Here is a 72,089-nt window from a genome sequence, read left to right on the forward strand (position 1 = left end):
GATTTTTTGAGTAAGAAGCTGTCTCAGTGGGGATCATTGTGTGTATGTGTGTACTTACCTAGTTGTACTCATCTAGCTGTGTTTGCACGGTCGAGGAACTGCTCCTAAGCCCCTCCTTTCGCCCAGCATTACTACAATACAGTGACTCTTTTCACTCGTTATTCTTATCATATCTACACTTAAAACTGTGTCTTGAATGAACTTAAACAACTTACTCATCTAGACCTTCCACTTATTTATAATTAATAGTAATTCATTGTGTAGGGGACAGGAAGCCCAAGTGTATTCATACACGATAGGCTTATATCGAGATACCCTCCCCCCCCCGGCTCCGAGGTAGAATTATCCTCCTTGGGAACTCAAGGGGAAAAAGAGCATCCCTCCCAGGATGCAGCCCCACAAGCTGACTAACTCTTGGGTACCTACTTGCTTCTTGGTGAACAGAGTCATTAGGTTAAAAAAATTGCGCCTATTAACCTAATGAACAGGATCATTAGGTTAAAAGAATTGCGCACAACTAATTCTATGCCGCCCGGGGTTGACAATTCTTACACCGAAAAAGTTCTCTCTTACTCTTATGTGTTTTTCCAGTTTCTATCTACGTCATCTCGTTCTACTGTTTCCTTATTTGAATATTGCTTCCATATATACTTTTTCCATCTCATTAGCATGTTTTACGTCGTTATCATGTCCGCCATATTCCTTCTTTCCTCCCGTGTAGTTAAGTCCAGTTCTTTAGCCTAAAAATGAGCCTCGTTGCATATTTTAGTACTTTTTCTAATTTTGTTTTGTGTTTCTTCAGGTGAAGGGGGGGGGGGGGTCCGGCCTACTCAGTAGTAGATATTACAATAGATATATATATAGCGCTCGGAAGGACTCTTTGTCCAAGTTACTGAAATGTTTGCAAAGCGGATGTTTGCCAATATGTACTCGCGGCTCTCAATATCCTGCTGATGAGCGCCTCTGTTGTTAGCTCTCAAGATTTGTTCACTGTTAAGTCTTTCTCTTATTCAGAAGTTTGAGCCCGCCTTCCCTCCATCCTGCTCTCTATTTGAGCTCTTCTTGCTCCCTGTCCTGTACATAAGTACAGGACAGAGAGCAGTAACTTTTCTTTAGTGAGTTGATAACGAGTGAGTTTTCACTCGTTAAACTTTGTACTTGTAGAGTTAAAGTTTTGTGGCCATTTTCAGAACATCTCTGGAGATTGTCAAGTGCCTCTTCTAATGTACTTCTGCCCTCAGTACTGATTCACCAGATGAGTTCAGCATCGTAAGCAAACAAGGCAAAGAATGAGCTAACCATCTGTTAGATGGTCTACATATATTAGGCCCAGGATGGGCCCCCTAGTACCGACCCTTGCTTAACTCCACGCACTACTTCTCTCCACTGTGATAGCTCTCGTCTTATTATAACTCTTTCCCTTCTTCCTCTAAGGTACTCCGTCAGCCACTTTAATCATTTCCCAATACACCAGCCTGTTGTGTCATAGTTTGCTGAGGAGTCGCTTGTGAGGAACTGTGTCTAAAGCTCTCTGGAGCTCCAGAAAAATGCAGACGGCGCAGGCTCTCTTTATCCTGTTTGAGTGTTGTCATCATCATCATCATCATCATCATCATCATCATCATCATCATCATCATCATCATCATCATCATCATCATCATCATCATCATCATCATCATCATCATAATCATCATCATCATCATCAAAAAAATTGGTGAGGCAAAATGTTCCACGTTGAATACTTGTTGTTACTTAGCAATGTGTTTTATGTGTCCTTAATTATCAACGAGACTTCTTATAATTAGTCTCTTTAAAGGAATACTTGTTAGTGATACCGGGCAGTAGTTGAGTTGCTCGTGTGTTGTATACAGGCACCTCACTTGTATACAGGTACCACACTTGTATACAGGTACCATACTTGTATACAGGCACCACACTTGTATACAGGCACCACACTTGTATACAGGCACCTCACTTGTATACAGGTACCACACTTGTATACAGGTACCATACTTGTATACAGGCACCACACTTGTATACAGGCACCACATTTGTATACAGGCACCTCACTTGTATACAGGTACCACACTTGTATACAGGTACCATACTTGTATACAGGCACCACACTTGCATACAGGCACCTCACTTGTATACAGGCACCACACTTCTATACAGGCACCACACTTGTATACAGGCACCTCACTTGTATACAGGTACCACACTTGTATACAGGTACCATACTTGTATACAGGCACCACACTTGTATACAGGCACCACATTTGTATACAGGCACCTCACTTGTATACAGGTACCACACTTGTATACAGGTACCATACTTGTATACAGGCACCACACTTGTATACAGGCACCTCACTTGTATACAGGCACCACACTTCTATACAGGCACCACACTTGTATACAGGCACCTCACTTGTATACAGGTACCACACTTGTATACAGGTACCATACTTGTATACAGGCACCACACTTGTATACAGGCACCTCACTTGTATACAGGCACCACACTTCTATACAGGCACCACACTTGTATACAGGCACCTCACTTGTATACAGGTACCTCACTTGTATACAGGTACCACACTTGAATACAGGCACCTCACTTGTATACAGGCACCTCACTTGTATACAGGTACCACACTTGTATACAGGCACCTCACCTGTATACAGGCACCACACTTGTATACAGGCACCACACTTGTATACAGGCACCTCACTTGTATACAGGTACCTCACTTGTATACAGGCACAACACTTGTATACAGGCACCTCACTTGTATACAGGCACCACACTTCTAAACAGGCACCACACTTGTATACAGGCACCTCACTTGTATACAGGTACCTCACTTGTATACAGGTACCACACTTGAATACAGGCACCACACTTGTATACAGGCACCACACTTGTATACAGGCACCACACTTGTATACAGGTACCTCACTTGTATACAGGCACCACACTTGTATACAGGCACCTCACTTGTATACAGGCACCTCACTTGTATACAGGTATCACACTTGCATACAGGCACCTCACTTGTATACAGGCACCACACTTGTATACAGGCACCACACTTGTATACAGGCACCTCACTTGTATACAGGTACCTCACTTGCATACAGGCACCACACTTGTATACAGGCACCTCACTTGTATACAGGCACCACACTTCTAAACAGGCCCCACACTTGTATACAGGCACCTCACTTGTATGCAGGTACCTCACTTGTATACAGATACCACACTTGAATACAGGCACCACACTTGTATACAGGCACCACACTTGTATACAGGCACCATACTTGTATACAGGCACCTCACTTTTATACAGATACCTCACTTGTATACAGGTACGACACTTGTATTTAGATACCTCACTTCTATACAAGTACCACACTTGTATACAGGCACCACACTTGTATACAGGCACGTCACTTGTATACAGGCACCACACTTGTATAAAGGCACCTCACTTGTATACAGGCACCACACTTCTATACAGGCACCACACTTGTATACAGGCACCTCACTTCTATACAGGCACCACACTTGTATACAGATACCTCACTTGTATACAGGCACCTCACTTGTATACAGATACCTCACTTCTATACAGGTACCACACTTCAATACAGGCACCACACATGTATATGGATACCTCACTTGTATACAGGTACAACACTTGTATACAGGTACCACATGTATACAGGCACCTCACTTGTATACAGGCTCCACACTAGTATACAGGCACCTCACTTGTATACAGGCACCACAATTGTAAACAGGTACCACACTTGTATACAGACACCTCACTTGTATACAGGTACCACACTTGTACACAGGTACAACACTTTTATACAGGCACCACACTTGTATACAGGCACCACACTTGTATACAGATACCACACTTGTATACAGGAACCTCACTTGTATACAGGTACCAGATTTGTATACAGGCACCTCTTTTGTATACATGTACCACACCTGTACACAGGTACAACATTTGTATACAGGCAACTCACTTGTATACAGGCACCACACTTTTATACAGGCACCTCACTTGTATACAGGCACCTCACTTGTATACAGGCACCACTCTTGTATACAGGCACCTTACTTGTATATAGGTACCTCACTTGTATACAGGCACCACACTTGTATAGAGGCACCTCACTTATATACAGGTACCACACTTGTATACAGGCAACTCACTTGTATACAGGTACCTCACTTGTATACAGGCACCTCACTTATATACAGGCACCACTCTTGTTTATAGATACCTCACTTGTACACAGGCACCTCACTTGTATACAGGCATCTCACTTGTATACAGGTACCACACTTGTATACAGGCACCTCACTTGTATACAGGCACCACACATGTTTACAGATACCTCACTTGTATACAAGCACCTCACTTGTATACAGGCACCACACTTGTATACAGGCACCTCACTTGTATACTGGTACCACACTTGTATACAGGCACCTCACTTGTATACAGGCACCACACTTGTATACAGGCACCACACTTGTACACAGGCACCACACTTGTATACAGCCACCTCACTTGTATACAGGCACCACACTTGTATACAGGCACCACACTTGTATACAGGCACCTCACTTGTATACAGGCACCACACTTGTATACAGATACCTCACTTGTATACAGGTACCACACTTGTATTTAGATACCTCACTTTTATACAGGTATCACACTTGTATACAGGCACCACACTTGTATACAGGCACCTCACTTGTATACAGGCACCACACTTGTATACAGGCACCTCCCTTGTATACAGGCACCACACTTCTATACAGGCACCACACTTGTATACAGGCACCTCACTTGTATACAGGCACCACACTTGTATACAGATACCTCACTTGTATACAGGCACCTCACTTGTATACAGATACCTCACTTCTATACAGGTACCACACTTGAATACAGGCACTACACATGTATACAGACACCTCACTTGTATACAGGTACCACACTTGTATACAGGTACCACATGTATACAGGCACCATCACTTGTATACAGGCTCCACACTAGTTACAGGCACCTCACTTGTATACAGGTGTGGGAACCGACCTGTGAGATTTATATTTATTTAATTTATATGAATTTATATTTACGTTAATTTATATACTTCGATAGCAATTTGTATAATGATAAGTGGACTGTATTTCTGCACTAATCTCATAATCTCACAAATCGATCCTCTACACATTAGGGGGGGGGGGGTTATTAAATTAATATATATATGCAGCCAATCAAACTACAGAAATAACTACATACATTAAAGAGGTTCCTTATCTTATAGTACAGCAGGTTAGTCCACCAGGTATAAACTAGGGTGTAGACACCAAATTATCCTCTTTGAGGTAGCTTCCATATCACCCAGTAACTGGTGCACAAATCTTGCATCCTCGTCTTGACCTGTCAAAAAGTGCGCTAGCTGTGAAGCCAGATCCTATATATGACAAGTATATCAAGAAAACAGTACATGGAACATGAAGACCTGGCTTAATTACCTTTAGTTTGAGGCTTCCATGTGATCTAACCGGTCACCCTATATAATGACATTAATGGCCACTAATGATAAATAATGGGTTTCGGAAAAGAAACACTTAACTTGATTTGTTGACAGCGTGTTGACAGATGGTACACCTTTGGTATCCATAACACTACGTCCAAGTAAAATTAACAGGACCGAATTTGCTCCCGTGTGGAGCCTCTGGTCTAGTATAACAACAATGGCTGCCCTCCTCCTCACTCTGACGCCTGGCTTACATTGTCCAGATTTCAGAACGTGATAGAAGGGTCACATTTACTTACTTTAATATTGATAATTAAGTTAATTTATATAAGATGTTTTATGATGGTAAAGTCCAAAGACTAATGTATTTAAGAATAATTCCCACCATAATAGGTGGTGAATTATAATAGTATGTGGTGGATGATATCCCGTTTTCTTTAGAGGGTAATTCCACTACAAGTTATGTTTTCTATGGGTAACTTGTTGGTAATACAGCTATTATCTGTATGATTATTAAATGGTGTCGGATTTTCCGACATAATTCCAGGGGGCTGCTCACGGGTCGAAGTCCTATTTAGAACAGACGAACACCGATACTCCTCCTTCGAATTATTAGATTAATTTGATGTTAGTAGTTAGTAAAGCACACATTTGTGCGTCTGTTCGTACAGGACGGATGTCCCGTACTAGAGTTGCAGGGGTTAGAAGTCTAATGCGATTTCATTTCCTGTCAACTCTTGAAAGGCTAATATTCAAGCCTTATTACATATTATTTAACCCAGAAGACTGGATGTGATCAAGTACTACAGTCAAGTATGATTCAGGGACTGCAGTGAGATCAGTGACATAGATATAACTTGAAGTTGTTCAGGTAACTGGTCACTGATATATAAACACTGAGGCCCATGGAATACATCTTGATTAAATAATAAATGTATCAAATCAGTCATCAGATTTATTGGGGTTTAATTTAGTTAATTGATTCAGAAAGATTGAATAGCTCATCATTAAAGTAAAGTATAGGTTCTGAGACTGCAGTGGGTTCAGTGACATTGGTCGCAGTGACTTGTAGCTGTTTTAGGCTACTGTTCACTGATTTGCCACTGAGGCCTCATGAACTCATCTCCAGCTTTAAATGATGATACTAACATCAACCTCTGTTGGTATAGTCAGCTGTAATCTCCTTAGTATAATGCTACTGGAGAAATATAATCAGCTGACAAATTTAGGTTTCTACTGGTATTGTTTATCTGCAGGCATAGGTCTCCTCAGGCTTGATACTGGGCCTGAGAGTAATTTACCTCCTGCAGAGTTTAACATGGTTATACCCTGATATTTAGTAGGGCTACCGATGAATCGATGGCAATAGTCTGTCCCTACAAGGAGACCGAAGTCGTTGAGGTGATCAGACTTAATATTATCTGCCATTTTATTCCTCTATTTCTCAGGAATTTGGCTGTTGCTCGCAGACCTTGAACTTGTAGGTCTACTGTATTTTGTCCACCACAATGGCTTGTACTCGACAGACGTACCTGCCTAAGCGTACTGATGGTTGTACCACCTGGTAGACTTCAGGTCCTGCATCTGTTACAAACCTGAGATGTTGAATGACATCTGGGCTACAGGCCTTAATTGTAATTCATCGGCCACCTTTTCAGTGATGTATGTTCTCTGGGATCCTTGGTCAAAACAACCCTCGGGTATGGACCTTGGCCCTCTTATTCAGGATGGTAATTTTGGGCAGTTAGCAAAGTCGTATTACTTTAGACTTTGCCGATTGGACACTCTTTGTTGGTTGCACCTTGCAGTACTGTACTGTGGTGGGAATGCTATCTTCCACCTTGGGGTTTGGAGACGTTGTTTTGGTGTCTCTGCACAATGCTGCATGGTGCTGACCTTTGTTACACCTATTACAGGTGTGTAATTGGGTATCACAGTCCCTTGATGTTATGTTTCCTGAGGCACCTCGTGCAATGTTGCAAATCCTTGAGTCGCTCAACACGGGCGTCACTATCAGGAAAATTAGGGCAGTGGTACATTGAATGTTTCTCATTGCAGAACAAACATGTTCCATAGCTTCCAGTACCCTTTGGTGTCACGTTCTTGGGTGACACAGTAACTATAGGCTTGGAGGGTCCAACTGCATATACGCCCACACTGCTACTGTTCCACTTTGGTGTTGAATTATATTGTCTAGATTGATTTGGAGTACCTTTGGTACTCTGTGGTTTACTATTATTGGTTTCTGAGGGTTTACTTGGTGGTTTTAATTTGTCATGTGTTCGTAATTGATGAACTACTGACTTTAAACCTTCAGATATTTCATTCATGGATAAGATGCTTTTATTGTAATGAGCACTCATTTGTCTCAATATGTCCCTAGGTATTTTCTCCTGGACAATTATTTTCAAGACCCACTCAGCCCCGTTTGTATCTGCTGTCAGGCTGAGGGCATTGATCAATGATTCTACCTCCAGCTTGAAGACTTGGAGTGAATCAGCTGAAGCCTCCGGTGGGGTAAATGCAACAGCTCATGAACTAAATGTGATGTTCTTACTTCTGGATCAGCATAATTATCCTTGAGGAGTTTTACTGCCAGATCATAGCCGTCATTAGTTAATCTCAGATGGGATACTACTGTTTTAGCCTCACCTGATAATTGGCCTTGCAAATAAGAGAATTTACTACTCTTTGGTAAAGATTGTTTTGAGTCTACAAGGTCAACGAATTGTTCCAAAATTCATCCAATCTTCCTCATCTTTTCCTGAGAAAGTGGGTAAATAATTGGAGGGAGTCGAGCTTCTGCTTGACTCGTATTAGATGCAACTGTTGTTGTTGTTGCTGTTGCCTTGTTCTGGGCAATTAATATGACATAAGGCTGTAACGTGGCCTGAGTGTGATCTTCATAATTCGCAAGATCAACCATAATGTCGTCTATTTCTGTTTCTGATAAATTGGTGTTGGCAAGTTCAGCCACATATGTTGCTATTTGACATTTGATTTGCTCAAATTTACCTGCAGCTGCTTGATAATAGCTTTCCAGGTCAGCATAATCAACTTGAGATTGTTGTGACAAATCTTCACATTTCTTGATCTGTCTTGTTAAGTGGCCTTTAAGACCTGCAAGGGTTCTTTTCATTCTCCCTGCATTATCCATACTGGCTAGTTGGTGAGCCTTGTGGGACTTGTACTTGGGCTGCTCATAATACTGAACAAGCTCTAATGGTAGCCTAGGGTAAATTTCTGCACTCACTAGGCAATAATCCTACCTCTACTAGAGGTTAGCACTTAAAATTAATACACATTATATATATATATACATCATACACACTAATGATTTGAGTGATAAACCAGTGTCACTGGAAGTACCTTTAGGTTAGCTCTTCTATATCACCCTAGGATGGTAGAGACACTAATTAATCACTCAAAGGTGTAATGATCATAAGTAATTTATTATATATACAACTCAACTCGAGTTGATAAAAATTACACCCAAAATAGGGTCTGGACCATTCATTAATGGTGTTAGGTTGTTCAATATAGTACAACTGACTATTGTAATATTGGACTAGGATGAACAATAATAGTTCAACTAGTCATATCCTACCCTGTTGTGGGTTGGCAATTAGGTAAATATTATACTGTGATCACTAGTGCAATATATATTAAATAATTCTCTATTTTGGAGAAATAATATACACAATTATTGATAATAGCCTCTTAATTAGCCTCTATGAAACTTCTAATATTATCTAGAAGTATTAAATATTATTAGTGACCTCGCGAAATAAAGTCCACAAAATTCGTAGATAATCTCTCGCGAAATGTAACACCACGAAATCCGTGAACAATCTCGCGAAGACACAGTCACTAATTTGGCTGGATTCTATATTAGCGCTGTCATTTCACGAAATAACACGCCACCAAATATCTGTGGGTGTGCATGAAACCGCTGACGAAGCTGAACTGGGCTGAGGGAGGCTCCTGAGCTCCCTCGAGGCTACGCTGCCGTCTTGACTGCTGGCTTTGTTTAAATAACACTGCACTAGTATATTTAATGAATCCACTGGTTAACTGGTTCATCGGTACTAAGATGACCAAATGTGGGTTCATAGGACCGAATATTCCGGTTCCGAAGGTCCAAATAATGTGGGAACCGACCTGTGAGATTTATATTTATTTAATTTATATGAATTTATATTTACGTTAATTTATATACTTCGATAGCAATTTGTATAATGTTAAGTGGACTGTATTTCTGCAATAATCTCATAATCTCACAAATCGATCCTCTACACATTAGGGGGGGGGGGGTTATTAAATTAATATATATATGCAGCCAATCAAACTACAGAAATAACTACATACATTAAAGAGGTTCCTTATCTTATAGTACAGCAGGTTAGTCCACCAGGTATAACTAGGGTGTAGACACCAAATTATCCTCTTTGAGGTAGCTTCCATATCACCCAGTAACTGGTGCACAAATCTTGCATCCTCGTCTTGACCTGTCAAAAGTGCGCTAGCTGTGAAGCCAGATACTATATATGACAAGTATATCAGAGAAAACAGTACATGGAACATGAAGACCTGGCTTAATTACCTTAGTTTGAGGCTTCCATGTGATCTAACCGGGTCACCCTATATAATGACATTAATGGCCACTAATGATAAATAATGGGTTTCGGAAAGAAACACTTAACTTGATTTGTTGACAGCGTGTTGACAGATGGTACACCTTTGGTATCCATAACACTACGTCCAAGTAAAATTAACAGGAGCCGAATTTGCTCCCGTGTGAGCCTCTGGTCTAGTATAACAAACAATGGCTGCCCTCCTCCTCACTCTGACGCCTGGCTTACATTGTCCAGATTTCAGAACGTGATAGAAGGGTCACATTTACTTTACTTTAATATTGATAATTAAGTTAATTTATATAAGATGTTTTATGATGGTAAAGTCCAAAGACTAATGTATTTAAGAATAATTCCACCATAATAGGTGGTGAATTATAATAGTATGTGGTGATGATATCCCGTTTTCTTTAGATGGTAATTCCACTACAAGTTACGTTTTCTATGGGTAACTTGTTGGTAATACAGCTATTATCTGTATGATTATTAAATGGTGTCGGATTTTCCGACAACAGGCACCACATGTATACAGGCACCACACTTGTATACAGGCTCCACACTAGTTTACAGGCACCTCACTTGTATACAGGCACCACACTTGTAAACAGGTACCAGACTTGTATACAGACACCTCACTTGTATACAGGTACCACACTTGTACACAGGTACAACACTTTTATACAGGCACCACACTTGTATACAGGCACCACACTTGTATACAGATACCACACTTGTATACAGGAACCTCACTTGTATACAGATACCAGATTTGTATACAGGCACCTCTTTTGTATACAGGTACCACACCTGTACACAGGTACAACATTTGTATACAGGCAACTCACTTGTATACAGGCACCTCACTTGTATACAGGCACCTCACTTGTATACAGGACCCACACTTGTATACAGGCACATCACCTGTATACAGGCACTACACTTGTATACAGGCACCTCACTTGTATACAGGCACCACACTTCTATACAGGCACCACACTTGTACAGGTACCACACTTGTATATAGGTACCAAACTTGTATACAGGCACCTCACTTGAATACAGGCACCACACTTGTATACAGGCCCTTCACATGTAAACAGGCACCTCACTTGTATACAGGCACCACACTTGTATACAGGTACCACACTTGAATACAGGCACCTCACTTGTACACACACACCACACTTGTATACAGGTTCCTCACTTGTATACAGGCATCTCTTTTGTATACAGGTACCACACCTGTATGCAGGTAAAACATCTGTATACAGGCACCTCACTTGTATACAGGCACCACACTTGTATACAGGTACCACACTTGTACACAGGCACCTCATTTGTATACAGGTACCACACATGTATACAGGTACCTCACTTGTATACAGGCACCTAACTTGTATACAGGCACCATACTTGTATACAGGCCCTACACATGTATACAGGCACCTCACTTGTATACAGGCACCACACTTGTATACAGGTACCACACTTGTATACAGGTACCTCACTTGTATACAGGCACCTCTTTTGTATACAGGTACCACACCTGTATGCAGGTACAACATCTGTATTCAGGCACCTCACTTTTATACAGGCACCACACTTGTATACAGGTACAACAATTGAACACAGGCACCTTATTTGTATACAGGTACCACACATGTATTCAGGTACCTCACTTGTATAAAGGCATCTCACTTGTATACAGGCACCAAACTTGTATACAGGCAACACACTTGAATACAGGCACGTCATTTGTATACAGGTACCACATTTGTATACAGGTACCACACTTGTACACATGCACCTCATTTGTATACAGGTACCACACATGTATACAGGTATCTCACTTGTATACAGGTACCTCACTTGTATACAGGCACCTCACTTGTATACAGGCCCCACACTTGTATACAGGCACCACACTTGTACAGGTACCACACTTGTATACAGGTACCACACTTGTATACAGGTACCTCACTTGTATACAGGCACCTCACTTGTATACAGGGACCTCACTTGTATACAGGCACCTCACTTGTATACAGGCACCTCACTTGTATACAGGCACCACACTTGTATACAGGCACCACACTTGTACAGGTACCACACTTGTATACAGGTACCACACTTGTATACAGGTACCTCACTTGTATACAGGCACCTCACTTGTATACAGGCACCTCACTTGTATACAGGCACCACACTTGTATACAGGCACCACACTTGTACAGGTACCACACTTGTATACAGATACCTCACTTGTATACAGGCACCTCACTTGTATACAGATACCTCACTTTTATACAGGTATCACACTTGTATACAGGCACCACACTTGTATACAGGCACCTCACTTGTATACAGGCACCACACTTGTATACAGGCACCTCCCTTGTATACAGGCACCACACTTCTATACAGGCACCACACTTGTATACAGGCACCTCACTTGTATACAGGCACCACACTTGTATACAGATACCTCACTTGTATACAGGCACCTCACTTGTATACAGATACCTCACTTCTATACAGGTACCACACTTGAATACAGGCACCACACATGTATACAGATACCTCACTTGTATACAGGTACCACACTTGTATACATGTACCACTTGTATACAGGCACCACACTTGTATACAGGCTCCATACTAGTTTACAGGCACCTCACTTGTATACAGGCACCACATGTATACAGGCACCACACTTGTATACAGGCTCCACACTAGTTTACAGGCACCTCACTTGTATACAGGCACCACACTTGTTAACAGGTACCACACTTGTATACAGACACCTCACTTGTATACAGGTACCACACTTGTACACAGGTACAACACTTTTATACAGGCACCACACTTGTATACAGGCACCACACTTGTATACAGATACCACACTTGTATACAGGAACCTCACTTGTATACAGATACCAGATTTGTATACAGGAACCTCTTTTGTATACAGGTACCACACCTGTACACAGGTACAACATTTGTATACAGGCAACTCACTTGTATACAGGCACCACACTTGAATACAGGCACCTCATTTGTATACAGGCACCTCACTTGTATACAGGACCCACACTTGCATACAGGCACATCACCTGTATACAGGCACTACACTTGTATACAGGCACCTCACTTGTATTCAGGCACCACACTTCTATACAGGCACCACACTTGTACAGGTACCACACTTGTATACAGGTACCAAACTTGTATACAGGCACCTCACTTGAATACAGGCACCACACTTGTATACAGGCCCTTCACATGTAAACAGGCACCTCACTTGTATACAGGCACCACACTTGTATACAGGTACCACACTTGAATACAGGCACCTCACTTGTACACACACACCACACTTGTATACAGGTTCCTCACTTGTATACAGGCACCTCTTTTGTATACAGGTACCACACCTGTATGCAGGTAAAACATCTGTATACAGGCACCTCACTTGTATACAGGCACCACACTTGTATACAGGTACCACACTTGTACACAGGCACCTCATTTGTATACAGGTACCACACATGTATACAGGTACCTCACTTGTATACAGGCACCTAACTTGTATACAGGCACCATACTTGTATACAGGCCCTACACATGTATACAGGCACCTCACTTGTATACAGGCACCACACTTGTATACAGGTACCACACTTGTATACAGGTACCTCACTTGTATACAGGCACCTCTTTTGTATACAGGTACCACACCTGTATGCAGGTACAACATCTGTATACAGGCACCTCACTTTTATACAGGCACCACACTTGTATACAGGTACAACACTTGAACACAGGCACCTTATTTGTATACACGTACCACACATGTATACAGGTACCTCACTTGTATAAAGGCATCTCACTTGTATACAGGCACCACACTTGTATACAGGCAACACACTTGAATACAGGCACGTCATTTGTATACAGGTACCACACTTGTATACAGGTACCACACTTGTACACATGCACCTCATTTGTATACAGGTACCACACATGTATACAGGTATCTCACTTGTATACAGGTACCTCACTTGTATACAGGCACCTCACTTGTATACAGGCCCCACACTTGTATACAGGCACCACACTTGTACAGGTACCACACTTGTATACAGGTACCACACTTGTATACAGGTACCTCACTTGTATACAGGCACCTCACTTGTATACAGTGACCTCACTTGTATACAGGCACCTCACTTGTATACAGGCACCTCACTTGTATACAGGCACCACACTTGTATACAGGCACCACACTTGTACAGGTACCACACTTGTATACAGGTACCACACTTGTATACAGGTACCTCACTTGCATACAGGCACCTCACTTGTATACAGGCACCTCACTTGCATACAGGCACCACACTTGTATACAGGCACCACACTTGTACAGGTACCACACTTGTATACAAGTACCACACTTGTATACAGGTACCTCACTAGTATACAGGCACCAAACTTGTATACAGGCACCACACTTGTAGACAGGCACAACACTTGTATATAGGCACCACACTTGAATACAGGAACCACACCTGTATACAGGTACAACATTTGTATACAGGTACCTCACTTGTATACAGGCACCACACTTGTATACAGGTAACACACTTGTACACATGCACCTCATTTGTATACAGGTACCAAACATGTATACAGGTACCTCACTTGTATACAGGCACCTCACTTGTATACAGGTACCACACTTGTATACAGGTACCACACTTGTATTCAGGCACGACACTTGTATACAGGTACCACACTTGTATACAGGCACTACACTTGTATACTGGCACCTCACTTGTACACAGGCACATTACTTGTATACAGGCACCTCACATGTATACAGGCACTACATATGTATACAGGCACCAAACTTGTATACAGGCACCACACTTGTATACAGGTACCTCACTTGTATACAGGCACCTCACTTGTATACAGGCACCACACTTGTATACAGGCACCTCACTTGTATACAGGCACTACACTTGTATACAGGTACCTCACTTGTATACAGGCATCTCACTTGTATACAGGTACCACACTTGTATACAGGCACAAACAGGCAACTCACTTGCATACAGGTACAACACGTGTATACAGGCACCACACTTGTATACAGGTAAAACACTTGTATACAGGCAACACACTTGTTTACAGGCACCTCACTTGTATACAGGCACCACACTTGTATACAGGCACTACACTTGTATACAGGTACCATGTTTGTATACAGGCACCACACTTGTATACAGGCACCAAACATGTATACAGGCACCACACTTGTATACAGGCACTACACTTGTATACAGGCACCACACTTGTATACAGGCACCACACTTGTATACAGGCACCACACTTGTATACACGCACTACACTTGTATACAGACACCACACTTGTATAAAGGCACCACACTTGTATACAGGTACCACACTTGTATACAGGCACCACACTTGTATACAGGTACCTCACTTGTATACAGGTACCACACTTGTATACAGGCACTACACTTGTGTACAGGCACCGCACTTTTATACAGGGTAACACTTGTATACAGGCACCTCATTTGTATACAGGTACCACACTTGTATACAGTAACCTCACTTATATACAGGTACCACACTTGTATATAGCTACCACACTTGTATACAGGTACAACACTTGTATATAGGTACCACACTTGTGTAAAGGAACCACACTTGTATACAGGCACCTCACTTGTATACAGGCACCTCACTTGTATACAGGTACCACACTTGTATACAGGTACAACACTTGTATATAGGTACCACACTTGTATACAGGCACCTCACTTGTATACAGGCACCACACTTGTATATAGGCACCACACTTGTATACAGGCACCTCACTTATATACAGGCACCTCACTTGTATACAGGCACCTCACTTGTATACAGGCACCTCACTTGTATACAGGCACCTCACTTGTATACAGGCACCACACTTGTATACAGGCACCTCACTTGTATACAGGCACCTCACTTGTATACAGGCACCACACTTGTATACAGGCACCACACTTGTATACAGGCACCTCACTTGTATACAGGCACCTCACTTGTATACAGGCACCACACTTGTATACAGGCACCACACTTGTATACAGGCACCTCACTTGTATACAGGCACCTCACTTGTATACAGGCACCACACTTGTATACAGGCACCTCACTTGTATACAGGCACCACACTTGTATACAGGCACCACACTTGTATACAGGCACCACACTTGTATACAGGCACCACACTTGTATACTGGCACCACACTTGTATACAGGCACCACACTTGTATACAGGCACCTCACATGTATACAGGCACCACACTTGTATACAGGCACCTCACTTGTATACAGGCACCACACTTGTATACAGGCACCACACTTGTATACAGGCACCACACTTGTATACAGGCACCACACTTGTATACTGGCACCACACTTGTATACAGGCACCACACTTGTATACAGGCACCACACTTGTATACAGGCACCACACTTGTATACAGGCACCTCACTTGTATACAGGCACCACACTTGTATACAGGCACCACACTTGTATACAGGCACCTCACTTGTATACATGCACCACACTTGTATACAGGCACCACACTTGTATACAGGCACCTCACTTGTATACAGGCACCACACTTGTATACAGGCACCACACTTGTATACAGGCACCTCACTTGTATACAGGCACCACACTTGTATACTGGCACAACTGTTTTTACTTCTTCTTCTGATACTTTCATATCAAGCAGTCTTTATTGTGTGTGTACTCACCTATTTGTGTTTGCAGGGGTTGAACTCTTCCTCTTTGGTCCCGCCTCTCAATCGTCAATTAACTGGTGTACAGGTTCCTGAGCCTACTGGGCTCTATTATATCTACACTTGAAACTGAGTATGGAGTCAGCCTCCACCACCTTATTTCTTAATGCATTCCATTTGTCAACCACTCTGACACTAAAAAAGTTCTTTCGAATATCTCTGTGGCTCATTTGGGCACTCAATTTCCACCTGTGTCCCCTAGTGCGTGTTCACCTTGGGTTAAATAGCATGCCTTTATTTACCCTATCAATTCCTATGAGAATCATGTATGTGGTGATCATATCCCCCCTAACTCTTCTGTCTTCCAACGATGTGAGGTTTAACTCATACCTCTCAGCTGGGGTACTAGTCTGGTGGCAAACCTTTGAACCTTCTCCAGTTTAGTCCTATGCTTGACTAGATATGGACTCCATGCTGGAGCTGCATACTCCAAGATTGGTCTGACATATGTGGTATACAAAGTTCTGAATGATTCCTTACACAAGTTTCTAAATGCCGTTCTTATGTTGGCCAACCTACCGTATGCTGCTGCTGTTATCCTCTTGATATAGACTTCAGGGGACAGGTCTGGCATGATTTCAACCCCCAAGTTCTTCTCTCTCTCTGACTCTTGAAGAATTTTATCTCCTAAATAATACCTTTTATCTGGTCTCCTTCTCCCTACAACTATTTTCATTACATTACATTTGCTTGGGTTAAACTCCAACAAGCACTTGTTCGACCATTCCTTCAGTTGGTCTAGGCCTTCTTGAAGCCTCAAGCAGTCCTCCTCTGTCTTAATCCTTCTCAAAATTTTGACGTCGTCAGCAAACATTGAGAGGAATGAGTCTATACCCTTTGGGAGATCATTTACATATATCAGAAACAAGATAGGACCGAGTACAGAGCCCTGTGGGACTCCACGCTAATCTGAGGTATTACCCCCTCACTGTAACTCTCTGCTTCCTATTGCTTAGGTATTCACTTATTCACTGGAGCTCCCTACCAGTTACTCCTGTCTGTCTTCTCAGCTTATGCACCAGCCTCTTATGGGGTACTGTCTCAAAGGCTTTCCGACAGTCCAAGAAAAATGCAGTCCGCCCAGCCTTCTCTTTCTTGGTTAATCTTTGTCACCTGGTCATAGAATTCTATTAAGCCTGTAAGGCAAGATTTACCCTCCCTGAACCCATGTTGGCGATTTGTTACGAAGTCCCTTCTCTCCAGATGTGATACTAGATTTGTTCTCACGATCTTCTCCATCACCTTGCTTGGTATTCAAGTCAAGGACACTGGCCTGTAGTTCAGTGCCTCTTGTATGTCGCCCTTTTTGTATATTGGGGGACTACATTAACCATCTTCCATATTTCTGGTAGGTCTCCCGTTTCCAGTGACCTACTATAGACTATGGAGAGTGGCAAGCAGAATGCCTCTCGCACAATCTATCAATACCCATGGTGAGATTCCGTCCAGACCAACAGCCTTTCCCACATCCAGATCCAAAAGGTGTTTCTTTACCTCATCTCTCATAATTTCGAACCCTTCCAAGGCCGCCTGGTTTACTGCCTCCCCTCTCGAAGTGCAGTGACCTCACCTTATTCTGTTGTGAAGACCTCCTGATACCTCTGGTTGAGTTCTTCACACACCTCACTGTCTTTCTTTGTGTACCTGTCCTGAGTGTGTGTGTGTGTGTGTGTACTCACCTAATTATTTACCTAATTGTGCTTGCGGGGGTTGAGCTCTGGCTCTTTGGTCCCGCCTCTCAACTGTCAATCGACTGATGTACAGATTCCTGAGCCTACTGGGCTCTATCATATCTACATTTGAAACTGTGTATGGAGTCAGCCTCCACCACATCACTGCCTAATGCATTCTACCTGTTAACTATCTCTGACACTGAAAAAGTTCTTTCTTACGTCCCTGTGAGTCATTTGGGTACTCAGTTTCCACTTGTATCTCCTTGTTCGCGTTCCACTCGTGTTAAACAGTTTATCTTTATCTACCTCTGTTAATTCCTCTGAGAATTTTGTAGGTGGGGATCATGTCTCCCATTACTCTTCTGTCTTCTTGTGTCGTGAGGTGCATTTAATCATGCCTCTTACTTCTGGGACTAGCCAAGTGGTATATCTCTGAACTATTTCAAGCTTCGTCCTGTGCTTGATTAGATACGGGCTCCATGCTGGGGCCGCATACTCCAGGATTGGTCTTACATATGTGGTATACAAGGTTCTGAATGATTCCTTACACAGGTTCCTGAAAGCAGTTCTGATGTTAGCCAGCCTCGCATACGCCGATGCTATTATTTTGATGTGGGCTTCAGGAGATAGGGATTTGTATGTGTGTGTGTGTGTGTGTGTGTGTGTGTGTGTGTGTGTGTGTGTGTGTTTGTGTGTGTGTGTGTGTATGTGTGTGTGTGTGTGTGTGTGTGTGTACTCACCTATTTGTACTCACCTATTTGTGCTTGCAGGATCGAGCATTGACTCTTGGATCCCGCCTTTCCAACAATCGGTTGTTTACAGCAATGACTCCTGTCCCATTTCCCTATCATACCTAGTTTTAAAAGTATGAATAGTATTTGCTTCCACAACCTGTTCCCCAAGTGCATTCCATTTTTCCACTACTCTCACGCTAAAAGAAAACTTCCTAACATCTCTGTGACTCATCTGAGTTTCCAGTTTCCACCCATGTCCCCTCGTTCTGTTATTATTACGTGTGAACATTTCATCTATTTCCACTTTGTCAATTCCTCTGAGTATTTTATATGTCCCTATCATATCTCCTCTCTCCCTTCTTTTCTCTAGTGTCGTAAGGTTCAGTTCCTGCAGACGCTCTTCATATCCCATACCTCGTAACTCTGGGACAAGCCTCGTCGCAAACCTCTGGACCTTCTCCAGTTTCTTTATGTGTTTCTTCAGGTGGGGGCTCCATGATGGCGCGGCATACTCTAAGACGGGTCTCACGTAGGCAGTGTAAAGCGCCCTAAAAGCCTCCTCATTTAGGTTTCTGAATGAAGTTCTAATTTTCGCCAGTGTAGAGTACGCTGCTGTCGTTATCCAATTTATATGTGCCTCAGGAGTTAGATTAGGTGTCACATCCACTCCCAGGTCTCTTTCTCGAATCGTTACAGGTAGGCTGTTCCCCTTCATTGTGTACTGTCCCTTTGGTCTGCTATCACCTGATCCCATTTCCATAACTTTACATTTACTGGTGTTAAACTCCAGTAGCCATTTCCCTGACCATCTCTGCAACCAGTTTAAGTCCTCTTGGAGGATCCTACAATCCTCGTCTGTCACAACTCTTCTCATTAATTTTGCGTCATCCGCAAACATTGACATGTATGATTTCACTCCTGTAAACATATCATTAACGTAAATTAGAAAAAAGGATTGGTCCCAGCACCGATCCTTGAGGTACTCCACTTGTTACTGTTCGCCAGTCCGACTTCTCGCCCCTAACCATTACCCTCTGGTTCCTTCCTGTTTGGTAGTTTTTCACCCGTACTAGGGCCTTTCCGCTTACTCCTGCCTGCCTCTCAAGTTTGTATAGTAGTCTCATGTGCGGTACTGTATCAAAGACCTTTTGGCAGTCAAGAAATATGCAGTCTGCCCAGCCTTCTCTGTCCTGCCTTATCCTTGTTACTTTATCACAGAATTCTAAAAGGTTTGTTAGGCATGATTTCCCTGTCCAGAACCCATGTTGGTGCTTGTTTACAAACTCAATGCTCTCCAGGTGCTCAAGAAGTCTTAGCCTAATTATTCTTTCAAGTATTTTGCAGGGGATGCTTGTCAGTGATACGGGTCTGTAGTTAAGTGCCTCCTCCCTATCACCTTTCTTGAAAATCGGTACGACATTTGCCTCCTTCCAGCAACTGGGCAATTCTCCCGACATAAGTGACTCATTAAAGATCATTGCCAGAGGCACGCTGAGAGCCTGCGCTGCCTCTTTAAGTATCCACGGTGATACTTTGTCTGGTCCAACAGCTTTATTTGCATCCAGTGTTATCAACTGTTTCATTACCTCCTCTGCTGTCACCTCTATATCTGATAGTCTTACATCTAGGGTAATCGCTTCTAACAATGGGAGCTGCTCAGGCTCGGTTGCGAACACTCCATGGAATTTTGCTTTCAGTACCTCGCAGATTTCCTTGTCGCTTTCTGTATATGCCCCTTCTGTTTTCCTCAGTCTTGTCACTTGGTCATTTACTGACATCTTCCTTCTTATATGGCTATGTAGTAGTTTAGGTTGCTTTTTCGCTTTGACTGCAATATCATTCTCATAATTTCTTTCCGACACTCGTCTTATGTTAATGTAATCATTCGTAGCTCTGTTACATCTAATCCTGTTGTCCTCTGTCCTTTGTCTTCTGTACTTCCTCCACTCCCTCCTGCTTCTCGCCTTTGCTTCCTGACACTGTCTATTAAACCATGGGTTATTATATTCCCTCCTGCTTTTTTCCTTTATTGTTGGAATAAATCTCTATTCAGCCTCCTTGCATTTCAATATGACTTGATTCATCATACCTTGCACTGTTTTTCCTCTAAGTTCTTCCTCCCACTGCACTTCTCCCAGGTAGTCCCTTATCCTTCTGTAGTCCCCTTTTCTGTAATCAAGTCTCCTTTCCCGGACCTCTTGTCCTTTGATCACAATTTTAAGCTCCATCATATAGTCAAAGACTAGGACACAATGGTCACTGGCTCCTAGTGGTATTTCATGTTCCATCTGCTCGATGTCTTCTACATTCTGGGTGAAAATGAGATCTAATAGGCTGGGCGTATCCCCTCTTCTTTCCCTAGTATGTTTCTTCACATGCTGTGTTAGGAAATTCCTGTCAATAACGTCTACCAGCTTCGCTCCCCAGGTCTCCTCCCCGCCATGGGGATTCCTCGTTTCCCAATCTATCTCTCCGTGATTTAGGTCCCCCGTGACCAGCAGCTTCGCTCTCATTCTATGTGCTATAGTTGCTGCCCTCTGCAGTTCATCTATACATGTCTTGTTGCTGTCCTCGTACTCCTGCCTGGGCCTTCTACTGTTTGGTGGGGGATTGTAGAGTATCAAGATTACAATCTTATTCCCATCCACTGTCAGAGTTCCATGTATGAAGCTCGTGCTTTCATTGGTACCCGGATTTTCCAGCTCATCAAACTTCCATTTCCGCTTTATTAGGAGTGCCACTCCTCCTCCCTGTCTCTGTGTCCTTTCTTTTCTTATCACCTGGCATCCCTCTGGAAAGATTGCATCCGAGATCATGCCATTTATTTTAGTTTCCACTATTGCCACTATGTCTGGGTCTGCCTCACTAACTCTTTCTTTTATCTCTTCTGCTTTATTGGCTACCCCCATCAGCATTGGTGTACCAAACCTTGAGACTTTTCTTGGAAACTCGGGTGTCAGAGCTCCCCCTTTCACCGGGGGTCTGGGGGAACTGGGGGGTGTCTGGGGGGCGAGTGGGGGCTGTGGGGGTGAATGGGGGGGGTGCTAGGGGGGGTGCTAGGGGGGGGTGCCTGGGAGTGCCTGGTAGGCGAATGGGGTCTGGGCATCTAGGGGGGTAGGAAGGGCATAATGGGTCTGAAAGTTAGGGGTCTGAAAAGCATAGGGGGGTTGAGAAATAGAGTGAGACTGAGAGTCAGATAGAGGTTGAGAGGTTTTGGGGGAGAGGGATATTGCAGGCAGAGGGCTGAGAGGAGAATTGAGCATGGGTGCTGGGAGTGGAAGAGAGGGTGCATTAGTTAGGGGGGAATTGGGGGTAGGTGGGGGTTTTGGGGTAGAAGAGGGGAAGAGGGAGATGGGGGAAGGTGTTAGGGGGTCACAAGGTGCGGTGGTTAAATGTGGGCTGGAGGTGCATAAGAGGGGTGGGGGGTTGGGTGGGGTTTGGGGGTGAGTGTAAGATGGGTGCAGTGGAAGCTGGGATGGAGTAGATGGAATTGAGTGCAATGAGGTAGAAGGGGCAGGGGAGTAGGAAGGGGTAGTAGGGGAGGGGGGATGGGAAGGTGGGTTTGGGGAGGGCATAGCTTGACCCACTGGGGTCGTTGACAGGTGTGATGTAGCAGGGGCAGGGGAATCATTGGGGAGGTGCAAATGTGGAAGGGACAGGGGGGTTTTGGGGGGATGAAGCAGGGGGGTTTTGGGGGGCTGAGGCAGGGGGGAGGTATAGAAGGGCTGAGGTGGGAAGGATGCGACCTGGGAGGGGACCTGGGAGGTGACCTGGGAGGTGAGACTACCTGAGAGGCTAGTTTGGTGTCGTGCATGCCACCTATTCTCGTGGGCTATTTGCTCATCTTTCGTCATAAACCTCTCTATAAACACATTGTAATGGGTTTCACTTCCTCTGAGTAAATGCTTGTTCCTCATTATGTACTCCACAGCCTCCTCATTGGAGAATAGCACCAGAACAGGTCTATTCTTGGTACAATTGTAAGGTCCAACCCACCGGCTGATATCCACCTCGTGTTCTGCCATTCCTGCTCCAATACACATCAATATCTCATGCAATTCATATTTTTCCGTCTCTATTCTCTCTTGTCTTGTTGGTGCTCCAGATTCAAATAATCCATGTATTATAATAGACCGTCTCCTCAGTAGTTCATTGTCATGCTGGTAGCCTGTCCCCTGGGGATTCTCCATCCCTACCGCAGTCACTAACCCATCCCCCACTAATCCTCTGTCCTTAGCCATGCTGTTAATCCTTCCCAATTCGTTTGTGATCCGAGCACATTCCCTCTCCCAGTCCTCTCTTCCCTTCCTAATCTCTTCCTGAACATAGAGCATAAGTTCTTGTTTCTGCCTCTCTACCGCATCCTGTATTTGCTGAAATAACTCACTTTTAATCCCTTGGATTAGATCCTCCATCCAATCGCTCCTTCTCTCTACAAATTTCCCTATTAATTTGTCTATAAATCTGTCCTCCTCCTCATCCCTGCTGGTGATTGACCTTGAACCCCTTCCTGATCTTGTCATTGCAGTAATAACCTAGCCAAAAAGGCGCTCCTCAATACTTTGCACAATCTGCAGCACAAACAGGCGAGAAAGTACTTCACGTGGCTGGTCAAGATGTGAGGTCCCTGCGTCCCGTGTCACAGCTGGTGAGTTCACTAGTGGTGAGGTCACTCCGGCTCCACAATTTCGGCTCCACAATTTCACAATACCACGATGCACTCAACACTTATTTTCAGTGGTGCTGTTTCTACTGTTTTTCTTCACTTTTTTGTGGTTTGAATGAGCTTACTAGTTATTCAATCACTCAAATACACTCATATATGCATATTCACTTTTTATTCCCCCCAATTCACTAGCTACGCAAGAGCTTCCCAGACCCTTCTGACCTCCACGGCTGTCTGACCTCAACTGACAACTGTGTGTGTGTGTGTGTGTGTGTGTGTGTGTGTGTGTGTGTGTGTGTGTGTGTGTGTGTGTGTGTGTGTGTTTGTCAGTAGCATGTCAAATTTGTCAACATCTACGACAATAGCGATAAGTGCCTCCAAACCTATCACTACCACCATCACCAAACATCAATATTAACATCAACTATCACTGGCGAATAACAACACCAAACAATGCATGATAATAACAACATCATCACTGTCATCAACAACAACCATCATCACAACAACAACAACATTAACAACAATATCCATCATCACTATCAACAACAACAACCATCATCATCACTATCAACAACAACAACTATCATTAACAACTGGCGGTAACTATAACCACCATTCCAAAGAGCATTACCGCCAAGAATAACATCTATCATATTGAAAAACCACCATCAACAGCAACAACAACCACATCACTAACAACAGCCACCATTATAACACACAATCACTACCACCATCAACAGCAACAACAACCACATCACTAACAACAGCCACCATTATAACACACAATCACTACCACCATCAATAGCAACAACAACCACATCACTAACAACAGCCACCATTATAAAACACAATCACTACCACCATCAACAGCAACAACAACCACATCACTAACAACAGCCACCATTATAAAACACAATCACTACCACCACCAACAGCAGTAACCACAATTTCCAACAAGTACTCCCGGTCACATACAAAAATAACTGTAACCAAAAACCGCCACCATAATCAATAACTATTTTCTTCACCTGTAAACACTATCGCAATCATCAGCCTCTACCACCATCATCAACAACACCAGTCATCTCCAACATCGACCACTATCCCCAACAACAACCCGCTATAACTGGCAACAACCTCTGTCTTCAACAATTTCCACTGTAACCTACAACAACTACCACCACGAACAACGATAACGACCATCACCGACAACTACTACTAATAGTAGCAACAATCACCAGAAAGATAACAACGAAATTCATGGTAATTCCGTAACGCAAGCTGTGTGTGAACCAGGAATGTTTAGGTTGATGGTTACTCAAGGTAAGCAATGAGTCGGACATGGCTCATCTGCTTGGCATCATGACAATGATTAATAAAGCTTCAACTTCACTACCTGACAGCTTGACATACTACCCGGGAGTATCAGTAGACCTGGAGAGAAATGCAAGTGTAGCGTAAGTTAAGGAATGCAATTTCATTTACAGAGACACAAGCGGGTGCTCTATTTTTGGAACATAAATATTATCCACTTATAAGGGTCTATAAATGCTTATGCTTTACATCTGCATCTCGTTATCACACACGCTGGTTCAAAAACTGCCCCTGAACCTTGCAACAAAAGTACCCACCACAAACTAAAGCATAGCCATTAAATACACGTAAGTTGATTGAAAGACATTAGAATAACGGGTAATAACAATGCAGATGAGTCTTCACAGAGTGCAACTAATAGATGGAAATTTACCCATCAACATACTACGTAGTTATACACAGGCTTAGTAAACAATTAATCAAGAATGCAGGTGTTCGGTTTCCATAACATAGCAACTGCCAAAGAGGATCTGCGGGATGGTACAACAATTCGACCATTTATGAGCTATCTTTTTGGCTGAACAGGCGGAATATACTACGAGTTATTGATGCAATACATTGCAGTAGACTTGGACATACATGTACAAAGGAACCAAACACACGGATTCCAGGTATTTTTTTATTATTATATTTGACCACATTCGTGGTAATATATTTACAACGATAACCAACATAAATAAATTTCAGAGTAAGAAATTAAATGTCAGCAATGTTGGGAAATGGTGACATACCACTTGGCCATTAACGGAATACAGAGCTACAAATGACATAAGCGTTAAACGTGATATATGGCTACCCTGAGGAACTTGTTCACAGTGGATAATATCTTAATGATGCTTTTCTTAATCTTAACAATTTATTAAGAAATTTTATCTCAATGAAACGTTGTGCATGGGACACTTACTATGTACACATCCGCCGCTTAGGTGACCTCCTAACATGAACACAGAGTGAGCGCCAGGGGGCGATGCACCACATCTACTTGCAGAAAAGGAGCATCAGGTTCTTTATTCCCTCTTCAAACACCTTTCATTGTGGGGTCACTGCCAGCTCCGCTGACCCCAAGTGCGGGTTGTAAACCTTTCCATCTGGGAAAGGTATATGCGGCGGACTACGGGTTTTCCATCTACTAGGCAATCAGGGAAAATCCAACGACCCTGTTGAAGAATCGTGCCAAAATTTACAAACTATACTACGATATTTTAGGAAAGTCCCGTTGAAACGGAACAAATTTTCCTCGTTGTTGTGGTGCTAATGGCCTCGTTGTTCCAGCGATAGACTACTTTTTATTAATTCACATCACATCTATCAAGCTTTATTACTAAGACAGATTAAAAAAAATCACTGAACAGAACACCTGAACAAATAAGATGTATACTTAATAATCCATAACTGTTCGTCTTACTTTTATATCCAGAAGTAAGAAATATAGAAATATAACAATATACATATTAGAATAGAAATATAACAATATACATATTAGAATAGAAATAAAAGCCACACATCCCAATGATAAGAATATGCAGATTAAGGTCGGAATTATACAGACCAATTTAACGAGAGAAAATTTTAAAATTTGCGTGAGCTGAGCTAAAAAGTAATGTATTGCTTCAGTAAATGGTGTTGGCGGGCTTGCTGTGGCGGGGAATGGCGAGAGGGAGAGATTAACCGACACACACACACTGCTACAAGAGTTGATGTTTAAATTATAATACTCTAAGCTTTTGTATCTTAAATAATAAATATATGCCATCTCTTTGTGACAGTAGTTCCTTAATTATCTCTAGTCTCCAGCTAAGGGGTATCTCTGCTTTCCCTAATAAACTATTTATTTTATTGGAGCTTTTAAACCTGTTACTTTATAATATACATCATTAATTATTAAGTTCACTGTTCAGGTAAAGTTTGTGGGACCAGTGATAAATGAATACTTTGAAAAACAGCTAATTATGTTTGCTTCAAGGGTAAGTTCCTTTAGACAAATGCATATCATTCGTTTGATAAATTTTTGTCTAACAATTGCAGGTGTAGTCAATAGGTCGGGCAGGAAATTTCACGAAGTGCATGGCTGGATTTCTAGGATACGTATTGAACGTTTCTTTCTACTTTACCTTACCATGGTCCGCATTGTGCAAGTCCGACAGTTCACATACATTCTAGCTAAGCTATTGTTTAATAACTGAAATATCAACCAGTCATCATGATTACAAAATTTCCTTACTATGGCATTTCTCGGCGTTTCAGGTCTCCGGAAACATATAAAATAGAAAAATTGGCTCTCTAAGGATGTAATCTGCTTCAGACGCGTTTATGAAAGTTTTACTACACACATTGTGCCTAAAATTTTAATTATATATAAAACGAGACAGGGAAGTTAAAGGCAATTACACCACCTTGCACTTGGTGGACAGAACTGAACGTGAGCTTGTGTTCAGCACCATATCCTTTCCTTGTATCACTAAACATTATCAAAACATTTTTGGTTAATACCAAGAAAACCAGATAATCAGCATTATATAAAACATAATTCATAGCACTGCCTCTGTGACAGCCAGATCTCCTGGCTGATAACTCTTTCAACAATGGATCAGGGTAGACTGGAAAGAAAATGAGGACAAGAAGAGCACCTTGTTTCACTTCATTTTAAAATAAGTAATATTCATAAAAGACGTTTGGTACCAAGCTTCTAGACTCTTTCTAGCTTTACGGTATGTTTCTTCAGGTGAAAGTAAGCTAAAGAAGAAAGAAACGTTCAATACTTATCCTAGAAATCCAGCAATGCACTTCGTGAAATTTCCAGCCCTACCTATTGACTACACCTGCAATTGTTAGAAAAAATTGTCTAACAATTTCTATGTCGATGGGTACATTTCCATCTATTACTGTACCTTATTCCTGCTCCAGTACCCTTTGTGCCACATATCCGCTCCAGTAACCTCTGTACCACATACCTGCTCTAGTAACCCCTGTACCACATACCTGTTCCAGTAACCCCTGTACCACATACCTGCTCTAGTAACCCCTGTACCACATACCTGTTCCAGTACCCCCTGTACCACATACCTGTTCCAGTAACCCCTGTACCACATACCTGCTCCAGTACCTCCTGTACCACATACCTGCTCCAGTAACCCCTGTACCACATACCTGCTCCAGTAACCCATGTACCACATACCTGCTCCAGTATCCCCTGTACCACATACCTGCTTCAGTAACCCTTGTACCACGTACCTGCTCCAGTAACCCATGTACCACATACCTGCTCCAGTACCCGCTATATCACATACCTGCTCCAGTAACCCTTGAACCACATACCTGCTCCAGTAACTCCTGTACCACATACCTGCTCCAGTAACCCCTGTACCACATACCTGCTTCAAAACCAGCTGTACCACATACCTGCTCCAGTAACCCCTGTACCACATACCTGTTCCAGTAACCCCTGTACCCCATACCTGCTTCAGAACCAGCTGTACCACATACCAGCTCTAATATGTCGCTCATCTCTCCTCTATTTAATCTAACACTCATATAATATTTTCTCACAATGTTTATCAACAGTCTATTTTCAGCTTCCATCATCATATGTACTCCATCCCTCCCATCACCTCCCAGAGTGTGCCCTCTACTCTCCATCCCAAATTTGCATCATACATCATATCTCCCCGTAAGTTCTCATTCCTCATGCTCTCTCAACCAGGTAATTTTAATTTTCGTATAAGGCTTGGATAATGTAAGAGGTTTTCCAACTCCTTCGTCATCTTGTGAGATGTATATTTCGGCTGCTGGAGATGTGGGAAGTGGGAGAGAGATGGAGGGGTTTCATGGGATGGGGGGTAGTAGAGGGAATTGTTGTTATCATGGGTAGTTTTAGTGTTAGCGTAGGTGCTCCTGGTGTTGTGGGGTGGGTGATCATGGTGTTGTGGTGTGGGTGATCATGGTGTTGTAAGGTGGGTGGTCCTGGTGTGGCGGGGAGGGTGGTCCTGGTGTTGTAGGGTGGGTGGTCCTGGTGTTGTGGGGTGGTCCTGGTGTTGTGGGGTGGTCCTGGTGTTGTGGGGTGGGTGGTCTTGGTGTTGTGGGGTGGGTGGTCCTGATGTTGTGGGGTGATCCAGGTGTTGTGGGGTGATTGGTCCTGGTGTTGTGGAGTGGGTGGTCCTGGTGTTGTGGGGTAGTCCTGGTGTTGTGGGGTGGGTGGTCTTGGTGTTGTGGGGTGGGTGGTCCTGGTGTTGTGGGGTGGGTGGTGTTGTGGGGTGGGTGGTCCTGGTGTTGTGGGTTGGGTGGTCCTGGTGTTGTGGGATGGTCCTGGTGTTGTGAGGTGGTCCTGGTGTTGCGGGGTTGTCTTGGTGTTGTTGTGTGGGTGGTCCTGGTGTTAGGGGTTGGGTGGTTCTGGTGTTGTAGGGTGGGTGGTCCTGGTGTTGTGGGGTGGTCCTGGTGTTGTGGGGTGGGTGGTTCTGGTGTTGTGGTGTGGGTGGTCCTGGTGTTGTTAGGTGGTTCTGGTGTTGTGGTGTGGGTGGTCCTGGTGTTGTGGGGTGGGTGGTTCTGGTGTTGTGGGGTTGTCCTGGTGTTGTGGGGTGGGTGGTCTTGGTGTTGTGGGGTGGTCCTGGTGTTGTGGGGTGGTCCTGGTGTTGTGGTGTGGTCCTGGTGTTTTGGGGTGGGTGGTCCTGGTGTTGTGGGGTGGGTGGTCCTGGTGTTGTGGGGTTGTCCTGGTGTTGTGGGGTGGGTGGTCCTGGTGTTGTGGGGTTGTCCTGGTGTTGTTGGGTGGTCCTTGTGTTGTGGGGTTGTCCTGGTGTTGTGGGGTGGTCCTGGTGTTGTGGGGTTGTCCTTGTGTTGTGGGGTTGTCCTGGTGTTGTGGGGTTGTCCTGGTGTTGTGGGGTTGTCCTGGTGTTGTTGGGTGGTCCTTGTGTTGTGGGGTGGTCCTGGTGTTGTGGGGTGGTCCTAGTGTTGTGGGGTTGTCCTGGTGTTGTGGGGTGGTCCTTGTGTTGTGGGGTTGTCCTGGTGTTGTGGGGTGGTCCTGGTGTTGTGGGGTGGGTGGTCCTGGTGTTGTGGGGTGGTCCTGGTGTTGTGGGGTGGTCCTTGTGTTGTGGGGTGGTCCTGGTGTTGTGGGGTGGTCCTGGTGTTGTGGGGTGGTCCTTGTGTTGTGGGGTGGTCCTGGTGTTGTGGGGTGGTCCTGGTGTTGTGAGGTGGGTGGTCCTTGTGTTGTGGGGTTGTCCTGGTGTTGTGGGGTGGTCCTGGTGTTGTGGGGTGGGTGGTCCTGGTGTTGTGGGGTTGTCCTGGTGTTGTGGGGAGGGTGGTCCTGGTGTTGTGGGGTGGTCCTGGTGTTGTGGGGTGATCCTGGTGTTGTGGGGTGATTGGTCCTGGTGTTGTGGAGTGGGTGGTCCTGGTGTTGTGGGGTAGTCCTGGTGTTGTGGGGTGGGTGGTCTTGGTGTTGTGGGGTGGGTGGTCCTGGTGTTGTGGGGTGGGTGGTGTTGTGGGGTGGGTGGTCCTGGTGTTGTGGGTTGGGTGGTCCTGGTGTTGTGGGATGTTCCTGGTGTTGTGAGGTTGTCCTGGTGTTGCGGGGTTGTCTTGGTGTTGTTGTGTGGGTGGTCCTGGTGTTAGGGGTTGGGTGGTTCTGGTGTTGTAGGGTGGGTGGTCCCGGTGTTGTGGGGTGGTCCTGGTGTTGTGGGGTGGGTGGTTCTGGTGTTGTGGTGTGGGTGGTCCTGGTGTTGTGGGGTGGTTCTGGTGTTGTGGTGTGGGTGGTCCTGGTGTTGTGGTGTGGGTGGTTCTGGTGTTGTGGGGTTGTCCTGGTGTTGTGGGGTGGGTGGTCTTGGTGTTGTGGGGTGGTCCTGGTGTTGTGGGGTGGTCCTGGTGTTGTGGTGTGGTCCTGGTGTTGTGGGGTGGGTGGTCCTGGTGTTGTGGGGTGGGTGGTCCTGGTGTTGTGGGGTTGTCCTGGTGTTGTGGGGTGGGTGGTCCTGGTGTTGTTGGGTGGTCCTTGTGTTGTGGGGTTGTCCTGGTGTTGTGGGGTGGTCCTGGTGTTGTGGGGTTGTCCTTGTGTTGTGGGGTTGTCCTGGTGTTGTGGGGTTGTCCTTGTGTTGTGGGGTTGTCCTGGTGTTGTTGGGTGGTCCTTGTGTTGTGGGGTGATCCTGGTGTTGTGGGGTGGTCCTAGTGTTGTGGGGTTGTCCTGGTGTTGTGGGGTGGTCCTTGTGTTGTGGGGTTGTCCTGGTGTTGTGGGGTGGTCCTGGTGTTGTGGGGTGGGTGGTCCTGGTGTTGTGGGGTGGTCCTGGTGTTGTGGGGTGGTCCTTGTGTTGTGGGGTGGTCCTGGTGTTGTGGGGTGGTCCTGGTGTTGTGGGGTGGTCCTTGTGTTGTGGGGTGGTCCTGGTGTTGTGGGGTGGTCCTGGTGTTGTGAGGTGGGTGGTCCTTGTGTTGTGGGGTTGTCCTGGTGTTGTGGGGTGGGTGGTCCTGGTGTTGTGGGGTTGTCCTGGTGTTGTGGGGAGGGTGGTCCTGGTGTTGTGGGGTGGTCCTGGTGTTGTGGGGTGGTCCTGGTGTTGTGGGGTGGGTGGTGTTGGTGTTGTGGGGTTGTCCTGGTGTTGTGGGGTGGTCCTGGTGTTGTGGGGTGGGTGGTCCTGGTGTTGTGGGGTTGTCCTGGTGTTGTGGGGAGGGTGGTCCTGGTGTTGTGGGGTGGTCCTGGTGTTGTGGGGTGGGTGATCCTGGTGTTGTGGAGTGGGTGGTCCTGGTGTTGTGGGGTGGTCCTGGTGTTGTGGGGTGGTCTTGGTGTTGTGGGATGGGTGGTCCTGGTGTTGTGGGGTGGGTGGTCCTGGTGTTGTGGGTGGGTGGTCCTGGTGTTGTGGGGTGGTCCTTGTGTTGTGGGGTGATCCTGGTGTTGTGGGGTGGGTGGTCCTGGTGTTGTGGGGTGGTCCTGGTGTTGTGGGTCGGTCCTGGTGTTGTATGGTGGGTGGTCCTGGTGTTGTGTGGTTGTCCTGGTGTTGTGGGGTGGGTGGTCCTGGTGTTGTGGGGTTGTCCTGGTGTTGTGGGGTGGGTGGTCCTGGTGTTGTGGGGTTGTCCTGGTGTTGTGGGGTGGGTGGTCCTGGTGTTGTGGGGTTGTCCTGGTGTTGTGGGGTAGGTGGTCCTGGTGTTGTGGGGTGGGTGGTCCTGGTGTTGTGGGGTTGTCCTGGTGTTGTGGGGTGGGTGGTCCTGGTGTTGTGGGGTGGTCCTGGTGTTGTGTGGTGGGTGGTCCTGGTGTTGTGGTGTGGTCCTTGTGTTGTGGGGTTGTCCTGGTGTTGTGGGGTGGGTGGTCCTGGTGTTGTGGGGTTGTCCTGGTGTTGTGGGGTGGGTGGTCCTGGTGTTGTGGGGTGGGTGGTCCTGGTGTTGTGGGGTGGTCCTGGTGTTGTGTGGTGGGTGGTCCTGGTGTTGTGGGGTGGTCCTGGTGTTGTGGGGTGGGTGGTCCTGGTGTTGTGGGTTGTCCTGGTGTTGTGGGGTGGTCCTTGTGTTGTGGGGTGGTCCTGGTGTTGTGGGGTGGTCCTGGTGTTGTGGGGTGGTCCTTGTGTTGTGGGGTGGTCCTGGTGTTGTGGGGTGGTCCTGGTGTTGTGAGGTGGGTGGTCCTGGTGTTGTGGGGTTGTCCTGGTGTTGTGGGGTGGGTGGTCCTGGTGTTGTGGGGTGGGTGGTCCTGGTGTTGTGGGGTGGTCCTGGTGTTGTGTGGTGGGTGGTCCTGGTGTTGTGAGGTTGTCCTGGTGTTGCGGGGTTGTCTTGGTGTTGTTGTGTGGGTGGTCATGGTGTTAGGGGTTGGGTGGTTCTGGTGTTGTAGGGTGGGTGGTCCTGGTGTTGTGGGGTGGTCCTGGTGTTGTGGGGTGGGTGGTTCTGGTGTTGTGGTGTGGGTGGTCCTGGTGTTGTGGGGTGGTTCTGGTGTTGTGGTGTGGGTGGTCCTGGTGTTGTGGTGTGGGTGGTTCTGGTGTTGTGGGGTTGTCCTGGTGTTGTGGGGTGGGTGGTCTTGGTGTTGTGGGTGGTCCTGGTGTTGTGGGGTGGTCCTGGTGTTGTGGTATGGTCCTGGTGTTGTGGGGTGGGTGGTCCTGGTGTTGTGGGGTGGGTGGTCCTGGTGTTGTGGGGTTGTCCTGGTGTTGTGGGGTGGGTGGTCCTGGTGTTGTTGGGTGGTCCTTGTGTTGTGGGGTTGTCCTGGTGTTGTGGGGTGGTCCTGGTGTTGTGGGGTTGTCCTTGTGTTGTGGGGTTGTCCTGGTGTTGTGGGGTTGTCCTGGTGTTGTGGGGTTGTCCTGGTGTTGTTGGGTGGTCCTTGTGTTGTGGGGTGATCCTGGTGTTGTGGGGTGGTCCTAGTGTTGTGGGGTTGTCCTGGTGTTGTGGGGTGGTCCTTGTGTTGTGGGGTTGTCCTGGTGTTGTGGGGTGGTCCTGGTGTTGTGGGGTGGGTGGTCCTGGTGTTGTGGGGTGGTCCTGGTGTTGTGGGGTGGTCCTTGTGTTGTGGGGTGGTCCTGGTGTTGTGGGGTGGTCCTGGTGTTGTGGGGTGGTCCTTGTGTTGTGGGGTGGTCCTGGTGTTGTGGGGTGGTCCTGGTGTTGTGAGGTGGGTGGTCCTTGTGTTGTGGGGTTGTCCTGGTGTTGTGGGGTGGGTGGTCCTGGTGTTGTGGGGTTGTCCTGGTGTTGTGGGGAGGGTGGTCCTGGTGTTGTGGGGTGGTCCTGGTGTTGTGGGGTGGTCCTGGTGTTGTGGGGTGGGTGGTGTTGGTGTTGTGGGGTTGTCCTGGTGTTGTGGGGTGGTCCTGGTGTTGTGGGGTGGGTGGTCCTGGTGTTGTGGGGTTGTCCTGGTGTTGTGGGGAGGGTGGTCCTGGTGTTGTGGGGTGGTCCTGGTGTTGTGGGGTGGGTGATCCTGGTGTTGTGGAGTGGGTGGTCCTGGTGTTGTGGGGTGGTCCTGGTGTTGTGGGGTGGTCTTGGTGTTGTGGGGTGGGTGGTCCTGGTGTTGTGGGGTGGGTGGTCCTGGTGTTGTGGGGTGGGTGGTCCTGGTGTTGTGGGGTGGTCCTTGTGTTGTGGGGTGATCCTGGTGTTGTGGGGTGGGTGGTCCTGGTGTTGTGGGGTGGTCCTGGTGTTGTGGGTCGGTCCTGGTGTTGTGTGGTGGGTGGTCCTGGTGTTGTGTGGTTGTCCTGGTGTTGTGGGGTGGGTGGTCCTGGTGTTGTGGGGTTGTCCTGGTGTTGTGGGGTGGGTGGTCCTGGTGTTGTGGGGTTGTCCTGGTGTTGTGGGGTGGGTGGTCCTGGTGTTGTGGGGTTGTCCTGGTGTTGTGGGGTAGGTGGTCCTGGTGTTGTGGGGTGGGTGGTCCTGGTGTTGTGGGGTTGTCCTGGTGTTGTGGGGTGGGTGGTCCTGGTGTTGTGGGGTGGTCCTGGTGTTGTGTGGTGGGTGGTCCTGGTGTTGTGGTCCTTGTGTTGTGGGGTTGTCCTGGTGTTGTGGGGTGGGTGGTCCTGGTGTTGTGGGGTTGTCCTGGTGTTGTGGGGTGGGTGGTCCTGGTGTTGTGGGGTGGGTGGTCCTGGTGTTGTGGGGTGGTCCTGGTGTTGTGTGGTGGGTGGTCCTGGTGTTGTGGGGTGGTCCTGGTGTTGTGGGGTGGGTGGTCCTGGTGTTGTGGGGTGGGTGGTCCTGGTGTTGTGGGGTGGTCCTGGTGTTGTGGGGTGCGTGGTGCTGGTGTTGTGGGGTGCGTGGTGCTGGTGTTGTGGGGTGGTCCTGGTGTTGTGGGGTGGTCCTGTGTTGTGGGGTGGTCCTGTGTTGTGGGGTGGGTGGTCCTGGTGTTGTGGGGTGGGTGGTCCTGGTTTTGTGGGGTGGGTGGTCCTGGTGTTGTGGGGTGGGTGGTCCTGGTTTTGTGGGGTGGGTGGTCCTGATGTTGTGGGGTGGGTGGTCCTGGTGTTGTGGGGTGGGTGCTCCTGGTGTTGTGTGGTTGTCCTGGTGTTGTGGGGTGGGTGGTCCTGGTGTTGTGGGGTTGTCCTGGTGTTGTGGGGTGGGTGGTCCTGGTGTTGTGGGGTTGTCCTGGTGTTGTGGGGTGGGTGGTCCTGGTGTTGTGGGGTTGTCCTGGTGTTGTGGGGTAGGTGGTCCTGGTGTTGTGGGGTAGGTGGTCCTGGTGTTGTGGGGTTGTCCTGGTGTTGTGGGGTGGGTGGTCCTGGTGTTGTGGGGTGGTCCTGGTGTTGTGTGGTGGGTGGTCCTGGTGTTGTGGTGTGGTCCTGGTGTTGTGGGGTTGTCCTGGTGTTGTGGGGTGGGTGGTCCTGGTGTTGTGGGGTTGTCCTGGTGTTGTGGGGTGGGTGGTCTTGGTGTTGTGGGTGGTCCTGGTGTTGTGGGGTGGTCCTGGTGTTGTGGTGTGGTCCTGGTGTTGTGGGGTGGGTGGTCCTGGTGTTGTGGGGTGGGTGGTCCTGGTGTTGTGGGGTGGGTGGTCCTGGTGTTGTTGGGTGGTCCTTGTGTTGTGGGGTTGTCCTGGTGTTGTGGGGTGGTCCTGGTGTTGTGGGGTTGTCCTTGTGTTGTGGGGTTGTCCTGGTGTTGTGGGGTTGTCCTGGTGTTGTGGGGTTGTCCTGGTGTTGTTGGGTGGTCCTTGTGTTGTGGGGTGATCCTGGTGTTGTGGGGTGGTCCTAGTGTTGTGGGGTTGTCCTGGTGTTGTGGGGTGGTCCTTGTGTTGTGGGGTTGTCCTGGTGTTGTGGGGTGGTCCTGGTGTTGTGGGGTGGGTGGTCCTGGTGTTGTGGGGTGGTCCTGGTGTTGTGGGGTGGTCCTTGTGTTGTGGGGTGGTCCTGGTGTTGTGGGGTGGTCCTGGTGTTGTGGGGTGGTCCTGGTGTTGTGGGGTGGTCCTGGTGTTGTGAGGTGGGTGGTCCTTGTGTTGTGGGGTTGTCCTGGTGTTGTGGGGTGGGTGGTCCTGGTGTTGTGGGGTTGTCCTGGTGTTGTGGGGAGGGTGGTCCTGGTGTTGTGGGGTGGTCCTGGTGTTGTGAGGTGGTCCTGGTGTTGTGGGGTGGGTGGTGTTGGTGTTGTGGGGTTGTCCTGGTGTTGTGGGGTGGTCCTGGTGCTGTGGGGTGGGTGGTCCTGGTGTTGTGGGGTTGTCCTGGTGTTGTGGGGAGGGTGGTCCTGGTGTTGTGGGGAGGGTGGTCCTGGTGTTGTGGGGTGGTCCTGGTGTTGTGGGGTGGGTGATCCTGGTGTTGTGGAGTGGGTGGTCCTGGTGTTGTGGGGTGGTCCTGGTGTTGTGGGGTGGTCTTGGTGTTGTGGGGTGGGTGGTCCTGGTGTTGTGGGGTGGGTGGTCCTGGTGTTGTGGGGTGGGTGGTCCTGGTGTTGTGGGGTGGTCCTTGTGTTGTGGGGTGATCCTGGTGTTGTGGGGTGGGTGGTCCTGGTGTTGTGGGGTGGTCCTGGTGTTGTGGGTCGGTCCTGGTGTTGTATGGTGGGTGGTCCTGGTGTTGTGTGGTTGTCCTGGTGTTGTGGGGTGGGTGGTCCTGGTGTTGTGGGGTTGTCCTGGTGTTGTGGGGTGGGTGGTCCTGGTGTTGTGGGGTTGTCCTGGTGTTGTGGGGTGGGTGGTCCTGGTGTTGTGGGGTTGTCCTGGTGTTGTGGGGTAGGTGGTCCTGGTGTTGTGGGGTGGGTGGTCCTGGTGTTGTGGGGTTGTCCTGGTGTTGTGGGGTGGGTGGTCCTGGTGTTGTGGGGTGGTCCTGGTGTTGTGTGGTGGGTGGTCCTGGTGTTGTGGTGTGGTCCTTGTGTTGTGGGGTTGTCCTGGTGTTGTGGGGTGGGTGGTCCTGGTGTTGTGGGGTTGTCCTGGTGTTGTGGGGTGGGTGGTCCTGGTGTTGTGGGGTGGGTGGTCCTGGTGTTGTGGGGTGGGTGGTCCTGGTGTTGTGGGGTGGTCCTGGTGTTGTGTGGTGGGTGGTCCTGGTGTTGTGGGGTGGTCCTGGTGTTGTGGGGTGGGTGGTCCTGGTGTTGTGGGGTGGGTGGTCCTGGTGTTGTGGGGTGGTCCTGGTGTTGTGGGGTGCGTGGTGCTGGTGTTGTGGGGTGGTCCTGGTGTTGTGGGGTGGTCCTGTGTTGTGGGGTGGTCCTGTGTTGTGGGGTGGGTGGTCCTGGTGTTGTGGGGTGGGTGGTCCTGGTTTTGTGGGGTGGGTGGTCCTGGTGTTGTGGGGTGGGTGGTCCTGGTTTTGTGGGGTGGGTGGTCCTGATGTTGTGGGGTGGGTGGTCCTGGTGTTGTGGGTTGGGTGCTCCTGGTGTTGTGTGGTTGTCCTGGTGTTGTGGGGTGGGTGGTCCTGGTGTTGTGGGGTTGTCCTGGTGTTGTGGGGTGGGTGGTCCTGGTGTTGTGGGGTTGTCCTGGTGTTGTGGGGTAGGTGGTCCTGGTGTTGTGGGGTGGGTGGTCCTGGTGTTGTGGGGTTGTCCTGGTGTTGTGGGGTGGGTGGTCCTGGTGTTGTGGGGTGGTCCTGGTGTTGTGTGGTGGGTGGTCCTGGTGTTGTGGTGTGGTCCTGGTGTTGTGGGGTTGTCCTGGTGTTGTGGGGTGGGTGGTCCTGGTGTTGTGGGGTTGTCCTGGTGTTGTGGGGTGGGTGGTCCTGGTGTTGTGGGGTGGGTGGTCCTGGTGTTGTGGGGTGGTCCTGGTGTTGTGTGGTGGGTGGTCCTGGTGTTGTGGGGTGGTCCTGGTGTTGTGGGGTGGGTGGTCCTGGTGTTGTGGGGTGGGTGGTCCTGGTGTTGTGGGGTGGGTGGTCCTGGTGTTGTGGGGTGGTCCTGGTGTTGTGGGGTGCGTGGTGCTGGTGTTGTGGGGTGCGTGGTGCTGGTGTTGTGGGGTGGTCCTGGTGTTGTGGGGTGGTCCTGTGTTGTGGGGTGATCCTGTGTTGTGGGATGGGTGGTCCTGGTGTTGTGGGGTGGGTGGTCCTGGTTTTGTGGGGTGGGTGGTCCTGGTGTTGTGGGGTGGGTGGTCCTGGTGTTGTGGGGTGGGTGGTCCTGATGTTGTGGGGTGTGTGGTCCTGGTGTTGTGGGGTGGGTGCTCCTGGTGTTGTGGGGTGGTCCTGGTGTTGTAGGGTGGGTGGTCCTGATGTTGTGGGGTGGGTGGTCCTGGTGATGTAGGGAGGGGGGTCCTGGTGTTGTGGGGTGGGTGATCCTGATGTTGTGTGGTGGGTGGTCTTGGTGTTGTAGGGGTGGTCCTGGTGTTGTAGGGTGGGTGGTCCTGGTGTTGTGGGGTGGGTGGTCCTGGCGTTGTGGGGTGGGTGGTCCTGATGTTGTGGGGTGGGTGGTCCTGATGTTGTGGGGTGGGTGGTCCTGATGTTGTGGGGTGGGTGGTCCTGGTGATGTAGGGAGGGTGGTCCTGGTGTTGTGGGGTCGGTGGTCCTGATGTTGTGTGGTGGGTGGTCTTGGTGTTGTGGGGTGGTCCTGGTGTTGTAGGGTGGGTGGTCCTGGTGTTGTGGGGTGGGTGGTCCTGGCGTTGTGGGGTGGGTGGTCCTGGTGATGTAGGGAGGGTGGTCCTGGTGTTGTGGGGTGGGTGGTCCTGATGTTGTGGGGTGGGTGGTCCTGGTGTTGTGGGGTGGGTGGTCCTGATGTTGTGGGGTGGGTGGTCCTGGTGTTGTGGGGTGGGTGGTCCTGGTGTTGTGGGGTGGTCCTGGTGTTGTGGAGTGCGTGGTGCTGGTGTTGTGGGGTGGTCCTGGTGTTGTGGCGTGGTCCTGTGTTGTGGGGTAGTCCTGTGTTGTGGGGTGGGTGGTCCTGGTGATGTAGGGAGGGTGGTCCTGGTGTTGTGGGGTGGGTGGTCCTGATGTTGTGGGGTAGGTGGTTCTGGTGTTGTGGGGAGGGTGGTCCTCGTGTTGTGGGGTGGGTGGTCCTTGTGTTGTGGGGGGTTGGTCCTGGGGTTGTGGGGTGTGTGGTCCTGGTGTTGTGGGGTGGGTGGTCCTGGTGTTGTGGGGTGGGATGGTCCTGGTGTTGTTGGGTGGGTGGTCCTGGTGTTGTAGGGTGGTCCTGGTGTTGTGGGGTGATCCTGGTGTTGTACGGTGGGTGGTCCTGGTGTTGTGGGGTTGGTGGTCCTGGTGTTGTGGAGTGGATGGTCTTGGTGTTGTGGGGTGGGTGGTGCTGGTGTTGTGTGGTGGTCCTGTTGTTGTGGGGTTGTCCTGGTGTTGTGGGGTGGTCCTGGTGTTGTGGGGTAGGTCCTGGTGTTGTGGGGTTGTCCTGGTGTTGTGGGGTGGGTGGTGCTGGTGTTGTGGGGTGGGTGGTCCTGGTGTTGTGGGGTGGTCCTGGTGTTTTGGGGTGGTCCTGGTGTTGTGGGGTGGGTGGTCCTGGTGTTGTGGGGTGGTCCTGGTGTTGTGGGGTGGGTGGTCCTGTTATTGTGGGGTGGTCCTAGTGATGTGAGGTGCGTGGTCCTGGTGTTGTGGGGTGGTCCTGGTGTTGTGGGGTGGTCCTGGTGTTGTGGGGTGGTCCTGGTGTTGTAGGGTGGTCGTGGTGTTGTGGGGTGGTCCTGGTGTTGTGGGGTGGGTGGTCGTGGTGTTGTGGGGTGGTCCTGGTGTTGTGGGGTGGTCCTGGTGTTGTGGGGTGGTCCTGGTGATGTGGGGTGGTCCTGGTGTTGTGGGGTGGTCCTGGTGTTGTGGGGTGGTCCTGGTGTTGTGTGGTGGGTGGTCCTGGTGTTTTGGGGTGGTCATGTTGTTGTGGGGTGGTCCTGGTGTTGTGGGGTGGTCCTGGTGTTGTGGGGTGGGTGGTCCTGGTGTTGTGGGGTGGTCCTGGTGTTGTGGGGTGGGTGGTCCTGGTGTTGTGGGGTGGGTGGTCCTGGTGTTGTGGGGAGGGTGGTCCTGGTGTTGTGGGGGTGGTCCTGGTGTTGTGGGGTGGGTGGTCCTGGTGTTATGGGGTGGGTGGTCCTGGTGTTGTGGGGTGGGTGGTCCGGGTGTTATGGGGTGGTCCTGGTGTTGTAGGGTGGTCTTGGTGTTGTGGGGTGGTCCTGGTGTTGTGGGGTGGTCCATGTGTTGTGGGATGGGTGGTCCTGGTGTTGTGGGGTGGTCCTGGTGTTGTGGGGTGGTCCTGGTGTTGTGAGGTGGTCATGGTTTTGTGGAGTGGTCCTGGTGTTGTGGGGTGGGTGGTCCTGGTGTTGTTGGGAAGGGTGGTCCGGGTGTTGTGGGGTGGGTGGTCCTGGTGTTGTGGGGTGGTCCTGGTGTTGTGGGGTGGTGCTGGTGTTGTGGGTGGGTGGTCCTGGTGTTGTGGGGTGGTCCTGGTTTTGTGGGGTGGGTGGTCCTTGTGTTGTGAGGTGGTCCTGGTGTTGTTGGGTGGTCTTGGTGTTGTGGGGTGGTCCTGGTGTTGTGGGATGGTCCTGGTGTTGTGAGGTGGTCTTGGTGTTGTGGGGTGGGTGGTCCTGGTGTTGTGGGGTGGTCCTGGTGTTGTGGGGTGGTCCTGGTGTTGTGGGATGGGTGGTCCTGGTGTTGTGGAGTGGTCCTGGTGTTGTGGGGTGGTCCTGGTGTTGTGGGGTGGTCCTGGTGTTGTGGGGTGGTCCTCGTGTTGTGGGGTGGGTGGTCCTGGTGTTGTTGGGAAGGGTGGTCCTGGTGTTGTGGGGTGGTCCTGGTGTTGTGGGGTGGTTGGTCCTGGTGTTGTGGGGTGGTCCTGGTTTTGTGGGGTGGGTGGTCCTGGTGTTGTGGGGTGGTCCTGGTGTTGTGGGGTGGTCCTGGTGTTGTGGGGTGGTCCTGGTGTTGTGGGGTGGGTGGTCCTGGTGTTGTGGGGTAGTCCTGGTGTTGTGGGGTGGGTGGTCCTTGTGTTGTGGAGTGGGTGGTCCTGGTGTTGTTGGGTGGGCGGTCCTGGTTTTGTGGGGTGGGTGGTCCTGGTGTTGTGGGATGGTCCTGGTGTTGTAGGGTGGTCTTGGTGTTGTGGGGTGATAGGTGCTGGTGTTGTGGGGAGGTCCTGGTGTTGTGGGGTGATTGGTGCTGGTGTTGTGGGGTGGTCCTGGTGTTGTGGATGGTGGTCCTGGTGTTGTGGAGTGGTCCTGGTGTTGTGGGGTGGTCCTGGTGTTGTGGGGTGGTCCTGGTGTTGTGGGGTTGTCCTGGTGTTGTGGGGTGGTCCTGGTGTTGTGGGGTGGTCCTGGTGTTGTGGGGTGGTCCTGGTGTTGTGGGGTGGTCCTGGTGTTGTGGGGTGGTCCTGGTGTTGTGGGATGGTGCTGGTGTTGTTGGGAGGTCCTGGTGTTGTGGGATGGGTGGTCCTGGTGTTGTGGGGATGGTTGGTCCTGGTGTTGTGAAATGGGTGGTCCTGGTGTTGTGGAGGTGTTCTGGTGTTGTGGGGTTGTCCTGGTGTTGTGGGGTGGTCGTGGTGTTGTGGGGTGGTCCTGGTGTTGTGGGGTGGTCCTGGTGTTGTGGGGTGGTCCTGGTGTTGTGGGATGGTCGTGGTGTGGTGGGGTGGTCCTGGTGTTGTAGAGTGGGTGGTCCTGGTGTTGTAGAGTGGGTGGTCCTGGTGTTGTGGGGTGGGTGGTCCTGGTGTTGTGGGGTGGGTGGTCCTGGTGTTGTAGGGGGTTGGCCCTGGTGTTGTGGGGTGGGTGGTCCTGGTGTTGTTGGGTGGGTGGTCCTGGTGTTGTGGGGTGGTCCTGGTGTTGTGGGGCGGGTGGTTCTGGTGTTGTGGGGTGGTCTTGGTGTTGTGTGGTAGTCCTGGTGTTGTATGGTGGGTTGTCCTGGTGGTGTGGGGTGGGTGGTGTTGGTGTTGTGGGGTGGTCTTGGTGTTGTGGGGTGGTCCTGGTGTTGTGGGGTGGTCCTGGTGTTGTGGGGTGGTCGTGGTGTTGTGGGGTGGTCCTGGTGTTGTGGGGTGGTCCTGGTGTTGTAGGGTGGGTGGTCCTGGTGTTGTGGGGTGGGTGGTCCTGGTGTTGTTGGGTGGGTGGTCCTGGTGTTGTGGGGGGGGTGATCCTGGTGTTGTGGGGTGGTCTTGGTGTTGTGGGGTGGGTGGTCCAGGTGTTATGGGGTGGTCCTGGTGTTGTGGGGTAGGGTGGTCCTGGTGTTGTGGGGTGGGTGATCCTGGTGTTGTGGGGTGGTCCTGGTGTTGTAGGGTGGGTGGTCCTCGGTGTTATGGGGTGGTCCTGGTGTTGTGGGGTGGTCCTGGTGTTGTGTGGTGGGTGGTCCTGGTGTTGTGGGGTGGGTGGTCCTGGAGGTGTGGGGTGGGTGGTCCTGGTGTTGTGGGGTGGGTGGTCCTGGTGTTGTGGGGTGGTCCTGGAGCTGTGCGGTGGGTGGTCCTGGTGTTGTGGGGTGGGTGGTCCTGGTGTTGTGGGGTGGGTGGTCCTGGTGTTGTGGGGTGGTCCTGGTGTTGTGGGGTGGGGGGTCCTGGTGTAACACGGGTTTGGGTTCCTCTCTCTTATCTACCTTCTACTCCCCCTCTACCCGTATTCTTAACTTTTTATTCTCTACAAAGGGACTCCAAAACTTTTACCAAAACCAACTCCACGCCACGTGGTCCTAAGACGATTGACCGACTTAGGATTCTACACCCAGTATGACGTGACCTAGGCTTTGAGCAAAACCCTAGAGTCGCCTCTACGCTGCCACCACCAGACCAGTAACACAAGAGCAATGATCGAGGTCTGGATCGATCACGCTAATTAATCAACCTTGGGGCTTGATCCCCACTATAACCGATGACCGTGGAAACTTAAGAGTGTGAAATTAATTACACAGGAATGATTCGATGTTAGAATCGATGTTAGAATCGGCGCCCAATCCAACTTTACCTCGTGTGGACCACGTGACCAGGACAAGTTTACACATAAAACACATGGAAATAATAAAATGCAAAATATTAACAAATTTAATTTATTAAAAGAAAAACTAAAACAAAATCTAAATATGTTCACTCCCTTTCACTTTAACACTCCCTACTTGACCTGAGTGGCAAATGAGAAGACTATCCCTATAATTAACAATAGCAACTTTACCTTGGGCGACCAGCTAAAGATGTTGGGCTGGTCTTGGGGAGAGGTAAGATGTTTGACCTCTCCCAGCTGCTCTGGAGACCACACTGATCTATCCCTCGTCTGGTCTAGCCCAGACTAGAGCATTGTAACCTTCCGCCTCGCTTACCCCAGTTACTTAGCAAGGTTTAAGTTATAACAATTAACCTCTGTTTGTACTGAATTGATCCAGACTGGTTGAATTATTTTACTGAAATTAAATTACACAAGCATCTAACGGCAGAGCTGTTCCCGATCACAAAAATGGTTATTAAAACTTTGAGAAATAGTAGACCTGTCAACCCTGATGACCTATGACCTGCCGGTCACTCCGCCTTACAAGTTAGATCTGATTCGTGACGTCACTGATGGTGACTTAAACTCAATAATTAGAATACTCTTGATATTGTATCCAGTACTATTATACAATACAATTTTAATGCAAAATGAATAAAGGCTAATTTCTCTAAATTACTGAATACTATAGGATGGTTCATTATACAAAACTATGAACAAAGATGCCCGCCATTTGTGACTCAGACCTGCTAATTCCCAGGGGACTGGGCGTTGTTGAGAGGTCAGGTCCCTACTCGAACTTCTGGAACCTTCTGGAATAATTCTTACAACAGCCTAGTTTGTTACAACCCCCCCGCACAAGCACTTAGTAAACCTTGATAATTTGTTAAAAATCACGAGGTTTAGTATCCAAACCCACAATTCAACTCATGCCACAAACAAAAGCTACCCTAACTAATGAAATTTGACAAATATTTGAGTGTCGAACATCAACATGTTTAAATTCATAAATTTCTCAGCTGTCAACTGACAGCAATCCTCCAATATCAGGAAACATACATCCTATCCTTACTAACATAGCTAAATAACATGTCCCTACTCTACCATCAAAGACTAGCTATTAAACTCTCTTGGCACTTCACTAGCCAAGTCCATGTGTCCTCTAGAGCCGGCCACACCGTGCTCAAACAAACATTAAAGTTATATCTTCAGACTGAACTTTCAGTCATCCGGGAGCGTACTATGGAACTATCAAGTTCACATCCGTGTACTGACCACTCCCCACTCAATGTCAACCTTGACATGTTAAGGAACACACCTAATGTTTATTACATGTATCTAAAAATATAAAAAAAAATTCCTATACTATATCACAGGTTTCAGCTGACTGTACAGCCAAATGTTCCCACTCACTAGAAGTGTCAATGTTTATATTGGTCCGCCTCTCCTGTGTTCAAACATTCTGCAAAAGTATCACAACATAATTTTCCATAACCGTTTGTTCTGGGCTGAGACAATTACACAGGGGCTTCGATTTTGATTACTGACCAATTTATAGAGTAAAATTTTCATATATTATACCAGAATTATTTAAAATCTGTTTTTCAACATTTAAACAAAAGTGTCCAGATATTCTTTACACAGATGTTCAGAGCCAACTTTGTTGTTTTGTATCAATTGTTCATATTGAGTAATCGAAGAAAAAAAAAATCGATGCTGCTGGATGCTGAATGTAGTCGCTGACGATGACGGTGTCGATCTTGCTTCTCCCCATGTGTAGACATCAATACCTGGTCCTCTTGTACTCCCATTCGGTACTCCTGAATGACGACAGAGTGTAGTAGAGCGGAGTGCCAAGTGACAGCTGTAGAATACTGTTACTTCGGCCATTAATCTTGCTCTCGACAGTCCACACGCCTTCGTATCAATCACAGTTCACACGGCAGTCTTGATGTTAAACTTGACGTCGCAGATGACCACAGCAGAGCAGGACTGGATGTACCAACGGTGTCTCTTAGCAGGAGTGATGTTAGAGGGTCGTAGAGGCGGGTTGCTTGTTTGCAGAACAGGTGAATCTCGTCTTCCATCATTGCTCACGTCATCTCAGGCGTTTCTTGATGTCACCAGGTTACTAGGCCGTAAACACCAACTGTGTATACCCTCGTACCACCGACTTTAGGCCAAAGGAGACAATTTTGCGACCTTCTATTGGCGAGTCCCGGTACTCTGTAGGGAAACCGTGCCTTCCACCTGTGACCGCCTTACTTCCACTTTCTTGTTACTTCAGATGACGTAATCATTAATCTTCCGGCGAAATTCTTGAGTACTGCTACGTGCTTTCCATTTCTTGACCTCTCCTCCAACACTGCTGGAATGGCTGCAGTCTTGATGACGCAGCAGGTGGGTATTGGTGATCTCGAGACAGCTACCCCGGCGTTGTATGGCACCTCCGGTGACTGCTATAATGTGGACAGCTCGCTGGCCCTGACAACCTCGTTAATGACGTGAGGCGTCGGCCGGGTGACTCTTGGACAGTCACTCATCCCCAAAGTAACTGATGTATGGGTTACTGGGTCTGGTGGGGGGAGGGCTTTGTGTAACGTGCCTCCCCCCTCGGTCTTTGCAGACAAGGGTTCACGTGTGGCTGGAACAACTGGGTCGGTGTACCAATCAGACCTGGGAACAGACAGACACAACACAGCGGAAGCATAGATATACTCTGGGTTTGGTGGGGGTGGAACCCAAGAGCACGGTAAAAGTTGCTACCTGAGTCAAGTATAGATATAGTACACCTCATTGCCTTTACAGGAAAATCTAATGAATACTAAATTATACTAACCAAGGAAGTTACTTTACTGTACAGCGCGAGATCTCGTCACCATAGGGTGGCGAGACTGCACCTGACTACTGATGAGCGATGACAGAGGGTCATCCGCATCCTCTGACTCGTCGGTGAAGCCATGAGTCAGCACTGCTGAGTCAAGAACTAGACCCGCTGAAGGCAGTTCTAATTCCTCTCTAGCATGATAATGTTTCAATTTATTCACATGAATTGTCCTTTCCACCTGGTCCTCGAACACTCCTTTTATAACAAGATTAACCGGCCCCGCCCTTTTAATTACTCTATATGGTCCTCGCCACCTCGGAGCTAGTTTCCTGCTCTGATTGGCGGGCGCAGCCTCATTCACTCTCAATACGAGGCTTCCTTCCTTCAACTCTAGAGGGCGCACTTTCTTGTCATAAAAATGAGCATACCGAGTCCGTGCCTTCTTGGACGCTTCAGCTGCAATATTCCATGCATGTCTCATTTTTCCAAGGACCTCTGAAGGATAGTCCTCCCCGTATGCAACATTATGTCTGTTAAGCAGACCTGAGGGGAAATTGCATGAATTACCAGTAAACAAATGAAGTGGTTGGGTGTTAATTGATTGGTGGATGGCAGTATTCAAGGCGAACTGAACATAGGGTAGGTGTTCATCCCAGGTGTTTGCATCATGTTCAGCAAGGATTGCAAGCATATCCTTGACTGAACGATTAGTCCGTTCCGTCATTCCGTTTGCTTGTGGGTGGTAGGCCGTTGTAAAAGCCGAAGTTGTCTCTAAAATCTTACAAACTTCTCTAAATATATTCCCATTGAATTCTTGACCCCGGTCAGAGACTAAAACTTTAGGAGGTCCGAATACAGTAACGAACCTACGCAAGAACGCATCTGCAACCGTACGAGAATCCTTCTGAGGTAATGCAACTAGTGTAGTGTATCTAGACAGATGGTCAACTAGCACCAACACATATCTGTTACCTGAATGACTGTGGTGTAAATCAATCAGATCGGCCCCCACACGATCTAACGGTTCACGAATTTCAGGAAATTCCTGAAGTGGGGCTTGTACCTTAAGGGTGCCTTTCCTCCTCTGGCAACGAGGGCACGACTTCACGAAATTGATTACCTCAGAAAGTAATCCTGGAAAATAAAATAGAGACTTTGCTTTTAAGTGCGTTTTAAAGATCCCCGGATGCCCTGCAATTTTTGAAGCATGTGCAAGCTTTAATGCTGATGACCGCAACGCGTCCGGAATAACTAGTTGAAATACTGCCCTATCATTCTGGCTATTAACATAATACAGGACGCCCTGTTTCATTTCAAAATCATGAATAGGTAATTCTTTTTCTTTTTCGGGTATTTTCCTCCCTCTAAATACTCAATAATCTCTTTCCATCTAGGCTCGCTCATCTGGTATTCTCTCATTTTATCCGATGGAATGGTTTCAATATTTTCATTAATCTGTATTGCCGCTATATTTCTACTTAGCGTGTCTGGCACAACATGTGCTGGACCAGGCTTGTACAAGATCTGGAATGAGTGGGCCGAAAGTTCGTGAGACCAGCGTGACATTCGTGGGCATTTCGTTCGCTTTTTAAATATGTGTGTTAACGCTCGATGGTCTGTGTAGATTACAAAATGCCGCTGAAATAGGTAAGGCTCGAAATACCTAACTGATTCTACTACTGCCAGTGCCTCCCGATCCGTAGCTGAATAGCGAACTTCAGGTCCTTTGACCTTCCTACTGAAATAGGCTACTGGATGGGGTAAATTATCTGCGTCTCGCTGAATTAAGCACCCGCCAATAGCAATACCGCTGGCGTCAGTGTGCACTTCCCACTCTTTCTCAAAATCAGGAATAGCCAATACCGGTGTCGTGATTAGTTGGTCTTTCAGTTTGCGATAGGCCTCGTCATGTTCTGATTTCCACACAAACTTCGCATTTTTCTTTGTCAGATCAGTCAGGGGTGCTGAAATGCCAGCGAAACCTTCAATGTGACGACGAAAATATCCGGCCGCCCCCAAAAACCTACGCACGTCCTTTGCTGTCCTTGGAGTAGGCATGTCAGCAATGGCGCGGCACGAATCTGGGTCAGGTCGGATACCGTCCGGGCACACCTGGAACCCCAGAAATTTGAATTTCTGAGCCGCCAGGGTGCACTTCTGAACATTCAGCCTGAAACCTGCCTGATCTAACAACTTCAAAGTCTCAGTCAAGTCCTGTAGGTGTTCCTTAAACGTCCTGGAATATATCACAACATCATCCAGGTACGCTAAAGAATGCCTACCCAGTACCGGACTAAGGATAAAGTTGATGGCCCTCTGAAACGACGAAGGCGCTGTCTTCAAACCAAACGGCATCCTACGGAATTGATAAGTGTGCCTACCATCCGAGAATGCTGTTTTTTCCCTATCCTGTTCTGCCACCGGGATCGCCCAATACGCCGATTTTGCGTCAAGAGTTGAGAAATACTTAGCAGCACCAAATTGATCTATTATCTCTTGTATTCGGGGCAACGGATACACATCACCCTTAGTTAGTTCGTTCACCTTCCGGTAGTCAACACAGAAACGATAACTACCGTCCGGTTTCCGAACTAGCACAACAGGAGAGAGCCACGGTGACGTACTAGGCTCTATCACGCCCTGTCTCAACATTTTCTGGCACTCCTCCCTGATAATGTTCTTTGCCTGTTCCGGCAACCTCCACTGTCTCGTGTACACAGGCAAATGGTCACCAGTTGGAATGGTGTGCTCGATCTTATCAAGGAGACCAATCTGGTCATCCTCTGTCGCAAACAATTTCGGGAATTTTCGTAAAACTCCTCTCAGTGCCTTCCTATCCGCCTGTGCAACATGTTGCAAATCAAGTGCTGAAATTAATTTTTCCACTTCCTCTACATTCTGTGCAACATTTCTCGTTTCGTATTGTACTTTGGATGGTGTTTTAGTGTTCAACATGTTCAGTGCACTACATTGTGCAGTGACGGCTGGCGTCTCAGCTGACTCATGGTGAAAGATTTCTGTGTCCTCCACCATGGTTCCCTGAGATACCCTATCACCTGCCCTGAAGCGAAAAGTCTTATGTGAAAGATTGACAACTGGAATGAGTGCACCTTTATCGAGCACTACAACTAAGTGATGAGGAATTAATAAACTATCACATCTCCCAGCCACCTGAAGGGTGGTACCTGGTTGTATGTGACGTCCCACGGCTACTTTAATAAATTTAACAGAATGTGGTGGGCAACTCTGTTTGATCAATGCATGCAAGGCGCATGACCTCTTAACTGTGTCTGGAAGAGACTTAAAAATCAATTTTGGATAGTGCGCATTATATTTCAGCTTCCTGTTAATTGAAGCTACAACTGGGGGATGGTCGATCATCTCCAATGGGTAGGAAGTCTGTCCCAACTGCAACCTGCAGTTCCTAGCCCCTTTTTGAGCAGACAAGGAATAATCAAATCGCGACAGAAAATCAGTTCCCATTAAGATGTGACCAGGAAAATCAAGGTTCTCTACGATCGCACATGTGTGAGGCTGCAATTCCCCATCAATCTCAAAATTAACTGTACCTTGACCTACGATCTCAATCTTTTCCCCATTGACTGCTGTTAATGTCTTTGCGCAACGTTGAAGACGTGCATACTTAAAATTGCTGAAGGCTGACTTTTTAATTACCGTTGCCTGGCTTCCTGTATCAACAAAAGCTGTCAATCTCACACCTTCCACTTTCACCTCAAAAGTAGGCCTACCATCACTAGGAGCCTGCTTTCATGCTTTCGTAGGAGTGACTTCGCAATCCCTCTGTATATGCCCGCGCTTCCAACAGGAGTAACACCTCCGCGGATCTCTGTTGGTACCCCGCGCAGGGTGGCTCGAACTTGCAGCTGTGGGCTGCTTCCCGCCTGATGAACCCGCGCCACAGTTCCTCGGCTTGGCTCCCTCGCCTTTACTTAACGCCTCTACGTATGGCGACAACTGAGTGCCCGGCGTCTCCGTGCGCATCTGCCTGTCTAAGGCTGTGGCGGCCTGGGGTTGGGGTTGAGGTATGGTGTGGGTGGCCTGGGGTTGGGGTGTGGATGGAGGTTGGGGTTGAGGTATGGTGTGGGTGGCCTCGGGTTGGGGTGTGGATGGAGGTTGGGGTTGAGGAATGGTGTGGGTGGCCTCGGGTTGGGGTGTGGATTGAGGTTGGGGTTGAGGTATGGTGTGGGTGACCTCAGGTTGGGGTGTGGATTGAGGTTGAGGTGGGTATGAGGTCGCCTGGGGTTGGAATGGGTATGGGGTGGCCTGGGGTTGGAATGGGTATGGGTATGGGTATGGGGTGGTCTGGGTTGGAATGGGTATGGGTATGGGGTGGCCTGGGGTTGGAATGGGTATGGAGTGGCCTGGGGTTGGGGGAAGGGTTGGTATGGGAACTGAGGATGGGGTTGGTATGGGAATTGAGGATGGGGTTGGTATGGGAATTGAGGATGGGGTTGGTACGGGAATTGAGGATGGGGTTGGGGTTGTTGTAGCGGTGGATGAGGTGTACCTGAGCGGTCCCCAGTGGTGTCGGAAGAGGTGCTGTCCTCTACACTTCCACTTCCACTCCCACTGGTCCCTACTGACTGGTCACTGTCTGGGTTAAACATTTTCTGTGATTCCTGGTGTGCCATGTCTCTTCTAAACTACCCTATAGTACACCCTCGACCCGGACTCACTACAACCGTGATCTTACACAAATAATAATAAAAAAAAAATCGCAATTCTTTTCCAAGAAACAACTACTAAATCCCCAAAGTAGGAAATACACCGATTTATCGAGAGAATCGCTGAAGTGAATCCAATGAACGAGTGTCTGCCCCGCACTCGTGTCTGACCGTGAAATATCCCGCCGTTCTATTGCTGAAACCTAAGTCCTTTACGTTAAAAAAATTAAAGAATCTAATTTATATAAAACAATTTAAATGATAACGCAACTAACGCGCAGCACTCGTGATGGATTAATAAAGAATATTTACTGTACTTGAATACTAAACGCACTTGAAGTGAGCAGCGTGGCCCCTGATGACTGATGGAGCGGGACCAGCTGCGCTGAAAAAACTAAGTCCCGCGCTTTTTCGCTTAAACGCTGAAAAATCAAAATTTTTGTTCTGAAGGAAAATAACTAGTTTTACGTTAATAAACCGCTCTAGCGATTAATATAGACACCCAGGACCTATATATGCTTACCAAAAATTGAATTTTTTTATCAAAAACTGGGTTTTTACTCAATTGCTGGACTCTGCCAATTTTCCTGACTCCGAGGGAAAAATATTCTATCACCCCAAATATCACAAAACTCCTTTAATTCACAAAAATTTGGGTTTCTCGTTCCCAGATATAAATACGTTATTATTTACTACTGACGTTGTATGCAGAACAATACCGACACTTCGGGCGGTTTCAACACTCACTAATTCGAATTTTCGTCAAAATCAGAGATTTTCACCTCAAATGGACTCTGACAAAATTACGACACGATTTTCTCGAAAAATAACTAAATTCGGCAAAAATGTAATTATCACTGTTTAATGCTTTACGAACAGAATTACGTCCCTTGCGCGCACTAGAGAGTAATACTGACCCCAGAATATACACGAAACATGAAAATTAGAATTTCCGCCAAAAAGTCAGATTCTAGCCCAAGCTGGACTTAGAAAATTTTTCACCTACGTTTCTACTGAAAACAGAATTCTAAGTCTACAAACACAATTCTACCGTCTTACTGGTAAAAACTAGAAAATATCACTCGCATCGACTGGGGAATCCTAATGACGCCCAGAACATACACATGACCCACGAATACAAATTAATTACAGTTAACGACTTTCCGACATTGACTTAGCCGAAAACTTATCCCAAAATACTTAGAAATATTCCACGGAAAAATAACATTTACACGCAACTTACTATCCCTTAAACTCCTTCACTTATCTATCGTGACCAACATATAGCCCTAAGTCCAGAGGATTAACTACACTCTAGCAACAACGCCTCTGACTAAGACTAATACAACAGGGAATAGCAAAGCTTAATGTACGCACTTAGCCTAATATGCAAGAAAATGCTAAACACTTTGATAAAAAAAAAATTTTAACCGGGGATTGAATGTAAGGGAAAAAAAATTAATCTCTAGAACAACGAAAATAAACGGAAATTACTTTATAAATTGAAGTATACTTAATTCAAAAATGCACTCGACTTAATCTTATAATTGTTCCTACCGGCTCGCCGTACCACACCTAGCCTAGGGGCCTCGACCATCTAGGTTCCAACAGAGCGACACGCAGCTTTCAGCAACAATTATGACTAGGGACGACTCAACCTCCACTAAGTGTGCGATCACTTAGTTGTTGAATCGCTGCTAGGTAGGTTACTAGTCCGTCCCTCGGAGGCCGCAACGCCCTTCACGGATTTCCGTTTTTCCTAGCGTTTTGGGTCGTCTAATAACGCCCTCCGACTATCTACTGGCGTCCCACAGATATATCCGCCCCTGACAGCCCTCAAGGAACTGCTGTTGAGAGTATGGCGGCTCCCAACACCTCTGAATTAATTGCAATGGGTCGAGTATGGTACCCAGTCCAATCAACTCGGAGCGGTCTCCTTTTCAATAAATCTATTTTAACAGCCTAATCTTACTAACTAAACCTTAATCATATCAGCCCGCATGACCCAAGATTCGCCAATCCCCACTCAAACGCACTGTTGTGGGGCGCACTGTTAATCCTGGCCCGCGGCTGTCTCCTTAGCATCCGCGCACGTGTTCGAACGGCTAGACGCGTGAGCCTTTCAACAATTTCAAACAAAATTGTTGAAACCACCGCTGTGCACCATTGTAACACGGGTTAGGGTTTCTCTCTCTTATCTACCTTCTACTCCCCCTCTACCCGTATTCTTACTTTTTATTCTCTACCAAGGGACTCCAAAACTTTTACCAAAACCAACTCCACGCCACGTGGTCCTAAGACGATTGACTGACTTAGGATTCTACACCCAGTATGACATGACCTAGGCTTTGAGCAAAACCCTAGAGTCGCCTCTACGCTGCCACCACCAGACCAGTAACACAAGAGCAATGATCGAGGTCTGGATCGATCACGCTAATTAATCAACCTTGGGGCTTGATCCCCACTATAACCGATGACCGTGGAAACTTAAGAGTGTGAAATTAATTACACGGGAATGATTCGTTGTTAGAATCGATGTTAGAATCGGCGCCCAATCCAACTTTACCTCGTGTGGACCACGTGACCAGGACAAGTTTACACATAAAACACATGGAAATAATAAAATGCAAAATATTAACAAATTTAATTTATTAAAAGAAAAACTAAAACAAAATCTAAATATGTTCACTCCCTGTCACTTTAACACTCCCTACTTGACCTGAGTGGCAAATGAGAAGACTATCCCTATAATTAACAATAGCAACTTTACCTTGGGCGACCAGCTAAAGATGTTGGGCTGGTCTTGGGGAGAGGTAAGATGTTTGACCTCTCCCAGCTGCTCTGGAGACCACACTGATCTATCCCTCGTCTGGTCTAGCCCAGACTAGAGCATTGTAACCTTCCGCCTCGCTTACCCCAGTTACTTAGCAAGGTTTAAGTTATAACAATTAACCTCTGTTTGTACTGAATTGATCCAGACTGGTTGAATTATTTTACTGAAATTAAATTACACAAGCATCTAACGGCAGAGCTGTTCCCGATCACAAAAATGGTTATTAAAACTTTGAGAAATAGTAGACCTGTCAACCCTGATGACCTATGACCGCCGGTCACTCCGCCTTACAAGTTAGATCTGATTCGTGACGTCACTGATGGTGACTTAAACTCAATAATTAGAATACTCTTGATATTGTATCCAGTACTATTATACAATACAATTTTAATGCAAAATGAATAAAGGCTAATTTCTCTAAATTACTGAATACTATAGGATGGTTCATTATACAAAACTATGAACAAAGATGCCCGCCATTTGTGACTCAGACCTGCTAATTCCCAGGGGACTGGGCGTTGTTGAGAGGTCAGGTCCCTACTCGAACTTCTGGAACCTTCTGGAATAATTCTTACAACAGCCTAGTTTGTTACACTGGAGTTGTGGGGTGGGTGGTCCTGGTGTTGTGGGGTGGTCCTGGAGCTGTGGGGTGGGTGGTCCTGGTGTTGTGGGGTGGGTGGTCCTGGTGTTGTGGGTGGGTGGTCCTGGTGTTGTGTGGTGGTCATGGAGCTGTGGGGTGGGTGGTCCTGGTGTTGTGGGGTGGTCCTGGTGTTGTGGGGTGGTCTTAGAGCTGTGGGATGGGTGGTCCGGGTGTTGTGGGGTGGGTGGTCCTGGTGTTGTGGGGTGGTCCTGGTGTTGTGGGGCGGGTGGTTCTGGTGTTGTAGGGTGGTCTTGGTGTTGTGTGGTAGTCCTGGTGTTGTGTGGTGGGTGGTCCTGGTGGTGTGGGGTGGGTGGTGTTGGTGTTGTGGGGTGGTCTTGGTGTTGTGGGGTGGTCCTGGTGTTGTGGGGTGGTCCTGGTGTTGTGGGGTGGTCGTGGTGTTGTGGGGTGGTCCTGGTGTTGTGGGGTGGTCCTGGTGTTGTAGGGTGGGTGGTCCTGGTGTTGTGGGGTGGGTGGTCCTGGTGTTGTTGGGTGAGTGGTCCTGGTGTTGTGGGGGGTTGGTCCTGGTGTTGTGGGGTGGGTGATCCTGGTGTTGTGGGGTGGTCCTGGTGTTGTGGGGTGGGTGGTCCTGGTGTTATGGGGTGGTCCTGGTGTTGTGGGGTGGTCCTGGTGTTGTGTGGTGGGTGGTCCTGGTGTTGTGGGGTGGGTGGTCCTGGAGGTGTGGGGTGGGTGGTCCTGGTGTTGTGGGGTGGTCCTGGAGCTGTGGGGTGGGTGGTCCTTGTGTTGTGGGGTGGGTGGTCCTGGTGTTTTGGTGTGGGTGGTCCTGGTGTTGTGGGGTGGTCCTGGAGCTGTGCGGTGGGTGGTCCTGGTGTTGTGGGGTGGGTGGTCCTGGTGTTGTGGGGTGGGTGGTCCTGGTGTTGTGGGGTGGTCCTGGTGTTGTGGGGTGGGTGGTCCTGGTGTTGTGGGGTGGTCCTGGAGCTGTGCGGTGGGTGGTCCTGGTGTTGTGGGGTGGGTGGTCCTGGTGTTGTGGGGTGGGTGGTCCTGGTGTTGTGGGGTGGGTGGTCCTGGTGTTGTGGGGTGGGTGGTCCTGGTGTTGTGGGGTGGTCCTGGTGTTGTGGGGTGGGTGGTCCTGGTGTTGTGGGGTGGGTGGTCCTGGTGTTGTGGGGTGGTCCTGGTGTTGTGGGGTGGGTGGTCCTGGTGTTGTGGGGTGGTCCTGGAGCTGTGGGGTGGGTGGTCCTGGTGTTGTGGGGTGGGTGGTCCTGGTGTTGTGTGGTGGTCATGGCGCTGTGGGGTGGTGGTCCTGGTGTTGTGGGGTGGGTGCATGGTCCTGGTGTTGTGGGGTGGTCCTGATGTTGTGGGGTGGTCTTGGAGCTGTGGGGTGGGTGGTCCTGGTGTTGTGGGGTGGGTGGTCCTGGTGTTGTGGGGTGGTCTTGGAGCTGTGGGGAAGGTGGTTCTGGTGTTGTGGGGTGGTCTTGGAGCTGTGGGGTGGGTGGTCTTGGAGGTTTGGGGTGGGTGGTCCTGGTGTTGTGGGGTGGGTGGTCCTGGTGTTGTGGGGTGGGTGGTCCTGGTGTTGTGGGGTGGGTGGTCCTGGAGCTGTGGGGTGGGTGGTCCTGGTGTTGTGGGGTGGGTGGTCCTGGTGTTGTGGGGTGGGTGGTCCTGGTGTTGTGGGGTGGGTGGTCCTGGAGCTGTGGGGTGGGTGGTCCTGGTGTTGTGGGGTGGGTGGTTCTGGAACTGTGGGGTGGGTGGTCCTGGTGTTGTGGGGTGGAGAAAGTATCGGCAGGGTGGGGTCTTAGGAAAGCGAAAGATTGCAGTTCTTGAGGGTGTTGGGCCTAATTGGGTGGATTTAGGGAGAATGGCGTTCTTAGTGTTGGTGCTGGGTAGTGGTAGCCAGTGGTGTTGGTGCTGGGTAGTGGTAGCCAGTGGTGTTGGTGCTGGGTAGTGGTAGCCAGTGGTGTTGGTGCTGGGTAGTGGTAGCCAGTGGTGTTGGTGCTGGGTAATGGTAGCCAGTGGTGTTGGTGCTGGGTAAAGGTAGCCAGTGTTGTTTGTGCTGGGTAGTGGTAGCCAGTGGTGTTGGTGCTGGGTAGTGGTAGCCAGTGGTGTTGGTGCTGGGTAATGGTTGCCAGTGGTGTTGGTGCTGGGTAGTGGTAACCAGTGGTGTTGGTGCTGGGTAGTGGTAGCCAGTGGTGTTGGTGCTGGGTAGTGGTAGCCAGTGGTGTTGGTGCTCGGTAGTGGTAGCCAGTGGTGTTGGTGCTGTGTAATGGTTGCCAGTGGTGTTGGTGCTGGGTAGTGGTTGCCAGTGGTGTTGGTGCTGGGTAGTGGTAACCAGTGGTGTTGGTGCTGGGTAGTACTAGCCAGTGGTGTTGGTGCTGGGTAATGGTAGCCAGTGGTGTTGGTGCTGGGTAATGGTTGCCAGTGGTGGTGGTGCTAGGTAGTGGTAGCCAGTGGTGTTTGTGCTGGGTAGTGGTACCAGTGGTGTTGGTGCTGGGTAGTGGTTGCCAGTGGTGTTGGTGCTGGGTAATGGTAGCCAGTGTTGTTTGTGCTGGGTAGTGGTACCAGTGGTGTTGGTGCTGGGTAGTGGTTGCCAGTGGTGTTGGTCCTGGGTAATGGTAGCCAGTGTTGTTTGTGCTGGGTAATGGTAGCCAGTGGTGTTAGTGCTGGGTAGTGGTAACCAGCGGTGTTGGTGCTGGGTAGTGGTAGCTAGTGGTGTTGGTGCTGGGTACTGGTAGCCAGTGGTGTTGGTGCTGGGTAGTGGTAGCCAGTGGTGTTGGTGCTGGGTAGTGGTAGCCAGTGGTGTTGGTGCTGGGTAATGGAAGCCAGTGGTGTTGGTGCTGGGTAATGGTTGCCAGTGGTGGTGGTGCTAGGTAGTGGTAGCCAGTGGTGTTTGTGCTGGGTAGTGGTAGCCTAGTGGTGTTGGTGCTGGGTAGAGGTAGCCAGTGGTGTTTGTGCTGGGTAGTGGTAGGCAAGTAGTGTTGGTGCTGGGTAATGGTAGCCAGTGGTGTTGGTGCTGAGTAGTGGTTGCCAGTGGTGTTGGTGCTGGATAATGGATGCCAGTGGTGTTTGTTCTGGGTAGTGGTAGCCAGTGGTGTTGGTGCTGGGTAGTGGTAGCCAGTGGTGTTGGTGCTGGGTAATGGTTGCCAGTGGTGTTGGTGCTGGGTAGTGGTTGCCAGTGGTGTTGGTGCTGGGTAGTGGTAGCCAGTGGTGTTTGTGCTGGGTAGTGGTAGCCAGTGGTGTTGGTTCTGGGTAATGGTAGCCAGTGGTGTTGGTGCTGAGTAGTGGTTGCCAGTGGTGTTGGTGCTGGGTAATGGTTGCCAGTGGTGTTGGTGCTTGCTAGTGGTTGCCAGTGGTGTTGGTGCTGGGTAGTGGTAACCAGTCGTGTTGGTGCTGGGTAGTGGTAGCCAGTGGTGTTGGTGCTGGGTAGTGGTAGCCAGTGGTGTTGGTGCTGGGTAATGGTTGCCAGTGGTGTTGGTGCTGGGTAATGGTTGCCAGTGGTGTTGGTGCTGGGTAATGGTTGCCAGTGGTGTTGGTGCTGTGTTGTGGTTGCCAGTGGTGTTGATGCTGGGTAGTGGTTGCCAGTGGTGGTTGTGCTGGGTAGTGGTTGCCAGTGGTGTTGGTGCTGGGTAATGGTAGCCAGGTGGTGTTGATGCTGGGTAATAGTAGCCAGTGGTGTTTGTGCTGGGTAATGGTAGCCAGTAGTGTTGGTGCTGGGTAGTGGTAGCCAGTGGTGTTGGTGCTGGGTAATGGTAGCCAGTGGTGTTGGTGCTGGGTAATGGTTGCCAGTGGTGGTGGTGCTAGGTAGTGGTAGCCAGTTGTGTTTGTGCTGGGTAGTGGTAGCCAGTGGTGTTGGTGCTGGGTAATGGTAGCCAGTAGTTTTGGTGCTGGGTAGTGGTAGCCAGTGGTGTTGGTGCTAGGTAGTGGTAGCCAGTGGTGTTTGTGCTGGGTAGTGGTAACCAGAGGTGTTGTTGCTGGGAAGTGGCAGCCTGTGGTGTTGGTGCTGGGTAATGGTAGCCAGTGGTGTTGGCGATGGGTAATGGTTGCCAGTGGTGTTGTTGCTGGGTAGTGATAGCCAGTGGTGTTGGTGCTGGGTAATGGTTGCCAGTGGTGTTGGTGCTGGGTAGTGGTAGCCAGTGGTGTTGGTGCTGGGTAATGGTTGCCAGTGGTGTTTGTGCTGGGTAGTGGTTGCCAGTGGTGTTGGTGCTAGGTAGTGGTTGCCAGTGGTGTTGGTGCTGGGTAATGGTTGCCAGTGGTGTTTGTGCTGAGTAATGGTAGCCAGTGGTGTTGGTGCTAGGTAGTGGTAGCCAGTGGTGTTTGTGCTGGGTAGTGGTAGCCAGTGGTGTTGGTGCTGGGTAATGGTAGCCAGTGGTGTTGGTGCTGAGTAATGATTGCCAGTGGTGTTGGTGCTAGGTAGTGGTAGCCAGTGGTGTTTGTGCTGGGTAATAGTTGCCAGTGGTGTTGGTGCTGTGTTGTGGTTGCCAGTGGTGTTGATGCTGGGTAGTGGTTGCCAGTGGTGGTGGTGCTGGGTAGTGGTTGCCAGTGGTGTTGGTGCTGGGTAATGGTAGCCAGTGGTGTTGGTGCTGGGTAATAGTAGCCAGTGGTGTTTGTGCTAGGTAATGGTAGCCAGTAGTGTTGGTGCTGGGTAGTGGTAGCCAGTGATGTTGGTGCTGGGTAATGGTAGCCAGCGGTGTTGGTGCTGGGTAATGGTTGCCAGTGGTGGTGGTGCTAGGTAGTGGTAGCCAGTTGTGTTTGTGCTGGGTAGTGGTAGCCAGTGGTGTTGGTGCTGGGTAATGGTAGCCAGTAGTTTTGGTGCTGGGTAGTGGTAGCCAGTGGTGTTGGTGCTGGGTAGTGGTTGCCAGTGGTGTTGGTGCTAGGTAGTGGTAGCCAGTGGTGTTTGTGCTGGGTAGTGGTAGCCAGTGGTGTTGTTGCTGGGAAGTGGCAGCCTGTGGTGTTGGTGCTTGGTAATGGTAGCCAGTGGTGTTGGTGCTGGGTAATGGTTGCCAGTGGTGTTGTTGCTGGGTAGTGATAGCCAGTGGTGTTGGTGCTGGGTAATGGTTGCCAGTGGTGTTGGTGCTGGGTAGTGGTAGCCAGTGGTGTTGGTGCTGGGTAATGGTTGCCAGTGGTGTTTGTGCTGGGTAGTGGTTGCCAGTGGTGTTGGTGCTAGGTAGTGGTTGCCAGTGGTGTTGGTGCTGGGTAATGGTTGCCAGTGGTGTTTGTGCTGAGTAATGGTAGCCAGTGGTGTTGGTGCTAGGTAGTGGTAGCCAGTGGTGTTTGTGCTGGGTAGTGGTAGCCAGTGGTGTTGGTGCTGGGTAATGGTAGCCAGTGGTGTTGGTGCTGGGTAATGGTTGCCAGTGGTGTTGGTGCTAGGTAGTGGTAGCCAGTGGTGTTTGTGCTAGGTAGTGGTAGCCAGTGGTGTTGGTGCTGGGTAGTTGTAGCCAGTGGTGATGGTGCTGAGTAGTGGTAGCCAGTGGTGTTGGTGCTAGGTAGTGGTAGCCAGTGGTGTTTGTGCTGGGTAGTGGTAGCCAGTGGTGTTGGTGCTGGGTAATGGTAGCAAGTGGTGTTGGTGCTGGGTAATGGTTGCCAGTGGTGTTGGTGCTAGGTAGTGGTAGCCAGTGGTGTTTGTGCTGGGTAGAGGTAGCCAGTGGTGTTGGTGCTGGGTAGTTGTAGCCAGTGGTGATGGTGCTGGGTAGTGGTTGCCAGTGGTGTTGGTGCTAGGTAGTGGTAGCCAGTGGTGCTTGTGCTGGGTAATGGTAGCCAGTGGTGGTTGTGCTGGGTAGTGGTTGCCAGTGGTGTTGGTGCTGGGTAGTGGTTGCCAGTGGTGCTGGTGCTGGGTACTGGTTGCCAGTGGTGTTTGTGCTGGGTAGTGGTAGCCAGTGGTGTTTGTGCTGGGTAGTGGTTGCCAGTGGTGCTTGTGCTGGGTAGTGGTAGCCAGTGGTGTTGGTGCTGGGTAGTGGTTGCCAGTGGTGCTTGTGCTGGGTATTGGTAGCCAGTGGTGCTTGTGCTGGGTAGTGGTAACCAGTGGTGTTGGTTCTAGGTAATGGTAGTCAGTGGTGGTTGTGCTGGGTAGTGGTAGCCAGTGGTGTTGGTGCTGGGTAGTGGTTGCCAGTGGTGTTGGTGCTGGGTAATGGTAGTCAGTGGTGTTGGTGCTGGGTAGTGGTAGCCAGTGGTGTTTGTGCTGGGTAGTGGTAGCCAGTGGTGTTGTTGCTGGGTAGTGGTAACCAGTGGTGTTGGTGCTGGTTAGTGGTAGTCAGTGGTGTTGGTGCTGCGTAGTTGTTGCCAGTGGTGTTGGTGCTGGGTAATGGTTGCCAGTTGTGTTTGTGGTGGGTAACGGTAGCCAGTGGTGTTGGTGCTAGGTAGTGGTAGCCAGTGGTGCTTGTGCTGGGTAGTGGTAGCCAGTGGTGTTGTTGCTGGGTAGTGGCAGCATGTGGTGTTGGTGCTGGGTAATGGTAGCCAGTGGTGTTGGTGCTGGGTAATGGTTGCCAGTGGTGTTGTTGCTGGGTAGTGATAGCCAGTGGTGTTGGTGCTGGGTAATGGTTGCCAGTTGTGTTGGTGCTAGGTAGTGGTTGCTAGTGGTGTTGGTGCTGGGTAATGGTTGCCAGTGGTGTTTGTGCTGGGTAATGGTAGCCAATGGTGTTGGTGCTGGGTAGTGGTAGCCAGTGGTGCTTTTGCTGGGTAGTGGTAGCCAGTGGTGTTGGTGCTAGGTAGTGGTAGCCAGTGGTGTTGGTGCTGGGTAGTGGTAGCCAGTGGGGATGGTGCTGGGTAGTGGTTGCCAGTGGTGTTGGTGCTAGTTAGTGGTAGCCAGTGGTGCTTGTGCTGGGTAATGGTAGCCAGTGGTGTTGGTGCTGGGTAGTGTTGGCCAGTGGTGTTGTTGCTGGGTAGTGGTAACCAGTGGTGTTGGTGCTGGGTAGTGTTGGCCAGTGGTGTTGTTGCTGGGTAGTGGTAGCCAGTGGTGTTGGTGCTGGGTAGTGTTGGCCAGTGGTGTTGTTGCTGGGTAGTGGTAGCCAGTGGTGTTGGTGCTGGGTAGTGGTAGCCAGTGGTGTTGGTGCTGGGTAATGGTTGCCAGTGGTGTTGGTGCTAGGTAGTGGTAGCCAGTGGTTTTTGTGCTGGGTAGTGGTAGCCAGTTGTGTTGGTGCTGGGTAGTGGTTGCCAGTGGTGCTGGTGCTGGGTAATGGTTGCCAGTGGTGTTGTGGGTGGGTAGTGGTAGCCAGTGGTGTTGGTGCTGGGTAATGGTTGCCAGTGGTGTTGGTGCTGGGTAATAGTTGCCAGTGGTGTTTGTGCTGGGTAGTGGTAGCCAGTGGTGTTTGTGCTGGGTAGTGGTTCCCAGTGGTGCTTGTGCTGGGTAGTGGTTGCCAGTGGTGTTGGTGCTGGGTAATGGTTGCCAGTGGTGTTTGTGCTGGGTAGTGGTAGCCAGTGGTGTTTGTGCTGGGTAGTGGTAGCCAGTGGTGTTGGTGCTGGGTTGTGGTTGCCAGTGGTGTTGGTGCTGGGTAATGGTTGCCAGTGGTGTTGGTGCTAGGTAGTGGTTGCCAGTGGTGTTGGTGCTGGGTAATGGTTGCCAGTGGTGTTTGTGCTGGGTAGTGGTAGCCAGTGGTGTTGGTGCTGGGTAGTGGTTGCCAGTGGTGTTGTTGCTGGGTAGTGGTAGCCAGTGGTGTTGGTGCTGGGTAGTGGTAGCCAGTGATGTTGGTGCTGGGTAATGGTTGCCAGTGGTGTTGGTGCTAGGTAGTGGTAGCCAGTGGTTTTTGTGCTGGGTAGTGGTTGCCAGTGGTGGTTGTGCTGGGTAGTGGTTGCCAGTGGTGTTGGTGCTGGGTAATGGTAGCCAGTGGTGTTGGTGCTGGGTAATAGTAGCCAGTGGTGTTTGTGCTGGGTAATGGTAGCTAGTAGTGTTGGTGCTGGGTAGTGGTAGCCAGTGGTGTTGGTGCTGGGTAATGGTAGCCAGTGGTGTTGGTGCTGGGTAATGGTTGCCAGTGGTGGTGGTGCTAGGTAGTGGTAGCCAGTTGTGTTTGTGCTGGGTAGTGGTAGCCAGTGGTGTTGGTGCTGGGTAATGGTAGCCAGTAGTTTTGGTGCTGGGTAGTGGTAGCCAGTGGTGTTGGTGCTGGGTAGTGGTTGCCAGTGGTGTTGGTGCTAGGTAGTGGTAGCCAGTGGTGTTTGTGCTGGGTAGTGGTAACCAGAGGTGTTGTTGCTGGGAAGTGGCAGCCTGTGGTGTTGGTGCTGGGTAATGGTAGCCAGTGGTGTTGGCGCTGGGTAATTGTTGCCAGTGGTGTTGTTGCTGGGTAGTGATAGTCAGTGGTGTTGGTGCTGGGTAATGGTTGCCAGTGGTGTTGGTGCTGGGTAGTGGTAGCCAGTGGTGTTGGTGCTGGGTAATGGTTGCCAGTGGTGTTTGTGCTGGGTAGTGGTTGCCAGTGGTGTTGGTGCTAGGTAGTGGTTGCCAGTGGTGTTGGTGCTGGGTAATGGTTGCCAGTGGTGTTTGTGCTGAGTAATGGTAGCCAGTGGTGTTGGTGCTAGGTAGTGGTAGCCAGTGGTGTTTGTTCTGGGTAGTGGTAGCCAGTGGTGTTGGTGCTCGGTAATGGTAGCCAGTGGTGTTGGTGCTGAGTAATGATTACCAGTGGTGTTGGTGCTAGGTAGTGGTAGCCAGTGGTGTTTGTGCTGGGTAATGGTTGCCAGTGGTGTTGGTGCTGTGTTGTGGTTGCCAGTGGTGTTGATGCTGGGTAGTGGTTGCCAGTGGTGGTGGTGTTGGGTAGTGGTTGCCAGTGGTGTTGGTGCTGGGTAATGGTAGCCAGTGGTGTTGGTGCTGGGTAATAGTAGCCAGTGGTGTTTGTGCTAGGTAATGGTAGCCAGTAGTGTTGGTGCTGGGTAGTGGTAGCCAGTGATGTTGGTGCTGGGTAATGGTAGCCAGTGGTGTTGGTGCTGGGTAATGGTTGCCAGTGGTGTTGGTGCTAGGTAGTGGTAGCCAGTGGTGTTGGTGCTGGGTAGTGGTAGCCAGTGGGGATGGTGCTGGGTAGTGGTTGCCAGTGGTGTTGGTGCTAGTTAGTGGTAGCCAGTGGTGCTTGTGCTGGGTAATGGTAGCCAGTGGTGTTGGTGCTGGGTAGTGTTGGCCAGTGGTGTTGTTGCTGGGTAGTGGTAACCAGTGGTGTTGGTGCTGGGTAGTGTTGGCCAGTGGTGTTGTTGCTGGGTAGTGGTAGCCAGTGGTGTTGGTGCTGGGTAGTGTTGGCCAGTGGTGTTGTTGCTGGGTAGTGGTAGCCAGTGGTGTTGGTGCTGGGTAGTGGTAGCCAGTGGTGTTGGTGCTGGGTAATGGTTGCCAGTGGTGTTGGTGCTAGGTAGTGGTAGCCAGTGGTTTTTGTGCTGGGTAGTGGTAGCCAGTTGTGTTGGTGCTGGGTAGTGGTTGCCAGTGGTGCTGGTGCTGGGTAATGGTTGCCAGTGGTGTTGTGGCTGGGTAGTGGTAGCCAGTGGTGTTGGTGCTGGGTAATGGTTGCCAGTGGTGTTGGTGCTGGGTAATGGTTGCCAGTGGTGTTTGTGCTGGGTAGTGGTAGCCAGTGGTGTTTGTGCTGGGTAGTGGTTGCCAGTGGTGCTTGTGCTGGGTAGTGGTTGCCAGTGGTGTTGGTGCTGGGTAATGGTTGCCAGTGGTGTTTGTGCTGGGTAGTGGTAGCCAGTGGTGTTTGTGCTGGGTAGTGGTAGCCAGTGGTGTTGGTGCTGGGTTGTGGTTGCCAGTGGTGTTGGTGCTGGGTAATGGTTGCCAGTGGTGTTGGTGCTAGGTAGTGGTTGCCAGTGGTGTTGGTGCTGGGTAATGGTTGCCAGTGGTGTTTGTGCTGGGTAGTGGTAGCCAGTGGTGTTGGTGCTGGGTAGTGGTTGCCAGTGGTGTTGTTGCTGGGTAGTGGTAGCCAGTGGTGTTGGTGCTGGGTAGTGGTAGCCAGTGGTGTTGGTGCTGGGTAATGGTTGCCAGTGGTGTTGGTGCTAGGTAGTGGTAGCCAGTGGTTTTTGTGCTGGGTAGTGGTTGCCAGTGGTGCTTGTGCTGGGTAGTGGTTGCCAGTGGTGTTGGTGCTGGGTAGTGGTTGCCAGTGGTGCTTGTGCTGGGTAGTGGTAGCCAGTGGTGCTTGTGCTGGGTAGTGGTAACCAGTGGTGTTGGTTCTGGGTAATGGTAGTCAGTGGTGTTGGTGCTGGGTAGTGGTAGCCAGTGGTGTTGGTGCTGGGTAGTGGTTGCCAGTGGTGTTGGTGCCAGGTAGTGGTAGCCAGTGGTGTTTGTGCTGGGTAGTGGTAGCCAGTGGTGTTGTTGCTGGGTAGTGGTAACCAGTGGTGTTGGTGCTGGGTAGTGGTAGCCAGTGGTGTTGTTGCTGTGTAGTGGCAGCCTGTGGTGTTGGTGCTGGGTAATGGTAGTCAGTGGTGTTGGTGCTGGTTAGTGGTAGCCAGTGGTGTTGGTGCTGGGTAATGGTCGCCAGTGGTGTTGGTGCTGGGTAATGGTAGCCAGTGGTGTGGGTGCTGGGTAATGGTCGCCAGTGGTGTTGGTGCTGGGTAGTGGTAACCAGTGGTGTTGGTGCTGAGTAGTGGTAGTCAGGAACATCAATATGAACTCACAACGTCAACAATCATTATAAACTATTATATTAACTAGAATTTTGTAAAGTGCTGTATTTATAGGCCTCTAGATCACGTCTTTGTGTACTGGCGCGAGTAAAGTCGATCTATTGACTGGCTTTCTCACACGAGCTATAAACCAGTAACTGTATAAATTATATAACCAGTTCTTATATAACCAGTGACTATATAAACAGTTCTTATATTACCAGTAACTAGATAAACAGTTCTTAAATAACCAGTAACTATGTAATCTTTATAAATATTTCTTATATAACTAAAACTATATAAACAGTTCTTTTATAAGCAGTACCATCATAAACAACACCTATTAAAACAGTTAAGCTGTACCTTTTTAAGCAGTACCTATTAGCAGCGCCTATATAAACAGTATCTTTTAAACAGAACCTATATAAACAGTAACTCTGTAAACTGTACCTTTATATCCTGTATTTATATAAACAGTTCCAATTTAAAAAGTAAAAAAAAAGTTGGCTTAAGATGCCGTTAAGTCAAAAACTGAGACCAACCATAGTTTTGACGTGTTAGACATCAGCGTCCGAACTGAGGTGACACAGAGTTGAATGCACCTTAATTTTAGCTGCTTGGAACGAATTAAAAACGTCTTGACATAATGGGTAAGACGGTTTAGTTACGTGTTAATTTGCTGGTGCAAAAACTCGTCAAATCAATCGACAGTAAAACCGTGAGAACGGATTCAACAGAAATTCAGTCCAAACGTTTCCAACAGGAACCAAAACCATCTTTTGGAAACAGGTACCAAGATCAGATTTTATAAACTGGTACCAAGATCAGACTTTAGTCAGACTTTATAGACAGCTACCGAGACCAACCCTAATAAACAAGCACCAGAACCAAAGCTTGTAAACAGGTACTACAAACAAGACTGTAACTCCACAGGTAGTCGGGGCTTCACTCTGTATCTAACATAAAGAACCGAGGCCGCTGTATGTAAATACGTGTATATATGGGTCACTTTATGAGGGGTTTAATGTAAACCGGGTGAGGATAACACATTCCTTCTCCATAGTCCGCTGAGGGATGCTGCTGAGGAGACAACCGAATCGTTGTTTCAGTTAGACTGTCATGAGCCGATAACTTAAAAATATAGTTAGGCACGGGGGCTGTGACTGTGCACCTGTTTTACCTGTACCTGTTACCTGTACCTGTTAACCTGTTACTTGTACCTGTTAACCTGTTACCTGTATCTGTTAACCTGTTACATGTACCTGTACCCGTTAACTGTATACAAACAGGTACCAGGACCGTACTGTCTCAAGAGGAACTTTAAGCATACTGTATAAACAGGTACTTTAACTTTACTGTCTAAAGAGGTACTTTAATCATACTGTATAAAGAGGTACTTTAATCATACTGTATAAAGAGGTACGTTAATCATACTGTATAAAGAGGTACGTTAATCATACTGTATAAAGAGGCACTTTAATCATACTGTATAAAGAGGTACTTTAATCATACTGTATAAACAGGTACCTTAACCTTACTGTCTAAAGAGGTACTTTAAGCTTACTGTATAAACAGGTACCTTAACCTTGCTATCTAAAGAGGTACTTTAATCATACTGTATAAGCAGGTACCTTAACCTTACTGCCTAAAGAGGTACTTTAATCATACTGCATAAAGAGGCAGGTGGTCGAGGCAGGAAACGTATGGGGTGATCATGGGAAGAAATGAGAGTGGCTCGGACCAGGAAACAGAGCGACAGAGACAAAGTGAGGGATTATAACCGTGCCTCCCTCAGGGAGAGGTGAGGGTGGGAGGGGAGAGGAGAGGGTGGACGAGTGAGGGGAAGGTGGAAGGGAACTCGATGACGGAGGGAGTAAGGAAGAGAAGCATCAGGGAGTGAGAGAGAAAGGGGGTAGAGAAGAAAAAGGATAGAGGGGGAGAGGAGAAGGAGGGAAGAGAGGGATCACATAAGAGGATAAGAGGTCAGAAGAGAGGTGAGAGAAATGGTTGATTGTCAGAGAGGACAGACAGAAGCAACATATCCGGGCCGGCGGGACTCGGGTCAGGCTCGAAGTCTCGGTGTTTTATTCGACGTAAAATTTCAGACCAAAGCTTAAGTACTCGACAAGCTCAGGTTTTTTATTTATTTTGTATCCCAGAGGAGCTCAGGTTTAGAAAATTTTGAATTAATACAAATTATAGACCTTTCAAGGCTTTAGAGTTTAGATTATATGGAATTTTAATATTTAAGTAAATATTGAGTCGTATTAAAAATTTACGCTTTTGCAAACGTGAGGTATAACCAAGTTATAGAACGTGTTTAGGTAATAGGGAGAATGATGCTGACCAAACGATGTAGTTTGACCAGTGGGAGTTCAGAGTAAATATCATTTACGATTATGCATACTACTTAAAACTGTTAATTGCTTATTAACTAAGCCCGACCAAACTCAACCTACCCTATCCTAAACTATTTACCCGTTCAAAACTTGACGTAGCCTAACCTAATCCTATTCTAATCATCCACGCAAAACGTATCCTAGCTTATTCTAATGACCCAAGCTAAACCTATTTCATCATGAGGTAATTACCTAACCCAAACCTAACCTAATTTCTCACTCAAACCTGACCAGGACTGTTGGAGTAGAATAGTGGAGAGGGGATGACGGGAGGAGAGAGAGAGAGAGAGAGAGAGAGAGAGAGAGAGGAGAGAGGAGAGGAGAGGAGAGAGAGAGAGAGAGAGAGAGAGAGAGAGAGAGAGAGAGAGAGAGAGAGAGAGAGAGAGAGAGAGAGAGAGAGAGAGAGAGAGAGAGAGGGAGAGGGAGAGGGAGAGGGAGAGAGGAGAGAGAGAGAGAGAGAGAGAGAGAGAGAGAGAGAGAGAGAGAGAGAGAGAGAGAGAGAGAGAGAGAGAGGGAGAGGGAGAGGGAGAGGGAGAGAGAGAGAGAGAGAGAGAGAGAGAGAGAGAGAGAGAGAGAGAGAGAGAGAGAGGAGAGAGAGAGAGAGAGAGAGAGAGGGAGAGGGAGAGGGAGAGAGAGAGAGAGAGAGAGAGAGAGAGAGAGAGAGAGAGAGAGAGAGAGAGAGAGAGAGAGAGAGAGAGAGAGAGAGAGAGAGAGAGAGGAGAGGGAGAGGAGAGAGGAGAGGGAGAGAGAGAGAGAGAGAGAGAGAGAGAGAGAGAGAGAGGGAGAGGAGAGGGAGAGGAGAGAGGAGAGGGAGAGAGAGAGAGAGAGAGAGAGAGAGAGAGAGAGAGAGAGGGAGAGGAGAGGGAGAGGGAGAGGGAGAGAGAGAGAGAGAGAGAGAGAGAGAGAGAGAGAGAGAGAGAGAGAGAGAGAGAGAGAGAGAGAGAGAGAGAGAGAGAGAGAGAGAGAGAGAGAGAGAGAGAGAGAGAATTCGCAAAGAAATATGAGTGAGGGGAGATAAGGTGGGAGAGAGGGGAAAGAGAGATTGGAAGAGAGACCCGGGCGCAGCCGGTTACCCAGTCTTATCTATTACCACTAAGTGTTATATCCGCAACACAACATCAACGACTGAGGGTCCAGATAGTTTATATACTTATTCCCATTCACAGCTGGAGCATGCATTCATACATTCTCGCACGCGTATACATCCATCCATACACACGTATACAGAGCAGGCTACTTTAATGGCCTGAATGTCAATGCATGGAATAATGGTTAGAGCTAGGGCGATATCTACCCCTCCACACATATCTATCCACTCCTCATATGCACATATCTTTCCCCTACGTTACATATAATAACATTACATATATTACATATATACAAAGGACACATATATTCCACCAGACGTACACACACGAACCTCTTCACAGGTCTGGTGCTCATCTAGGAGGCTGTGTTGCCCCAGTGATTATCCCTGTGCTTCCTCGCACCGCCCTAATTAATGCCCCCTCATACACCCTCACTAATCCCACCCCCTTGCCTCACACTCTCCCACCCCTGCCTCACACTCCCCCACCCCTGCCTCACACTCTCCCACCCCTGCCTCACACTCTCCCACCCCTGCCTCACACTCCCCCACCCCTGCCTCACACTCTCCCACCCCTGCCTCACACTCCCCCCCCCCTGCCTCACACTCTCCCACCCCTGCCTCACACTCCCCCACCCCTGCCTCACACTCTCCCACCCCTGCCTCACACTCCCCCACCCCTGCCTCACACTCTCCCACCCCTGCCTCACACTCTCCCACCCCTGCCTCACACTCCCCCACCCCTGCCTCACACTCTCCCACCCCTGCCTCACACTCTCCCACCCCTGCCTCACACTCTCCCACCCCTGCCTCACACTCCCCCACCCCTGCCTCACACTCTCCCACCCCTGCCTCACACTCTCCCACCCCTGCCTCACACTCTCCCACCCCTGCCTCACACTCTCCCACCCCTGCCTCACACTCTCCCACCCCTGCCTCACACTCTCCCACCCCTGCCTCACACTCCCCCACCCCTGCCTCACACTCTCCCACCCCTGCCTCACACTCCCCCACCCCTGCCTCACACTCTCCCACCCCTGCCTCACACTCTCCCACCCCTGCCTCACACTCCCCCACCCCTGCCTCACACTCTCCCACCCCTGCCTCACACTCCCCCACCCCTGCCTCACACTCTCCCACCCCTGCCTCACACTCCCCCACCCCTGCCTCACACTCTCCCACCCCTGCCTCACACTCTCCCACCCCTGCCTCACACTCTCCCACCCCTGCCTCACACTCTCCCACCCCTGCCTCACACTCCCCCACCCCTGCCTCACACTCTCCCACCCCTGCCTCACACTCCCCCACCCCTGCCTCACACTCTCTCACCCCTGCCTCACACTCTCCCACCCCTGCCTCACACTCTCCCACCCCTGCCTCACACTCTCCCACCCCTGCCTCACACTCTCCCACCCCTGCCTCACACTCTCCCACCCCTGCCTCACACTCTCCCACCCCTGCCTCACACTCTCCCACCCCTGCCTCACACTCCCCCACCCCTGTCTCACACTCCCCCACCCCTGCCTCACACTCTCCTCGGGAACTCTAGAATCATTAACGTATTCCAGTATCATCCTACCCACACTCATTCCCACCTACACGTACCTGAATAGCCCACTCTTCCCCCACTGCACTAATTAGTCGTTCCTACTTCCTCTCCACCAATCAGGTGTTACTACTCCAATTTTTTCAATTAGATACATCCTCTTTCACTTTACTAATCAGGTGTTCCCATTACGACCTTACCCATCAGGTGTTCTTGCTCATGCCGCTAATCAGATACTTGCACTCCGACCACCGCCAATCAGACGGTACTTGCCTCACCCGTCCAAGCAAGTGCTTCCATTCCTTAACCGGCGTCAACCCTCATGATCTTGTCTACAGCATGAAGCTAAAGTGCAAACTTTTAACAGGAATACATCATCTTGCTTATGTATGCCACCTTGACTAATTATGTATGCCACCTTGCCTAATTATGTATGCCACCTTGTCTAATTATGTATGCTACCTTGCCTAATTTTGTATGCCACCTTGCCTAATTATGTATGCCACCTTGCCTAATTATGTATGCCACCTTGCCTAATTAAGCCTTTACTGGAAACTTCACAATCACTACTCCTTCTTAAACGAAATATTTAATATACAATTAAATAAATTAATATATAAATTAAAACATACATATGTAATGCTTTGACTAATGACCTGATAGCTGAGTGGAGAGCACTCGGGATTCGTAGTCCAAAAGTTCCGGGTTTGATGCCCGGTGGATTCGAAAACAAATGGGTAGTTTCTTTTACTCCGATGCATCTGTTCATCTAGCAGTAAATACGTACCTGGGAGCTAGACAGCTGCTACGGGCTGCTTCCTGGGGTGTGTGTGTAACGAAAAGGAGGCCTGGTCGAGAACCGGGCCGTGGGAACGCTAAATCCCGAAATCATCTCAAGATTCATGTATATATGTTCAAAGGAGTAAAGAAAACGTTTTTCAGGGCAAGACGGAGAGGCCCAGGTAACTCTTTTTCTTAATACTGAAATAATAAGTATTTATTCCATGAGGTTTTCGTATGGACCAGTATTGGCTCTGGATAACCAGGAGGGAGCTTGGCGCATGACGGCGTTGTAACGGTACTCATCCTTTACCACTATTTACTCAACCTGTCCTCTTAAAAATAAAGTTGCTTGTGGCCGTTTGCCCGTATGGCCGAAAGTGGACGTAATTTGTAAATAAAAAAAAATGAAAATAAATTTGGGATTTTTTTCAACAAAAGTTAGTTGAGGGTCCTCTAATAGGTTAGGTTTGCAGGAAATTCTCATAAAGTCTCAAAACATTATGAAAACCGTTAATTGAAAGTTTCCTCTCCTAACCTTTCTGAGTAGGCCGGACGCCTCAAACAGAAAACGGGACAGTACGTCACTTTTGTGAGTTGATTTCATTTAAAATTACGTCCACTTTTGGCCATAGCGCACATACGAGCCAAAAGTGACGTTATTTTTAAGAGGACGAGTTGATTTACTGGCTAATGCTGGCCGTTAATTAATGATTCTGATGTTCACTATTTTTACTGTAGCCTCCAATCCAGCGAGGCCTTGTAACCTGGGCGGTTGACCGCCTGGGTGCCACAAACAAGGGCACTGTGCTCCTCAGCTACAAGCAAACTCTGAGAGATTGTACTGCTGCCTCCACCTTACCTGAGAATTTCTGTAATCACGCTAACTGACTTCCGGAAAAGATCAGTCAATTGCAACATAAATCCATGAATGTAGATCCCCAGTTATTTGAAAGGTGGGATGAATTTACTTTAACGTGTGGATTAACTCAACAAAAGGGCTTATATATATATTAAATAGGCTAAGGAGCGCTTTCAAAGTTCACAGGAAATATATAAAATGGGGAGAAAATTCCACTAAACAATAGATATCACTTCAATCTTTATTTATTACACAAAAGTTATATAAAGAGAACACTCCCTAACAGAAATAAATTCCTAACTAGATGTAATGATTTTTAACTGTGGATTCCTATAACTGCACTTGAACTCTTAATAGACTCTACCTTGAATACACCCAACTGCCTTTACCAAGATGTTGCTGGCTTTAGGAGGGGACCTCTGTGTCTACTGCCAGCTGCTGAGATGGCTCGCGTCTCTCACAGGCGACCCAGGGCTTTAGGAGGGGTCCTCTGTGTCTACTGCCAGCTGCTGGTTTGGCCCGCGTCTCTCACAGGCGACCCAGGGCTTTAGGAGGGGTCCTCTGTGTCTACTGCCAGCTGCTGAGATGGCTCGCGTCTCTCACAGGCGTCCCAGGGCTTTAGGAGAGGTCCTCTGTGTCTACTGCCGGCTGCTGAGATGGCTCGCGTCTCTCACAGGCGACCCAGGGCTTTAGGAGGGGTCCTCTGTGTCTACTGCCAGCTGCTGAGATGGCCCGCGTCTCTCACAGGCGTCCCAGGGCTTTAGGAGGG

Source organism: Procambarus clarkii, chromosome 64, assembly GCF_040958095.1.
Source record: "Procambarus clarkii isolate CNS0578487 chromosome 64, FALCON_Pclarkii_2.0, whole genome shotgun sequence".
In the NCBI taxonomy this organism is placed as follows: Eukaryota; Metazoa; Arthropoda; class Malacostraca; order Decapoda; family Cambaridae; genus Procambarus; species Procambarus clarkii.